The sequence below is a fragment of the Ammospiza caudacuta genome, chromosome 3 (assembly GCF_027887145.1).
Source record: "Ammospiza caudacuta isolate bAmmCau1 chromosome 3, bAmmCau1.pri, whole genome shotgun sequence".
NCBI lineage: Eukaryota > Metazoa > Chordata > Aves > Passeriformes > Passerellidae > Ammospiza > Ammospiza caudacuta.
Window position 1 is genome coordinate 94,516,239 of NC_080595.1, and position 72,089 is coordinate 94,588,327.

The following is a 72,089-nucleotide window of genomic DNA, read 5'->3' on the forward strand; positions in this document are numbered from 1 at the left end:
AAAAAAAAAAAAAAATCTCATGTTTAATGGAAGTGTCTATTATTCCAAGTCATGCCCATTTTTTCTTGTCCTGTCACTGGACACCACTGAGAACAATCCCATTTCATCTGCTTTGCTCCCGCCATAGGTCTTCATCCACATCAGTAAGAGCTCCCTGAGCCTTCTCTAAGCTAAGGGATCACAGATCCCCTAGTCACACACCCAGGCTCTTCATCATCTTTATGGCTTTTAATCATCTTCATGGAAACCAAGTGTTGTAAGGAATCACATGGCTTCATTTTTCAATCCAGTGCTAGGAAACAAGTCTGAAACATCACCAATCCAGCAAAGCAGCCAGCCCCCTGCAATAACCACCCTTTAACGGTATGGTGGATCTTTGCCAGTGCTCTGAGACTTGTTAGCACTGTCTTCATCTGTTCTTTATGGGCAGGACCTGGGTCTTGGACTGTACTGTCCCTCTCCAGCAGGGATCATAAAAGCTACCAATACTGTCATCTTCCTCTCAAAAACACAGAACTGATGCTTATGCATGCTCATGATTGTAATCAGAAATGTGAATAAGCACAATGGCAAGTCAGGAACTTCCCATCTCCTGCTATTTGCACTGCTGTTGAAAACACAGAATGACTCACGCTTTTGCTCATTTTTCTGAGCCTTAAAAAATAATTGGCATTCAAATTCTCTCTAAAAAGAAGCCTCAGGTAGCCAATACTCCACCTCCAACACATCTCTGCTCTGTCCTGTAAGAAAATATTTTAGAGCTTTTATACCAAATGCAAAGAAGCCAAACAAAACCAAACCACAGAATAATGAACCAGAATTGTAGCATTTTTCTAAAGATTCTAAATTTTGTTTCTAACAGTTCTTATTAGTGAAAATGCAGAATTAATGACTGTTCAGTAATAGCAATGCAGATGAGATTACAGCAGAAGAAACACAATATTCTTGCCTGATGAGATGTGGAACTGCAGGTGCACAACTGCAAGTGTAGATAAGGGTGCTGCACAATGTTTTTTCCATTCCTCCTGTCATTTGGTTTTCTGACTCTTTATGCTCATCATTACTGCCTCTTCCTCCTAACAGGGACAGCAGTGGGAATTTTTAAAATGCAAAGGAATTCAGCTGAGGGAAGAGGAGAGGTAGCACAGAAATTCGTATTGTGGCTGACCAGAATGAGGATGGAGCTTCATCTGCAGCAGCTGCAGCATCAGACCCACGTTTAGTGACACACAGTCAGAAACTGCATTTACAATTAGAGCACAAATTCTGCGGGAATTCATTCCACCAGTCCTTTTCACTTCCCAAATCTTTAGATTTGTGTGTAGTTAGCAGCTGCCTGAGGTTTGGCAGACACCTAGAAAGCAAAGGAAAGTAAACAACACCACTCACTGCAGCTGATTTAGAACTGACAACAAAGAAAAAAAACCAACAAAACAACAACAGAACAACAGCCTTGAAAGGAACATTACTACAGAGTTAAAAGCTTTGAATTCCTTCCAGATCTGTGGTGGTTTAAACAGAAAGAAAGAGTGGAGCTTTCCTGCACCACTTACAACAATTAGGACTGTGTTATAAGAATAAAGCTGTATGGTTGCATTTGCATGTTAATAAAAATAATATAAAGAAACAAGCTTCTGAATTTTTGTCATTTTTCTGTACTACACTCTCAAAAAAACTTTTCAAGGTTGCAGATCTACAAACCAGCTGTCCAAGCTGACTTTCAACGGTGTTGTTGACAGGCAATGGTATTTACAAATTCAGGGTTCTAAGTTGCCAAAAATGGATTCTGATTTTCCTTCAAACTCTGTTCGTCACATTTTAAAAGAAATAATATTCAACTGGAAAGCATATTTTATATACCTTTCAAGATGAAACTAAATTAGAAGCTTAGACTAAAACATATATGGATGCAGAGTGAAGTTTTAACAGAAGCCACCCCTTCAAGTTTGATGCGAATCTACAGATACAAATAATTAATAAAAAGTGGATAACTCACACACTGTGTTCATATCATTGCAGTGATATCACTTTCACAAGGGATAATTTTAAGGTGGAATTAATATTAAGTGGAAGCTGCAGAAAAACAGTGGGGAAATGGCACTTTCATAATCTAATTTAAAAACTGACTTATACTTGTTAGATATACCCTACTTCCCTTAAAAGTACGAGGTGCTAGTCAGGCTTTGAATAAGCTCACCTCTCTGCTCTCAGGGGTTAAAACAGTTTCTCTGACAGTCAGAAAATATCAATAATCAGATTCTTGGATAATTGTCCCAACTTCCCTGAAATAAACAAGGGCCAGGAGACTTCTTCTCCTGTTTAATGCCTTTATTAAAAGTGATCAGCTCAGGATTGGGCGGCTCGGCGGGTCTGCAGTCTCCCGTCGTCTCCCAGGGCGACTCAGAGGAGGAGGATACGCACAGCTCTGTCCACCAGGGGCAGAGCTGGAGATCAGATCCTCTTGGGAGCCTTTAGGGCTTGATCCCATAAGATGGTGCCTCGGTCCGCGTCTCTAGACGCCCCCAGTCCTGGCTCGGGGGATCTCGAGGACAGGGTGAGGAACGATGAAGGTTTCTCGCATCTCTGCAGGCTCAGCACTTGGTTCCTCACGTCCAGACATCACTCCAGTCTCTCAACTCTTAGGTGGCTCGTTGTTTTTGGGGTTTCTCCATGAGTTTGGAGATGGGGGTCCCACAAAGCATTTTGGTCTTGCGAGTTACTTTGCATAACCCCCCCCCCCACTTTCTCAGGTATCTTCTCTATTCTGAGAAAGGTAAAACTTAGCTTCGGGCAAGGTCCCCACCCAGGAGAAGGGCCATTACCTTGCCCCAGCCAGGGCTTTTACTAATACAAAAACAACCATTAACGACAACGACTCGTGATTACAATAACAAAACACACAGAACTTGGGCAGGGCCAGTGGTCTGGCTGCCTTTTTGAAACTTTTTCTCATAAAAAATATTAACCGAGTTTTTGTTCATAACATTCCCCAACACTTGCATTTACCTCCAGAAAAGTTTAAGTCCTAAAAAGAAAGAATAAGTCACCCACAGTGCTTGCAGTCTTCGCTTTAATTTTATTTGATTCATCCTGTGCCAAACTTAGTGCTCTTTTGTCCACCTGTGGCAACCTATCAAGGTTGTCCTTGTACAGATCCTCTCATCTGGTCCTTTTGGTAATGCCTTAGCACAGCATTATTTTTCCTTGGTGTTTTGATCACAGAATGAATTCTTTTGAGGTATCGTATTACACCCTATTTCATGAAGAGCCTTGTTCCTGGAACAGCTCCTATTTCTGTGAGGAGTAGAGGGAAAAAAACCTTTAAAGGCTTCTGGTTCAATCTTGTAAGCCACACAAGGAAAGAGGGACAGGCAGACTTCATTCTGATAAATTCCAGGTATTGCTTTCTAAATATTGTGTTGTATATGAAGCAGACTTATTCCAACAAAACTACTCATGAGTCACTGGCATTATATCCTAGTTTATCCTGCAGATGACAGTTCTGTCATAATTTATCATAATAACCTGCAGTGCCTGCCAAGCCCAGCATTAGTAAGTAATGAAACAGAAATGTGCTCCATGTCACTGAGATTTGGTAAGCTACATGACACAAGCCTTTTCAGAAGGCCACGCTCACCCACTGAAATTGGTAAGTCATGTCAACTGCTGGATATCACGAGTGTGCCTGACTGCCCCAAGCTCCTCCAGGTTATGTTTGCTTTATTTTGGAAACAGGTAAACCTAATTTCCTGTTACTGCCCAGATTTTGCTGTGCTGTGCAGAAGAGCACTTTTGCAGTGGAAGCCAAGGCAGTTGTGTCTTTCCACAGACTATTGGACGGGAAGGACGAAGCCTAAGTTCCATTCTGCCTTCAGACATGAGGCTCTCAAGTCCTCACAGACCCTTGCACTGAAATTCAGTTGCGCTGAGGTTGTCTGTAAGGAAGTGGCTGATCTGAGACCAGAGGAAAGGAAGCTTTTCATTGCAATTATCCCCAGGCTTCCTAGCAAGGACAGCTCTCTCTGCAGCTCATCTGTTGTATTTTCACAGATTCACGTCCTTCTCTAGGCAGGGATGACCTGCCAAGCATGTTAATATTGGTGTGCCTTGCAGGTATTGACTCAGATGTCTAGGTTGTGATAGGCTTTAGTGCACATGCTGCCCTGCTGAGTCCCTGTTCTCCTTCTTGTCGCTCAGGTCATAGCTCAGATGGGCCTGTGAGTGGGGCATTCTCCCCTGCAGGGATAAATGGGATGTGATCAGACAGCTGGAGACTACAAAGGCAGGACATGAATATAATTCCACGATCCCTTAGATATGAGAGAGAGGACATTCAGATATTCATTCTCTGGTCCTCTATAAAGGCTCTCATTTTATGCTGAACCCTTAGGGAGGTTGTGAAGCTCCAATCTAACCTAGAATTTGTAATATTTTCCTTCCTGCTGTCTCCTCCATAGTAGAGGAGGATACTGACATCAAGGATCACCTTCTGCCAGAAGCATGCTTGCTCACAGAAGATTTATAGTCCTGTATTCACTGCTGCAGAGAGGATCTCGATCAACCAGGTCTGCACCTCTTCAGAAATCACGTCATTGAACTACCAGGCAACTCACCATAAAAAGTTATTACACTGCCTTCTGTGGGGCATTGTTTGCTGGGAGCCAATTTCTTTTATTAGGTAAACCAGGAGAAACTCATATAATCAGACAGGCAGACTAACATGCACACAGTACTTGTGGTCTGAAGGAGAACCCGCATCCTCAAAGCCAAGTGCAATTTGAATGAGGTTTTAACTTGATTTATGTTAATCTGTAAATGGTTTGAAAGAATATATGATTGAAACCTGTAAAGCAGAGGTTGATATTAGAGAGACATACAGCTCTAAGACTGGTAGCTCCAAAAAAGGAGAGAGAAGTAGTTTACTCCTTACAGAATAGATCTGGAAAGGTAAATCAAGGATGGGAAGTAGGCAGAAACCAACATTCTTCTTCATTACTGTGCTGCATACTGAAAACCACAGACTGAAGGATGCTTGCCAGACTCTTCTGGTTAAAGTAAGCACTTTGAGGGCCATGAGAGAGGTAAAAGGAGCACTTTTCTGAAAATGCTGACAATATGACTGTGTTGTAAGGTCTTTGTTCCATGCTATGGCACAGCAGCAGTTTGGTTTCTTCAAAATTCATAGATCAACATACCCACTTCTACAAATACAGCTACAGTCCAACATAAAGAGCTTAGATACTGAACAGTCATTGCAATGACAACATTCATTTAAGGATGTTCTTTCTTAAAACATCATGGGATTGGGGACCCCCTTAAATAGACCTTATTATGTTATAGGAACAGCCCCTGCATATAAGACATGCACAGTTGTCACATAGCACCAGCACTGGTGAGTGTATGGAAGAAATACACAACCAAGAGTGACCCACCATCTACAGACAGAAAAGATTCTTGGTGGGAAGGAATTGACTGCTTTCTTCAAGATGGTTAGCAGAGATTCCTAAAATTTTAAGCGTTTCCATTTCTGTTAGGCACTTTGAATACTAAACATCACTTTAGAACATCTCTCATTTAACCTCCAGTGAAAATATAGCTCTTTAAAGGGCTTGCTGTTTTAAAAAAATAATTTTGTACACACAGTTTGTATAAAACCACAGCTCCCTGAAATCTGCATGTAACTGGCTTTTGGCCCTCTTCAGCTTTGAAAAGTTTTCCTTGATAAAGCAAGATATTCTTGCACTACAAACAACATCTAATCTTCTTAAGTCATATTTCTTCAATGAAATAATCTTTCTGCTTGAACTAGGATAGAGCTTGGAAATAGGTATTAATATTTAAGTACATGCTGCTTGTATAGCAAAATACCTTTCATTCAGAGGTCTCAAAACTTTAGGCCAGCTTCAAATCCAATTCTTGAGTTCAACAGAGTGGTTTGAGCTGCCTCCTGTGTCACAGAAAAGGTCTCAGGCTCTTTTATCTTCTGCACAATCAGACTTAAAGTGCTCCAGAGGCCAAATAATCTCTGTGGCTGGAGAGCATGGAGAACAAGGATGATCAATACAGGAATCCTTCTGGCCAGCACAAGGACAGGAGGTCAGGACTTTTCCCCAGCAACTAGGTGAGCTATACTCATTCCTTCACCTTTAAATGAGGCTGCCCCCATCAAAAAGGTCTTGCTGGTAAATTGAAAAGGCTGAACTTGCTAACCTGCAGGCCTTCCTTCCCTGAGGGTCTGGCAGTTGTAGCTTCCAACAGTTCAAAGATTATTTTATAGTATGGAAAAGTTTTTCTCTACAGCATCGCTAGGTAGCATTGCTTCAATGAGAGTCCTGGGTCACAGGCTGTGTGAGTATGGAATTTATAAGTCGGTACGCAGAAAAGGTTTTTGGTGTCCATCCAAAATCTTTCTTAGTCAGAGAAATACCAACTCTTTTGAGCTCCCTTAGGTCAAAAACAGTCTAATGACTCTGCCAGGCCTAACCCAAGCCACACTGTGTTTTGAAGTCCACACTGTTCCTGAAATCCCCATTGACAACTTGTTCTCAAATGAAACTCAGTGGGACAAAGAAAAGGGCAGAGGTGAGTGCCACCAGCTTCAAGCAGCATTCAGCCCTTCCTGGAGTCTGGGCAAACACATGGCACAAGTATTCCCAGGAAGAGCAAAACAAAGTGCGACAAGAACATGCTGTAGTTAAGCAAATGGTTTAGAAAGTTAAGCTAAAATGAGAACACCAAGTATGTTTAAACTGTCAAATATGATAAAGCCCTTCAGTGACAATAGGCCTGATATGCTACTCCTCTTGCTAGGGTGGTGTTTGAGAATGGAGTGAGGTTCTAACAGCTCAGTAATATCAATAATAGGCAGCTTTTTGAAATCACACTGTACACTTTGTAATGAAACTAATGGACCTTATCTGTACAGATCAAAACAAAATTAGATTTTAGTACTTAAAAAGAACATAACAGTCATAAATTGGCATTAGCATGATATGGATATAAATGTGAAACAATTCACAGTGCTGGTTTTATGATCAGTGTGAGTGGAAGTGATATGCCTGAAGCCTCCTCATGAGAGACACAATTAATGCTGCAGTGCTTCTCTCCAGCAAGAGCTGATTATTAACTTCTTGCTGCCTTTCCGTGTCTTCAAGAACAATTTTTGGATTACATGGGAGAGAATGAAACTTATAATATCCATATATCTTTCTTGTAACTTAAGCTCCTAGTAAGCAAGTTCTTGTATATATTTGATAACTCCATTATGATTATGAAGAGTGATAGAGGTCCTCTGATGTTGTAGGATACAACAATCCTTATATCTAATTTAGAAGTTGTTTATAATGAGGGTGGTAAAACCCTGGAAATGGGGTTTTAAGGTCAGATTGGATGGGGCCTGAACAACTTGAAGATGTCCCTGCTCACTCCAGAGGGGTTGGGCTAGATGGCATTTAAAGGTCATTTCCAGCCCAAACTGTTCTATGTTTCTATGTTATAACATCCAAGAAAAAATCCTTATCTTGACGCTTCATAGTAGGAAGCAGAGTGCAATTCCATATAATGGGGCAGCTCTGTCCTGAAGCAGATAGAGGGTAAATGGGAGGGGGGGGATGTTATAGCAAGATGCTCAAAAGGAGATTTGAGAAACATAAAGCATAAAAATATGTTCACACTTTGTGTCCAGGGAAAACACCCCAAATATCAGTCCTGAGGGGAAATATAAAAGTGCACAAAAAGCTTGTTCCCAACTCTTACCTTTGTCACTATGATTAAATCCTCCATCATGAGCAGTGAGATAGTATATTCTGGTGAGTTGTGGATAGAGTATCCTGCCATATTGTTTGGCTTCAAATATTTCTATGACTTTTCAGGAGGGGGAAAAATCCAACCAACAAGTCAGTTGCAGGAGTAAAACATAATTGAATTCAATTTTCTTACCATCTTCACAGAAGCAATAAGGGCACAGAAGCAAGGTATGTCAGGAGAACATAAGGATGGAGATACCAGCACAACCTCATGGTTAAAAACATCACTCTCAGATTATCAAAAACTTACAATTGGTATCAGAAAAGAAACAAATGCTGTGGCTGAACCACTCACAGTGCTACTAGCTAGTACTGAAAAGTGCAGGACTGGTAGCACAATCTGCTCCCTTGCTGAGAAGCTGACTCAAAGCTTTCCAACGTTGATGGATAACAATGGGAAGAATTTATGTCATGAAAGCTACTCACGAGCAAAATACTGGACAACAGCCAAGGAAGATGGAGAAAAGATTGCTAAAGCTGAGAAATACAATGTGTACTAAGTATTAAACAGTAGGAGAGTGAAGGGAGCTAGGGAATTAGACAATAAACAAGTGACAAGTAGAGCCCTAAAATAATTTAATCAGACAGGAAAAATCATAACAAATTTGGAAGAAGAGTGAAAGCAAAATGCCAAGAGGCTGAAAATTAAATAAAGGTGCAGGGAAAGCACAATGGGTTTAAATTGCTTTAATTTAGAAATGAAACCACAGGAGGAACATTTAACATTGTACAGGGGAAAAGAGACAAAGAGCTCTCCTTCATCCTTCATTCTCTATCATCCAATTTGGGCAAGTCAGCTTCAAAACATGGGAGAAAGCTACTTATGTGTATCATTATTTGAGCCTGATAATAAGCTTTTCTGTAACACTCTCTCACTGCCAGAGTACTGAAGCAGATTGAGGGGACCCCTAGCAGAGATGTGACCCAAGCAGTCCATGGCTAAGCCGGGAACCAAAGCCAGATGACACTGGAAAAGCCATGAGCCAAATGCTGCTGGTGCTTGAGATCATTCTTTCTTGCTGCTGCATGGGCCTGGCCAACATACTGGCATGGCCAGACTGGTCATCCCCAAGCAGCACCAGAGGACAACCAGGGCTTTGCAAGCTCTTGTTACAGCTGTGGAGAACACCCAGACTCATACAGGTGTTCCCAGATGCTCCTGCCTGTGCATCTTTAGAAGCTCTCTGACTTTGACCAAAGAGAGCTGATTACTGCATTCACTGTTAAGATCTATCCTGTAAGAGCTGCTTTGCTTTAGTGGCCTCAGCGACCTGCTATATATAAATGTGCTAACAATTACCATTCCAACCAAGGCTTCAGAAACTCACACAGCTTGACTGGAAGTGGAGCTGTGTTCTCAATGCAGATGTGTTGTGTTGTGGGTCAACCTGGAAGGCAACTAAGCACCACACAACTCGTTTGCATCCCCCTTCAACCCACAGTGGAGCAGGGGAAGAGGAAAGGAAGAGCAAAAGCAAGATAGAATTTGCTTAATAAGCAAATGAGAAGTGAAAGAAGAAAGAAAGAAAATAAACCGAACCAAACCAAACCAATCACTTACCACCTCCCACAAGTCGACTGATGCCAGCCATGAGCAAAAAAAAAAAAAAAAAAAAAAAAAGATGGCTCATCTCTTCAAATACCCTTCTGTCCATTTTGTTGCTAAGCATGACATTATATGGCATGGAATATCGTTTTGCTTCGTTTGGGATATCTGCCTGGTTGTGCCCTCCCCACCCTCAATCTATTCCCAAGAAGAGAAACCAAGGCCTTGATGCTGTGCAGACACTGTTCATCTGCAGATAAAACATGCAGACACTGTTCATCTCTAGCTAAAACATCACTGTGTTATCACCACTCTGTGGTCACAAACCCAAGCAAAGCACCATATGAGCTGCTATGAAAGCAATAAAGAGCATTCCAGCCAGGATCAGTCCAGGGAAAGTGGAGGGAAGGATGGGAATCATGGTCTAGTGGGAACATCTCTCTGCAATTGACACATCCACTGTAGGAGCCCTTTCCTGTCCTTCTCCCCCTGACTATAAGCAGGAGTGAGCTGAACATCCTATGCTTGATTTCTGGGTAGTCAAGGAAAGTGATTCATGCATCTCACTTTTCTGTCACCCGCACTACATATTAAGGAGAACACTTTCCTGTTCACTGATGCTTTTGTTTGAAGGTGGATCAACAATGGCAGTTACTGAAAAAACAAACACCTGGAATGGAAGAAATTCCATTTCCTACAGCAGGCTTAACAAGGATTGTCCCAGTTTTGAGATGCTCTTTATCAGAAGCTGAAGGAAAAATTTAGGCTCATACACCATGTGAGAGCAAGCAAATTCCATTGCTATGCAACTCCTGAAGAAGTGTTTAAGTTCAACTCTGACCCTCCCAAAAGCAGAGAGTAACACTAGGCTTACTTCTAGATAAGCCCTGCTGTTATGGATGTCATAACTTAAAAAGGAATAGGGTAGGTTGTACAGCTTACAATCTTCCCATCCTAAACTTGGGGTTTTCAGTTATTAGAAAAATACAGAAAGATTTTATATCCAATTTAACAGTAAAGAGCACTTATGCACATCTTCTTGCTGAATTTGATTATTTATCGACCAACTTAATGGACAGTGTTTGGGTCTGCCTAATGTACAAGGAATGTCAGATTCATAAGTATCAGAAATAACTACAGGATACAACCCACAACAAAAAAGTCTTGATGGGGGTGTGGAACTAGATGATCTTTAAGGTTCCTTCCAATGCAAACCATTCTATGATTCTATATAAAACTGATAAAAAGCTGTGTCTTGGCACATTTTCACTTCTTCAGCCTTTTTTTGCACGCATCCCACCTCCTATCAAGACTGGTCTGTTTTGTCCTTACCCTTTTCCACTCTGGAGAAGATTGTTAAGATGACAGCTGGGGAGGAAACATGGAAATCAGATCCAGTAAGTTCTGGGAAAACTTAAGTAAATTAGCAGTAAGCTCTGGGAAAACTGTGACTGCTGAGGATCTACCCCAAGCTAAGGTTCACCTTGTCACTGAAGGCTTGCTGAGGACCAGACTGACAGAACAGTGAGCTCCAGCTCAGCAAAACTCAATAGAGACACTTCAAGTATTCCACACTACAGGACAATGATCACTTTGGAAAAAATATCTCATGTCTAAAGAGGACAGAAAAAGATAGCTAAAAGGTAACTTCTTGACAATGCCATTCTTCAGTGCCAACCTACCAGAGTATGGTTTAAAAGAGTATCATGCTGCATAGCAGATAAAATAACAATTGAAATATTTAGCTGGTGGTTTTTTTAACAGAACTAATGGCAACAGCAGCCAGGTAATATGTTTTACCAGCTATTTCAGAAAGTGACTTGCACAGACAAGATAGGTCCATAGTGCCAGGATAATTCTTTGATGGCCGACTACAGAAGCAAAGAACAGAGTAAACAAGTCTTGACACATTTGCTCTGTTATGTAAAGTACCTTACCAAGAGTGAGAAGCATGTAAGACAGAGAACAGTAATTGGAATAAATATAAGACAGCTTGCCAGGAAATTTAGTCATTAGGCAAAATAAAGATGTTTTAGATCCTTGAAGAGACAAAGAGGCCAATGATCAGGCAGGCAGGACACACAAGATCCTCCCCACAGACTTCCAGGTCCTTAAAACAGAATTTCTTGGCAATGGCAATAAAATAATATATCCATGAATATGTCTGAAGGGAAGATGAGACATATTTTGTAAATAAATCTTCCATCTGTCAGCCTAAACATGCATCCCCAGCAGCACTGGCTGCCAATGATCCAGGAGGACATGGTTTACTCTCATCTCAGAGCACTAGCAGAGACTCTGCTTTAGCAGATGTTGTGCTCAGAGACTTTTTTTCTGCAAATTAAGTATATACATTCAGATGCCTGCACTTAGGTAACACAGGAGCTGAAACAAAGGCCTCACACCCACATCTCCCTGGGGATCACACAGACAAGTTTGCAGTGCTCATTGGGATGAGACAAGTCACTTGTCACCAAAGAAATTAATTTCTTTTAAGAATCTTGCTCTTCCTAAATAATGGGAATCCCTGAAATAATTAGTTCCTTTTCTTCCATGGAAGAAAGGGATAAAGGATTTAAATTATGCAATTCTGACAGTGACTGTGGTAATTATACCTCTTCAATGCATAACAGATTGTTTTCACAGATGATGTAGATTTTATTAAAAAACAGTTTCAGGATTTGTTTTCAACAGCAATGTAGACTTGAAAAAATGACCATGTTTACAGGAGAAGCAGGGGAGACCTGAAACAAATTAGCACTTAAATTCTGTCTGTGCCAAACATTTTTTTCCCCAATATGAAGCAAGGAAGGAGAAGACATTCACTGCTTATGTTCATCCCCTGAAAGCCCAGGTGACAGCAGGAGAATGTGCATTCAGGGCCTGACCTTGGGCTCACTGATACCAAAGGAAACAAAAGGTAACACTTTGCTCCTTGACATCACCCCTGGATTTCTGCATTACAGAATTTCATGCTGGTTTCATTTTCTTTTTCAAACACTTCTTGAGCCATCACACTCCCATCTCTAAACATCCTTGTGAACATGTCAGTAGAATAACACTCACAGGTCAAAACATTTACATTTAGCTCGTCTGTTTTCCCTGGTTCTTGGCATTTTTTCAAGGCATACTCTGAGGCATTCTGACATTGCCTCTTGTGTCAGGTTCATGTCCTCCTCAACACCCGTGTCTCTCTATTATGCTGCCATTTCTTCTCTTCAGTAAAGGTGAGGAAGAGAGAAGGAATAAAGTGTTTGCTGTCCTTCATTTCCACCAACACATGAAGTCATCCCAAGTTAATAAAAAGACAGCAGGCACTATTTTCAAGTCGACATTTTTGTAAGCGACAGATACTGAAGAGCCCAAGTCAACTTCAGATAAAAAACTGCAGTTCTCATTGTTGTTTCATTCCAGTTTTAACCACCACCCAGGCTAGGCAGTACATTCATTCCCAGCACAGACATCTATACAGCCAATTGTGTACCAAAATAGACACTATCACAGGATCAGCCAGAAGGGTTTTTGTCAGTGCCTAGGAGTTCACACTCTCCTTGCCGGTGACAAAACTGCTGCTAAAACTATTTTCAGCACATTGCAACACAAAAACCTAGGCTGGAAAGAAGAGCTCTCTCACTAAACCTTATGATCAGGAGCATCTTTAAGTTCCAAGGGGATGGATGAGTAGTGGACATAGAAGTGGGCTAAGCCAATTGTACCTCAATTTGCTTTTCCAAGGGTGTGATGCCAAAGCAAGCGCTGAGGCCGTGACACGTAGGTTGCAGCCATGTTTGGCCAGGCCCATCCCTTGCTGAAAACAGTGCCAAGGAAGTGTGGGCTGGACCTACCTTCCACCATACAGAGCAATGAGTACAGTGACAGCTGCTCTGCAAAAGTACTGAAAAATGTTTGTTTCCAGCAGAAACAGGACAGGCAGCTTTGCTAAGCATTACCTGTCTCCTCTGGGCTAATGGGCTAATTCTTTTGCAAGCCCTAGAGAAAGACCTTCTCTACAACAGGGCTGCCTTTGAGGATGCTCTTCCCAAGAGACCACCCATCTTCATCCATCTTCTTTCTACTACAACCTTTGACTTGCACTTGGTTCCCAAGGTGTTTGTGCCACTTCACTGGCAGGATGCAGGTCCACCCTGCATGACCAGGGGACACAGAAGTACGCTAAACCACTGGTGCCCTGCATGCTTTTACATTCTTGGCTTCCTGGCAAAGCTCCCCAGCCATTACTGGGCAAGGGATGGCCAGCAGTTTTCCATTCTGTGGGAACAAGTAGCCAATTTGATGAGAGAAATATGACAAGACAGAAGCATCTTCACTATACAAAATTTTCAACCTAGATTTAAATCTGAGCTGATAGCAGAAGGTTAGGACTGAGCATGAAAGAGGAATGTCCTGCTGAGGCTGTGCCCTCACAGAAGACCAGCAAGGTCAGAAAACTCCACAGGAACCCTGCTTCCTGAACCCAACATGCATTGAGCAGAGTGCACAGAGCCCCAGCCTACACTGGGGGTCTTTCTGCAGCGGCAGGGTCACCTCCAATGCCTAACAGTAAAGAAGTAACCTGTGCCTGAGTGATGCATTCATCCTGCTCTCCTGTCAAGCAACACACCTTAAGAGACACCTCCAGATAACCCCACTTCTCAGGGTCTTGATCTGTCAGCTCCTTTTTCAAATGTTCAGGTTGTGTGAGCATCCCAATACACAATTCACAAGCATTGTTCCAAACTTAGAATTTGATTAAAGAGCTTTACTAGGAAGAGATTCCACTGCATTAAAAAATGTGTATAATAATTATTTTTTTTATAAAAACATGTAATTATTTACTGAGTAAAATTCCACTGTCTTTGGTTCTCACTGTACACAGCCTAACAAGATACAAATTCTGAATTTGCCTCACACTCATTCTCCCCTGAGTACATAAAATTTATTTGCAAACAGTGCCGTGATACCAGACTATTTGAAAGGGGAAATAAAAGCAAACACACTTTCACTTAGGAAGCTGTCTGGACTGCCAAAATTGCTGCATGCCATTATAAATACGACTGTGCATGGAATACAAACAAAAATTGTATCCTGTGTCTTTTTCTGTACAATTTATTCACCTGAGACATATTGTGGTCTTGTTATTTTCCTGTTTTATTAAATGTGACATTGTTCTGTTGGCATTATTCCCAGTGAATGGAATCTGAAGTGAGTGCTGTTCCAAACCATCCATGGCATGGTCCATCAGTCCAGCTAATTTCTCTCTTATGCTGGGCAACATTTTCATTACTATGGTAACTATACAGCTGTTACATGACTGGGGTAGGAAATCAGTTTAGGTCTTTATTTCTCAGTTCCCCAGATCCAAGGGAACTCATGCCTATTCTGCTATATCCACTTATGTTTTGGGGAGCAGGGATATTCACTGATGACTGAACCTCTTTATAGCCACATCTGCAAACTGAAAAACACACACCTGCCACTGTCAAGAAGGCCACACTTTACACCGTCAAAGGGAGCTCAGCCATATGCAGAGAGGCAAGGTTACAGGCATGTTCCACCTCCATGGCATAGGACCGTTTTCAGAGTCGGACTAGAGAAACTAATACAGAGAATCAAAGTGCCTGAAAGAAAAAAGTTCTGGTGCTTTCAGCTTGTGTGTCAGATCAGGACACCTCAGTGCCTTGCTCTAAAACATTGCTTGGCTTTTTAATTGATTTAACTATTACCACAGTCTAAGCTGTCCATTGGTCTCAGTTTATGGCTTCTGGTATAACAACCATGGTTCAAAGGTACCACAAAACCAATCTCTATGACGCATTACAGGCAAAACTAGGAGCATTAAATCTGCTGCACAATTTTACTGGATATCAAAGTAGAGCTCACTCTAAGTTCTCTCCATGGCAACTGATGGGCTGAGGGAGCTGAAACCAGTGTGTTTACTACTTGTAGACAATAAAAGGTTAATAATTGATGAAAACTCATTTCAAGCAGTTCTTTTTAATTGTCCTTAGCTTGCAGTATAAAAATTTAATTTTTTTTTCTGCTACCTCGAAGAATATACAAAATTATAATTCCTAGTTGAAAAAAGTAAGCAGTTATGCACAGGATTCATGCATTTTCTTGACTTCTGGCAAAGGATGAAAAAGGAAAGGAGCTGCACTCAATTTTCCTTTGTAATCATTTTGAAGTAGTCATACTAATCATCAGAAAGAGACTACATAAACGTTTGGCCCTTACGTGCAAGTTTTGTTGCTAGATCTGTATTTTCTATGAATGTTTTAGAAATTATTTTTCAAGGTAATTATGTGCTAGGCTGGGAGAAGCTATTTTTTTTAGTTATAGATACACTGGCATATTTTATTACTAAATTATTCTTGTTTTTCTAAGAGCATGTAAGGAAGTGCTACACAGAATTAAATGCTAACCAAGGTAAGGTATACCCTAGCTCAAGGCCTTATCAAGATTGGCAAATGTCTCCCTTACATATGCAAGACACCATGTTCCTATGTCCTAAATACATCCTAAAGGTCTGTGTTGAGGTTTTATAATCTTAACAAGATGTGTTTTGCTGGGAGATGCTATTTCTTGTCTTAGATAAACTGAAATAAGAAAAAAAGGAGTGCACACCACCTTTGTGTCTGAAACAGAAAGATTTCCAGCTGAAATCTGAGATGGTTGATCTGAATTTAACTTGATTCTGTTCCTCAGTTACTCAGCTTAAGGGGAAAGGAAAGAGAGCAGCATGGAGCAGAGGAGAATGGTGAGCACAGTGTTAGGCACAGGGGACAAAGACACACACACACACCAGTCAGGAGTCCTGTGGAGTACATAAGGAATATAGGTTCATGCATATGAGGTGGTTTGAGACCTTAGGTTGAAGGGAGTAGGGTAGAGAGACATTTTGAGACAACAGCAAGGCAAGCTATGCTAGAGATTAGTGTCACTGGACAAACTGATGTATAAACAAGTGTGAAAAATAATACACCAAACATCTGGTATATTATCAATACAGAATTCCTCCCTTGCCCTTGTTCACTGACCCTCTGTGCCTGTGCAGAACACCTTTGCAAAGGCCTGATCAAACGTCTCCTGAGTGGAGTTTTTGAGAGGTTATGTCTCAAATCTAGAGTCTAGGAGATGAGTTCAAAAGTTAACCAAAACCTTATAGGTTCACATTTAAAACAGCTGAATTATTTATTTATTTTAATATGAATAAAATACATCATAAGGCCTTACTTTAACTGAAGCAGGTAACTCTTCTCTAAAATGGTTTGTCTCCTCTTCATCTTCTATGGAGCTGATGCTCAACATTTTACTTTGTGCTCTGCACTGACCTTCATTTGATCAAGAGGGACACAGTTCAAAGCACAGATCAACAAGACCAAAAGGGAAACAAGATGAGCCCCTTCTCCCCATCCTGAGCTGGTCAATTGGTTTAGCAACTTTTTTCCACTTTACTGAGAATGAGCCAGGCACCACTCCTGACTTAGTGAGCAGAAAGGTGATATCATACTGTGCTTTAACTAACATACCTGTCTTTACAGACTTTGGCAAAAGCTGCTCTTGTATGACTACAATCCAGCTAGCATGAAGTCACTTTTATCCTCTATCATATAATCTCAAGTGCTTTCCCACACCTCCATTTTCTGACAGGTAAATATTTTTGTATCTTTTGCAAGTTGATTCACACTTCTTGTTTTACTTGCTTTTAAATGCACACTAAGTGGATCTTCCTTACCTCATCTCACTGCATTTTAAACTGATTTCTTAATTCCAATAGAGGAAAATAGTTCCAACAGGACCACCTTTCCTATGGGAAGATGCAAATACACTCAGGATTACCACCAGGTACGTATCAGTTAGAAACATTTGCAAGTTGGTGACAAAATCCAGACATTCCTCTTTGACCTCTACATGCCCAATCATCAATAACAGAATCAATACATCCCTTGAGAAGTTACAAAACACACAAGGGAAGTGTATTTCTCATGATTAAATGCAGAAATATATGCAAGTTGGAAGGAGTATTCTGCTATTTTAAGGTTTGACACCATCATCTGCACCCTAGGGAGCGTGTCACTCCCTTCTGGGGCACCCAGCAGCAGCTCCTGGCAGATGCCAGATGCTCAGGCTTGGCAGCCAGCATGGACTTGACAATTCTCTACACCTACTAGAATTTTTTACCTGTGTTGCCACAGCAACTCAGCATGTCCAGTTTGTGTGAAGACAGTAATATGTTTCTATGGGAACTATGCATGCAGGCCTGCCCTAAAATTTCAGCTGGGAAAACATGACATTTATCCAATAACAAGAAAGAAAGGCGGGTAGCTAACTAAGAGAATCTGTATACTGCATACTCATAGGACTGTACTGAGAGACAACCACAGAACATTTACTCTGGCCAAGAACTAAGTAAATCTGGACTCTGACTAGAGTGTTAAGCCACTGATCACACACACTAGGACAGCTAGGTAAAAATATGATTTCTTTTACCCCTCAGTGATTGGCAGCTTTAATATTTATAATATCTGCTTAAGAAGTTGAAAGGGCTGTGGTACAGAGAGTTTGGGGTTTTGTCAATCCCAATTTCTCCAGACTAGCCTAGGAAAATTACGTAACCCCTTCTCCAAGTAGATTTTAATATCTGTAGAATACAAAGTGAAGTAAACTTATTCTTGCTGCTGTTTGTGTGAAAACAGCTATTTTAATAGGACCATTTAAAATAAGATCAGGAAAACCATATATTAACTCTTTAGGAGTGCAGATATATTTTTAAAATAAACATATACTAGAAAAACCTAAAGACAGTTAAAAAACAAAACCACCAAAAAAACCTAAACCTACTTTCACAGTACTATTGTGACTATTTATCAGTACTATTTACATTACTAGTGATCAAAGACACAGATATTGAGACAGATTTAGGCATCAAACTGGGCTGCAGATGTATAGAAAACATTGTCTGACAGGCATAAATGGAAGGAAAAACAAAGAGACAAACAAAAAGGATGATGTTGACAGGTCTGGCTTGTCACTGAACATTTCAAATGGCCCTGAGCATCCTTAATCCCACATCCAGCACAGCTGAACCAGCTCTCAAGACCTGCACAGGCTGTGCTGATTTGAATTCTTGAATTCTAGTGATTACAAAGAGCTCAGAAACGTAGCTCTGCTGCAGGCAGCTCATTTTAGACATCTTGTTTTCAACCTAAATCCTGCTCTGGGGAGATCAAATAGAAAAAAGCATTGAACTGCAAGGTGTTTAATACTTTTTTACGATTTTTTTTCCCCTGTCATTTCACCCCTTGCACACGTAATGCAAAGAATGAAAGAGTGGGAAAGTATCTCAACAAGATCAGTCATGGTACTTTCAATATCATCCTTTAAAGGAATAAAGAAAAGCTGTAAGGTAGCGCTTATATGAGCAGAGATAATTGCTTTGTGTGTAGAACATTTTGATATTCACCTAACCACAGAACACGGTATTGAGTACTGGAAGCACTCAACTCAATACTTTGTTTCTCTTGCTTGTTTTTTAAGTCACACAATTTGCTGTGAGATACACCTGGTGTGAGCACCAGCTCACACACTAACACAGAAAACTTTCAGGAATCACAGAATCATTTAGGTTGCAAGAGACCTCTAAGATCATCAAGTCCAACCTTTGAACAATCACCATCTTGTCAACTAGACCATGGCAGTAATTGCCATGTCCAGTTGTTTTTTGAACATTCCATTGCATGGTGACTCCACCACTTCCTTGGTCAGTCCATTCCAATGCCTGACAGCCCTTGAAGAAATTCTTCCTGATGTCCAACCAGAGCCTTCTCTGGTGCAGCCTGAGATTATGCCCTGTCATCCTGTCACTGGCTGCCTGGGAGAAGAGGCCAACCCCCACTTGGCTTACACTCCTTTCAGGCAGCTGTAGAGTGAGAATGTCTGAGCCTCCTCTCCAGGCTAACAACCCCAGCTCCCTCCTCAGCTGCTCTTCATATGAGTGAGGCACTCTCCAGACCCTTCATCAGCCCTGTTAACCTCTTTTAGACTTGCTCCAGCACCTCAGTGCCATCCTTGCAGTAAAGGGGCCCAGCACTGGACACAGCACTCAAGATGCAGCCTCAGCATTGCAGAGTACAGGGGGACAATCCCTGCCCTGGCCCTGCTGGCCACACCAATGCTGACACAGGCCAGGTGCCATTGGCCTTCTTGGCCACCTGGGCACAGCTGGCTCCTGTTCAGCCATTGTCAACCAGCCCCTCCACATCCTTTTGCACTGGCCTGCTCTCCAGTCAAAACATTTTGTGTCTGTTTGATCTCATCACAAAAAGGTTAATTACAAGAAAAAAACCTTGGCTGCTAGCAGCTCCATTTTAACATCAGCATTAAGGCTGGGATAATTCCTAATGCAAGCAGCCAGACCATGAGCATTGCTGCCTTTAAAAAAAACATTTCACCTTTATTTTAGATGCTCAGCCTGGTGGCCATCACTTTAGGAATGTATTATAAAATTTATGACCTGCAACAAGTCTTTCAAGTATTTGAACAATATAAGCAAAACTTAAAAGATCCAGTTCAGGCATTTTTAACAAATTCTATCATATCTGGATTAGCAAATTGAAGTCAAATGACCATTTGTTGCTGAGCTACTCACACAAAGATCTGTTATCAGTAATAACAGATCTATTCAAAACTCCAAAGAACATCTGAGGCTTTTGGAAGTATGAAAATTAATCCTAAATTACATTTGAAAAATCTTCAAAGTGCCTACTGTTTTGAGAGCCAGACCAGGGGAAAACACACAACTCTGCTTATCTCAGCAGAAAGTTCACTCTGGAACTTGGAAAAATGTCCCTTCACTTAACTGCACTGTAGATACCAAATTATGACTGCTCTCAACCACAGTCTTCTGAAATAACTTGTGACCTATGAGCAACAACTGAAAACCAGATCCTTTTCTAACTTCAAGTCCAATAAACTGAGGAGGGCCACTCAGTTTATTGAAGAGATGACAGTCCAGTTAAGCATAGCCAGTCACTATCAGATAGCAATTTTAGCCTTTTTGAAGGTATAATTAAGATATTTTTCTTGAATGTATTAATGCCACAACTACAAGTCTTGCTTCTTAGGATGAAGAAATATCAATTCAACACAACAGGAAGACAGAAACAGTACTAGATGTCACACAAAACAACACCCACATAAAATAATGACAACATCTAGAAGGGGATGAACAGCTGCTCTACCGCTTTTTTCTCTCAGATACCATTAGGCTGCAGATTACAGCCTCCTGATAACTCATTCTTAATACTGGAGTGTAAAAAACCACACTGATGGAAATAACCTCACTTAATACTAGTGCAACCTGTCAAATATTTATAGATATTTCTGTGGTCCTGACCCTGGTATCTGTGATGTCATGTTTTTATCTTCAGATTGGGTCACAACAAAGGATGCCTGACATCAGTCAAATGGTCACATGGGAAGTTTTGTGAGAGACCAAGAATCCATGGCTCTGTTTTGATTTCTCAGCTGGAGTACTAAGCTTGTGGAAACCTTTCTTTATAGCACTTAAATGAAAATATTTAAAAAATTGCAGAAATACATGAAGTAATGTAAAATTATTATTTTTTTATTATTTGATGTAAATTTTATATTTTACCAAAGGTACTTTTCTTCTCTGTTTACAAAGCCAGAAATGTATCTGGATCACTTGCAAGTCAAATAAGAGACATCAGATGAAAAGGAAAATTTTTCAATGACTGATTACCTGAGTTACAGTGCAATATTTAATTTCAGACAGTATTGCTCTTTGGACTTTTTACAGTAAGAAATAATAAGCTTTATCAAGTCAAAACCTTAATCAGAACTTGTCACAAATTTCAGAATTCTCATGAACCAACAACATGAAACACCTGACATAATGTATACTACACTTTTTTGCTTGCCTCTACAATAAATTAATACCCTGGATGATTTAAATATTAGCAAAAATATTTACAAAAAGAAGATAAAACACAATATAAAACTTCTTTTCCAAGATATGCTTCTTCCAAGAAACAGTTTGGTACCAAGAGTGAAATTACAAGTCTTACAAAATTGTTTCTCACTTATTTAAATTCATGAAGATAAATAAATAACACTGAATTATACAAACAAACATTATATCCTCCTATGTGTTTATGCAGTAAAAGCATGTATCTCTTCTTGAGAGTATCCAAGGTCCTTCAGATATCTGAAAGTCAGAAATCAAGTTGGCAATATTAATATTTGGAACTCAAAACCCAACACAGACACAGATGAAGCATAACTTCAGCACCACTTCCTTGTTTTTATTCAGACATGCACATTCTACTTTATCCCTGCAAATATGTTTAGAAAACAATCAATGCCCAGGAGCTCAGATATGCTACATAAACTTTTTGGGTGATGAAAACAATTTCTAAAAATTAATACAGATGTAATCTGAATTATCTCAGATTTCTCAAGAGGCAGCATAATTATTGGCCAATACACGTTGACTTCAGTAGGACTGCAGAAATGCAAATGACATCATATTCGATATTTTGAAGCTGGGCTTCAATGAATTTCAAGAGAAATTTAGAGGACCTTTTATCTTAAAACATGTATTTAAAAAGGAAAATACTAGGTACAGACACAAATAAATGCATTAATTTTAAAAGAATTGAGAAAAATGCTTCTGATAGAACAACTGCTTTGATCTTCTGTAACCTTATTTATCAAGCTAACACCAAGAAAGAAAGCTTATCTCCTATTATTACAACTTTTCTATGAACATCAAATTAAAAGCAGCATTTAAAACCTTGGGGAAAAAAAGGTCACTGTTAAAGAGTTGCTTTTAGAAAGTTCTGGACAACATACTACGAAAACTCACGAAACTTATACATTGATGATACTTACTCAGCTACACATAAATATAAATATACTCCTCAAGTACAGCACAAGGTGATTTTTTAACTCCTTTTTTTGTCTGTTTAAATTTTGAAAATTTTCTTAGAAAGCAGACAACAGGATGTCATTTTTTAAAGACTACCAAATCAGAAACACTACAGGTGATTAGGTGATCAAATTCTAAAAAATTTCTCACTTTCCAGTTCATTATTTAAAATACTCACTGTACTCCTTGTTCTGTAAAAGGTGCTGGACCACAGATGCAGATAAGCACTTTGGAGTCTCTTCTGCTTCTTTTCGCAAACTCAGACAGAAGAGATGGAGAAATCTTCCCCTGTTTACCTACCCAGTCTTTTGATGGTTGTGAAAGAATGAACTGAACCTCAAACCTGGTAAGGAGAAGAGTATTTCATAAATATTACCCCCAATTACAAATCTGCTACACAAAATGCTAGTGACCATGACACTGATGTTTCCTATGATTACCTTCCTGTTCTGCTCAGCTCCCCACCACAGTATCAGATCTCACAGATATTTAGTCATTCCTACTGATCAAGTCAGTCAAATCACCTTCAATATTGTGTATTTATTTAGCCAAATCTTCCAATGTTAAAAATTCCAGCTTTCTATTTCACCTTACAAAAAGTCCCAGCCATTAAGCTGGGCACCAATTAAGATACTTAAGCACAGATTTTACTATTCCATTAGCACTTTTACACAAACCTTGGTGCAGCTCAGTAAACAAGCAGTGAGATAAGAATGCTTGGCCAAGCTTGTGAAAATGTCAGTACAATTTCAGTAATGAGAAAATACTCATTACTGAACGTTGGTTTCAAAAACTCACTAACAGAATAGTAACTGAGTAAAAACCAAACACTTCTGTATCTGAGGCTCCTATGGAAAGGGAGAGCAGCCTTTTACTGTAAATTTGCACAATGTCTAGACTACAAAGCTTTGAATGTGCCAGACATCACTAGGGTATGAAATAGTATTGATTTTTCACTTCAGTGTTGTGAAGGAACAAGTGGTTTCTACTGAGGAAGAATTCAACTAGGAATTAACCATAAACAAAAAATATTTTTATCACATAAAATCTAAGCAGTGACAATTTATCTTGTGGTAACAGCAAGGGAACTGAAATTAAAGGGTAATCTGATAATCCTCTGTCTTCTGACAGAGAATTATGGCCTGCTGAAATAATTTAACATTACACATGCACTACTTACATTTTAATCTGCAATTACATAGTAATTGAGGGCAAAATGCAGCAATTACTAAGAAAAAAATTAAAGTAATGAGCCTATTTTAACTCTGAATTATAAACATTTTCATAACCAGTAACACCAATATGATTTTTAGAAGACTTCTCTAAATTCAGAATGTTTCTCCTGGGGTACATTCTCCTTCTCTCTTTTGTGTTCCCTTTTGCATAACTATTTTCTATCGTTAAGGCTAAGGCAAATTTTTTCTGCATCAAAAAGCTTCTCAACTTTTTTATTAGATGATTAGATGATTTTAGAAATCATCCAAGCCAACATATCATCTCCAATAACCATCTATTAAACACTGTAAATCAAATCCCTGGCTTCCCATGGGACCTACAGAACATACAACATTGCCTCTGCTATGCATCTGTGAGCAATGGATCTCCTTCCACTCCCTAAGTCTCATCATATTCTTAGCTAAGAGCTTACAGAATCAGAATCTGGCCTTATGCCAAAGCTGAACAGTTAGTCTAAACCCAGGACTTGTTCTGTATACAGAGATGTTACAAGTTGTTCTCCACAAGACTTTTAATTACCTTTCATCTTTAAGAGCTAATTGCTCTAGCTGGTTTCTCCAGAGTATGTCATCCTCAGTTTTGTTGAAGAAGATCAGCTTCACTGTCCTTAAAAAAACAAAACAAAAATTAAAATTAACTGCAGATTGTTTCTGTTAAAGAATCAGAACTTAATGCATCATACAGAAACCTTTTACTTATATTTTTTGTTTTCTCCAGAGGCATTATAAGTCAAAATGAGGCTCACTAAACAAGCTTTGAAAAACTTGCCTGGTATAGATAAAACAGTCCCAAATCAGCTACACTCCATCTTTAAATACTAAAATCATCTTATTCAGAAACTGGAATGTGCCAGAACCTTTACATGCTTCCCAGGGCCCACTTCTCTGAAAACATGGAAAATAAAGCCCACTACACTAAAGTAGTGCTCTAAACAGTGGCACGGTGCACCACAGCATTGAGTGTTACTCAGGTGGTGGAAAATCAATAAAAAGTGCATAGGAAAGCCATGCATTTTATTCATGGGCACAAAAGTAGAAATTGATTATATGGAGAATGGTGCTTTGAGACACCCTATTCCCCAGGGTAGACAAAGGTATCTGCTGCAGTTCTGCTCAGTACTCAGCACTACAACGAACAGAAAATTACAAACTTGGAATAAATTGGTCGCAGTCTTGCTGGAAATAAGGGAGAACACAACTAAAATGAAGAAGTGGAAATTTAGTATGATCCCCACCAGTAAAGAAAAACTGGTTGACAGAATGATAACAAAAATTTAGACAATAAATAAGAAGCTTCATCAACCCTTTGTAAGGAAAGAGAGTGAATCTAACATATTGGAAACTACTTCAAGGGATGTAGATTTTAATGAACTAAAAACACTGGTATGCAAGGTCATATGGAAGACTGCTCAGAAAGAAGAGGTGAAGACCCTTAAAGGATTTTAAAATGGAGGAAGGAGATAGAAAGCTAAAAAATTACCTTCTGAACAAGACTAATGATGAAAGTGGGACACTATATTAAAAGTGAATATGACAACAGAGGGGTAATTTAGGAATGAAAAGCTGGAGACAAAGATACAATGAGCAAGGAGAATCAAGAATAGATTACCAGCATCCTATACTTGAGAAGAGTATTAGCCCTCTACCTAGTGTTTAGTGTCTTTGTGCTTCAGTCTTCTTTAAGAAATGTACCCACCTGACTGCAGTTATATACAACCAGTAAAAGGAGCAAAAAATCCTCATCTGAAAAAGGAAGCATAGAGGACCAATATTCTTTTATAGATAATACTTGGGCCAAATTTAATTTGACCTGTAAGAGAGGAAACAAGGCTGCAGAAAATGCATCATGACTTGATGCACAAAAGGATAGTGCAGCTATGAAGGGAACAAATTGTTTTGCCCATTTACAATAGGCAAGAAATAGACTGACAAGACAATAGGCAGACTTTGTCTAGACAGTAAGAATGAAAATCCAATTGTCTAAGCCCATTACAGCAGATGCTGCCCAGGAAAGCTGAAGATTCTCCAGCATTCACAGTGCAGCCCCAGAGGTTCAGCACCACTCACCCAGCACTCCAGACAGAGGTTGCTTTGGCACCCTCAGGAGTCAAGTCTGTCATTGTACAGATTATTCCTCAGCTTTCTGCAATTTGTGTCCTAGCATATACAAACCAAGCTTATGGCTAGTTACTTTGCAAAGTAAGATCATTCTATGCAATACTGCTCATATATATACACACATATGTATCTCATACAGATAAACATACATATATTAAAGACAGTCTGGGAGTACTTTCCCAAAAAATAAATTGAGGGTTAAAGAGCAAATGTAAGGCCAAGGAACCAAATTGCCTAGAACAGTCAGAAAAACAAATCCTTAAAAATGGAACTTGCCTGAGTTCAAGTCACTCCAGCACCTAACTAGCCTCCACAGCAAGAAGGAAAAATTCATTTACTCTGACTAGTAAGGAAACAGATGCTGCTGCACCCTAAACTAACACTGAATTCCCATATGAAATTGTGCCGAAAAGAGCTAAAAATGTGTTCCCACTCTGTCAGATGCTAGACTCATCCTTTGGCTTCACAAAGCCAGTCAACCACTTTTTATCTGCTACTGACAATACAGGACATTTTGGAAGAATCAAACAAGAATCAAAGTCTCTTTGCTCACAAAACAGGATTATATGTAACTGCTGAAATATAACAATCTAAGAATAGTGTCTGGATTTGGGGTTTGTTTTTTTGGAAACAAACTTTTGCAGTCTATGTCATCCTTCGTAGCTTTAGTATGAAGATTAGTGTACAATAATCTCTCTGTTTCAAAAGCAGAAGTGCTAGTTCTGCAAGACATAACCTGTTCCCTTGAGCAAGAACAAGTAATGCTTTCTTCTGTAGATTTTACAGAGTACAGAATGCATATGCAATACACATCTTTTCATGAGTTCAAATATACTTAATGTTGTATTTACATAAGTGACATATAAATCTGTGAAAACTGGAACTCATCTGGGAACAATGTGTTACTGCTGCTTAGCAGTAGGTAAAAACCATTAGCTAACTATTCTAATGTATCAGAGAGAAGACAATAAGCAAATAAGTGGAAGTTGCCTCAGCCTCAGACAGATTCTTCCCTAAAGCATGCCAGAAAAATGCTTTCATACCATTTTATTGTGTTAATTGTTTTATTAACACTGAAGCTTGTGTGTCAAGAAGTCCACATACCTCAGACAGCTGACTTCAGTCAGAGCAAAATTCAGCAGCTTAACCATTGGTGTGAAACCTGTGCCTCCTGCCAATAAAAGCAGATCTTCTGAAGTTTGAACTTGTGACTTCTTGAAGTTGCCTTCAGGATTGCTGACAGAAATATAGTCTCCTTTATTAAAAAATAAAAAGTAAACATTAATTTGATGAAAACAGGCTAATTAGCATTCTGATTTTTTAAAGGCCATTTCATATTGCCTTCATCTTTGTAATATTAGGGTTTCTTTCAGAAAGGTACTATACACATAAGGATCATTCTTGTTAAAAGAAGAGATGTACAAATAAAATGTTTTGCCTTGATGAATTTTACACAATGAGAACACAAACATTTGCAAAGTCAGTATTAAAAATGTACCTCGGTATCTGAAACAGAAAAGGAAGTACATCCTAAGTCCCATAAAACAGACCTCCCTTCTTTGTGCAAAAGTACAAGAAGTTGTTCTCAGAGCATATGACATCAAAGCCATCAACTATGATGTGTGATACAGTCCACAAACATCACTCAGGAGAGAGCTTTCTGTAATGGACAACTCCTGTTTACAGTGAGGACAAGCCTTTACACTCAGGAAATGGAGAGTAAGATTTAAAAGAAGTTTTAAGTAATTCCTGATTGAGCAGGTAAACAATCCGAACATCACAAGACTCAGACAAATACTCACTGAATCTTGAAAAATAATGCAATTGTTGCAAAACCAAACACAACCCCCCAGCATATATTTACCAATTTGTAGGTGGTCAAGTGCCTGTGTGAACAGTCCATGGGAATAAATTTTAATCATTAAATATATATGCACACCATCATGGCAAGGTGGTTCTTGGAAATCCAGTGGCAAAAAAGGCAACACAGGTGTGTATGGTTTTACTACCTCTGTCCCTAGAGAGCAGACAGAAATACAGCTCAAATAATATGAAAAGTACTCTACATACAGATACTACAAACAAATACCAAGATAAGCAAAGAGTAAATAAATAACCTGTATATACCATAAAAATAAAACCATCCCATGCTTTTGCACAAGTTATTACTTTCCACTGCACCAGTTTTTATTACAGTATTGGAAGCCTTCTACTTCCAATTAAAAACTTGACTATGGTATTTCCATGCTACTTAGCAATTCAGGACACAGGATGAAAAGATCTTGAGTCATCCCCAAAGAATACGAAAATCTAAACATTTTCATTAATTTTCAAGTATCACAGCTTGATTTATTTTAAATCTAAACAGCAGATTTTTAATACTGCAGAAGTATATTTTCTTGCAGTATCATTTCAAAAAGCTATTGTATAATGCCAGTAATACCTCAAGAGCTGGACACCACTAAAGAATGAGGAAGGGAGGAGGAGGAGGAGAAGGTCATAACAGTTCTAAATTAATGGATGTTTAAAAATTCTTCCGAGAAGTCTCTACCATGTATACTGCAATCTAAGTGCAGTGACCAGTATAACTATTAATATGCAAATTTTAAGAAGTACCCTTTAAAATAGTAAATTGGCTATTTCTTTGACCTCCTGTTTTCTAAGCTTCTGTAAAATTTTGAAGAATAGTACATAGAAGAAAAGCACATGATTTTCAAGACACATTCCTCTCATAACTTCACATTATTATCAATATTGCACAACTGGAGTGTAAAGCAGAGTAACCATGACTACCATAAATCCCTCAGAAGAAAAAAAAAAAAATTGCAACAGTACCCTCCTCACTTCAAAAAAGCTGCAAACTAAAAGGAACTGACTAATGATACATATACATGCACTGCATACATATACAATAACCTCCCCACACTTCAAAGATGAACAGCACTGCTTTGGCTTTTTTTAAAGGAAGAGATGGCAGTAGAGACCACCAGTAGGGTCACCAGTAAATGCCAGCCATCTCAATAACTAGCTTTCCATTAATATTAATCCAGTCAGTTCATTATTAAGTACTGATTGTGATCCTGGAAGCAGAGACTTGCTAACGACAATCAGGGAGTTAGTGGCCATGGACTTGGCATTTTCCCAACACTATGAAAAGGATTAATGAAAATACATCCATTACAACATTCTCAATTTTTCTTACCTGCAATAATGTGTTTGAGGTAAACATGTTGTCCAGTAGGAACACGGAGATGTGTTCCCTTAGGCAACATTAGGCAGAAGAGTTTGGTGTCATGGGTAACTTCTGTCTTAGAAACCAACTTGCATTTTCTGTAGAACAGTCCTAAAAACATTTTATTTGTTAGTTAAGTCTCAATCTGTCATTCTGTAATTATGTATCTTTCAACAAGAGAAACAAATGTGTGTATTTCACTATATACTTATAACAAGACAATAAACAGATGCTTCTTGTATGATTACTTATAACAATTTTTATAATTTTGGACTAAGGACTCATTTATAATGTTATTTTAAGAGCCTCTGAGTTATTGACTGGGAATAAGTAGAAAAGCACCAGAAACTATCAGAACCATATGTACCACACTGCACGTGCACTGAGCTCCCCTGGGGTGTACATGGGTACACACCTAAGCAGACCAAAAGCAGCTGGTGGGATGCAAATGAAACAGAAACCAGCACAGCACCAGACTGCCCACAGCCACCCAGCAGGCTGAGGGAGGTGATTCTGCACCTCTGCTCTGTTCTTGTGAGCCCTCATCTGGAGTACCATGTTCAGCTCTGGGGTCCCCAACATAAGAAGGATGTTGTGGACCTGCTGGAGCAAGTCCAGAAAAGGGTCACGAAGATGAACAGAGGGCGGGAGCATCTCTCCTGTGAAGATACACTGAGAGAGTTGGGGTTGTTCAACCTGGAGAAGAGAAAGTTCCAGGGAGCTTATAGGAGCCTCCAGTAAAAAAGATGATCATGAGTAATTTTCTCTCTTCTACCTTTAGGAGAGCATTTTTCAGCCAGGCCTTTGTTTCAGCACTGCAGTATTTTAGCTCCAACCTGGAATACCAGTGTGATGACAGCACCACACTGCCTAAACAGGTTTGTAACTCAATCCCAGTGGATATTTTTATGTAAAGGCTCTCAAAATTTGGTAGGTTCACGTATGACAATACTTGAGCATGACACCCTTCTAACAACACTTTCTACATTGGAGCAATTTCAGTGAAGTAACGTTTTATTCTCCCTTTTTTTCCATGGTATTGAAAAATACTCATGTTGCTCACATGAAAAGCTGAGCTACTCATGAAACAGGATAAGATGCAAAGGAAATTCCAACCAGGCATCACCATGAGGATGGTCTGGTCCAACACTGGGACAGCTGCTCAGAGGGAGTCTGTCCTTAGAGGTATTTAAACCTTGACTGAACAGCTTTGAGCAGGAGGTCAGAGCAGATGACTTCCAGAGCTCCCCTTCAGCTAAGTCAGTCTACAATTGGCATTTTTCTGCATACTCTGGTTTTCTTAAATTATTCAAATAGCTACTAGTGAGTTATCCACTACAAATGCCTGCAGAAACACGATGTAAAGCTTCTGACATGGAATAAATATTTCTTTATTAAGATTTTCTCACATCTTTCATCTAACATCCTACAAATTCCTTCTTTTGAATGAACAAGCATTTCAGATAAATCAAAAGAATGCCAAAAGCCCTGAAAAAATGGAAGTCAGTAATTCTACTTCATACCAATCTTGAAGTAAAACAAAACATCATCTCTCCAGCTATAGAAATATTATGAAAAGTTTGTGGAAATTTGTTTTCTATCCTTCTTTTGAGAAACAATACACAATAAGATTGCAAAGTACAGTAGTCAAATAAATATGCCAAGACTGCTGTCAATTCTGCAGACTTAAAAATTGCTTAAAAGGATGTGTGAGGTTGGTAATGTAACCCTTAACACTCATCAGCTAATACTCTTACACATATTTGGGCGTGGAGAAAGAAGTTAAAAAACTGATTCATCAACTGATTCACTGTTCCCTGACAATTTTTTCACCTTTCCAACCTGACTAATTCCAACCTTTTCCTCATAAATAACCTTTATCTCTCTATTTTTAATACACATATTTTCACAATTGCCATACAGAACTTTCGTCCTGATTCATCCAATATAACTTTCGAAAATTTTCTAAGTAAACTTCTACTTTAGATTGTAGTCTTTGCTACATTAACTAAAATTAGTTCATTATCAGTCATTCCTATAAAATCTGTGGCCACAAGCAAAAATAACTGTCAAAGCAGAAAAGCCTTTCAACAAAAGGAGCTAGCCCCTAGTAGCAAGCTGAAGCCAACCAGTTGGTTTTGTCAACCCACAAAGCCATGTTACTGTCAGATGCCAAAGATTTATAATTTGCTACTATACAGAAGCAAAAGGTACTGTTCTCTCATCTTGATGTCAGTGTCTAGCAGCAAATCTCAATTTTTCAAAGTGACCAAAGTAGTTAGTGAGCAGATTAGGTTGAATTAAACACTTTGTAGGCATCAAGTGGCAGAACTGCAGCTCCTGATCTAGGAGAAGCAGCCCTGCAGCCTCTCACTACCAAAGGCTTGCCACAAAAAAGCAATACAATCATGGGCTAGAGACATCAGTCTCTAAACTCATCTTCCACTGGATTCAAGAACTACAGTACCTTGATTTATAGGCATACAAATTCAGTTTTAGTAACAGAGCTGCTGTACAGATAACGATAGCTTTTGGAGAGTATCACCCTTCTGCATAATGCATGTTCTTCCTTGTCATGAAAGGGAGCTTGAGAATTTTTCTTTAATGATGTTTTTTTGCTTTTCTTCAATGATAAAACTTCAGTGACAATTCTTATTTCTTAGTTATTAGTCATAATCCTAGTGATGCTGCAGTGGCAACATTAGCCTGTTGGCTTGGGAAAAAAATGAATAGCTCCACTACCCTTCCATCTCAGGTAGAGGAATTCCACCCTATTCTCAGAAAGCATTTACCACCCAAACATGCCCAACAACCAATGTTAATCCTTATTTTGTTCAAGTTTCTTGGTTATGGAGCCTCAAGTACTACTCCTGCCAATGGAGAATGCTAATGGAGATAGAACAGCTAATGGAGGTTAGACCACAGCTGAAGGAAGGTGGCTTCCCACCACTTCCAGCAGCAGCCCAGTCTTAGGAGTTAAGACAACCACGACCCCTCACTGTTGACCATCAAATCATCAGTACCCTCAAATGCTTCAGTTAATTACCAGATTTCACAAGCTATTTGATATTACCCAAGAAGGCCAGCCATGCTCTTCCTAGATGGCCTCTCTCCCCTCCCAAAATAGAGTTCCCACTGAATCAACACCTTCTAAACTTTTTCAGGTTACGCAGCACTCTGTAAAAGTGTCAGTCTTGCTGATACACAGTAAGTGCAGCAGCAGCACTCTGCTCCCTTCTGGTATTTCCAACCAAAAAACCTCTATGATCTTCCACTTGATCTGTACAAAAACCACGGCACAAAACAAGGAAAACTGGATCCTGCTTCAGCCCTCAGAGGCAGCTGCACCTTGTTTCTTTACTGAACATCTGCCAATAGTTGCACACTCTTTAAAACAGCAGAATTTAGTAATCAGATAACTTTCCAAAACAGGAGTCTGAGTAAAAGCTCAGTATCATTTTCAGAAGGAAGATGCAGTTTATTCTCCATGGGAAAAAACATACACACACACCTCCAAGTCATCCCTACTAACATGTAATTTTAAATTGCATATGGTTACTGCATTTATGTGCATGCTCCCTCATGAGTGGGCTTCCACACCTTATTTCCCAGAAAAAGCAGCAACAAGAAAATCACATCTTAATACCTACATGAAAACCTGCATTCTATCACTGTGCTGTATGATATTTTTGTTGGTTGGAAGGGGTCAGGTTTTAGGGTTTTGGTTTTTTTGTTTGGTTTAATGAGAAAGCTCTATTTTATTTTTTATACAGCATTTGAATTTCACAGGATGCCAGACCTATGACCATAAGTTTTTGTTTGCACTTTTAATGACCAGTGTCACAATACCTACCCAAAAGTAATGTCACCAACCCCCCTATACTGACAATCTAATTATACTGAATTCTGTTTTCTATGGAATACTGTGGATTATAAATAATTATTTCTCCAGAAAACTAAGTACTTAATCCTTCTTAAGGAGTAGAAGCAGTATTGAATATTCTTCTGTGTCTCCTGACCATCCTAAGACACAATGCAATTAACTGAAATTGAAGTCATTTTGGAAAAAAAATCCCCTTCAACTTTGAGGAATTTCAACAATTCTGCTCATTCCTTCCCATTAACTAAAATACACTGGACAAAATGTTAGTATAAACTCAGCAGGAATTTGAGAGTACATAGGCAATTTATCTGGGAGTATTGCTTTCCCAGTCTATGAAGAAAAAAGGAAGGGCTTATTTTAATTGTTTCTTCCATAGGCTTCCAGTACCATCTTTGCATTAAGTTGCTGTTCCTGAAGAAGACCTTTATCACTTTTTTGTAGAATTTAAACATGCCTGCTTCAAAAATAAATATTAAATAACTTTATAAAGTATAGATGCTTCTGCACATGTGGTGGTCACACACCCATCCTTTACAAACTCATTTATGAATGCTGTCTTATCAACAAGTAATAAAGACACAACATCAAGTGTCAATCTTGGCTGGTTTTCAGCCCTTCTTCCTGTGCTCTGAATACAATGAAGTGTTTTAACTGGTCAATACACACAGAAATACTAAAAACTCAAAGACAAGAAAATCCTAATTAATTAAACACCATTGCTCCCATAAGCACTGACTATTCACAGCCTTGCCACCAAAGTGGAATCATTTTGGGTAAAATGATCACTCATATTAGAAAGTACAGTTACCAAAAGAACTAGTAATACACAAAAATTGAATAAAATAAACTACAAAAAAAAAAGTGTAACAAGATAACAATCTAGAAAGCATTAGTTACTAATGCTCAATATGTATTTTGTCAATTGCATCTAACCTTCCTCATTTGCAAAGGATCTACAAAGCCACTATATCCTGTATCTCTTATTCTTTTAGATTATCTTCTCTTTCTGTTTTCTATAATCACAAAAAGTGATAAGGGAGAAAATGACCAACAGACAGTGGACAACACATTAGATCAGGCTGTAACCCCTTAGATACAGAGGATTGTATTGAAAAATCTAATTTTAAAGTGGATGACTCAACAGTTTCTGAAACTCTCAAAAAGAAAAATACATTCCACATAAACTAAAGGTAGCTAGAGAGATAAGCTTTCCTGCAGTCTTTCTTTTTGTACCACAATAATCTCTCAACTCTAAAGGCCCATGTAGTGTAACTGAGGGCCAGTAAGAGGTGTACAATAGGGTGAGCAACATTTTATTAGCTCTTAAAAATGCACAGCTTTGCTTTCACACAGAGTAACACAGACTACAATCCAACAGTCAATTTTTGAGCATTATTAGATAGAGGATCAAGAGGGTTTTGGAGAAACTAGGTGACAGCAATAACATCAGGAGTGTGATTATATTACACAATGTAATAGTGCAGAAATTTTTAATTTAGCTGAAAAAAAACCCAAACCCATACCGATTACTCTAACATACTTTGGTGCTGCAGCAAGTTTATACTATTCTGTTACTACAAAATGAATCCATATATAACATTTACTGCTTCTTGTAGACACAGCTTATTCAAAGGTGGCTTTAGTACCTACACATGACTTCAAGTCCCTTATTTAATCTGAGCTCAAGTTACAAAGACGCAAAGTATTGGAACAACCTTGCAGCACTGACAGATGTTACTGTATCTACAGTAACAATTGCAAGTGAAGGTTTTTGATACTTCACTCCAGTTACTCTCATAATGATTGACACATATCCAGGCACACTGTCCTCAGGGACTACTGAGGTTTTCATGGGGACAGAGAGGTCACCCAGCACACAGGCAACCATGAGATGGAACAACACTCAGGCAGTGCTCCCCTTCCAATATTAGGTTCACCTTCAAATCCACTGTGGGACAAAACAAACGGGCAAACTAAAGCAAAACAAAAAACCCTCCTCCAAATCAAACCCTTTCTAGGAAAATTCCTGAATAGCTTTCAAGATCAGAATTTCAAATTGTAAAAGAAGTGAAGGTCCAACAACAGAAAAAGAAATTCTGGAAAAAAACAAATATCACTAACAAGCTCCAAGAAGTCCTAAAATAGCTGGTAGCTGGCTATAAAATTGCTTACCTCTGTCTGTGCGTTTGATAAAAGTATTATGACCCTCAGAGGGCTGGCCCAGATTTTTCCAATGAACATTATCCTTTTTCTTTAAGATAATCTCTACTTTCCCTACTTTTTCAGCAATATTTACTAAAAGAGAAAAGATTTCATATTGTTACTTTTAGTTACACTTTGTACAAAAAAAATTTCACACATAAACTATAAAGAAATTCAGAACAATTACTCATTTCTCAAGACACATGTAATTAATTCTTTAAATCAGAGTATCAAATCAAATTAGTACTTCCAGCTATCTCCCTATAATATTTTAGAGTGCAGTTCAAAAAAGCACTAACTGGATATGCATAATTAATACACATTATTTGCTTGACAGTTTGTGGAACCAGGACAGCTTCACAGACCATCTGGTCAAGAAAAATACTCATGAACCCAGAGTCCTCACGTACTGGAAATTGTTAGTTAGCACAACTTACTACCTTCTTTTCAAAGCCATTTGAATTAACAATGAAATATAAGAAAGTCTCAGTCCAAGCAAAGAACAGTTTAAAAATACACAACAGAACCAACTTCTAGCTCTTTTAGCCTTCAGTCATGCTCAGAGGGATCAGAGCACTACCAGCTTATTACTTTCACAGGCCCAAATGCCACAATTAAGAAAAAATATTTCATGTTATGACTTGGTTTGATTGACTCTGTCAGGACCTGGTGGTAAGTAAAATTGTGACGTATCTGATGAGTCAGAAAAATAAACTGAAATTCCCAATTTAAATTGAATTTTGGTATCAGAATCATAGAACATCTTGCGTTGGAAGGGACCCACAAGGATCGTGGAAGTTCAGCTCCTGACTGGACTATCCTAGAAGAGATACAGAAGTGCTGCAAGAGACAGAAATTACCAGCCACATCTTCTGAAACTGCATGATCCAAGTCTGAAATAAAAACAAACAAACTGTGTGTTAAGCATTAAAGAAATTCTACTACAGCCATCATATACACAAAAAGTATAGGTAAGTCTCGGAATACTGAGTGAACTAATAATACTTAAAAAAGGTATGCATGTTTATTTGGCCTTGAAATTTGACTCATAACTTCTACAAGCCTCATGCATGAAGGCATTATTTTTCCCATTACTTTTAATAATGGCTCAGGCAAAGCTACCAATCTGCAATTATTGCACTTGCCCTTGTGAATGAGGGCTTTTTAATAATCATAAAAAACACATTTGAAGAAAAATTTTACACAACTTTAAAATCAATTTCTTACTGCATTTTAGTCCATATGTAAGAAATTTAGTACATACTAAAAAAATGAAGATGTGAGTTGATAAACAATGTAATTCCTTTACATCAAGGCACTTTAACCATCTCTAATGAAAGAGGAATAAAATATTAATTGGTGCATGTAAAATGCTAATGGTGTGATGAAAAGGTTTTAATACAGTAGAATGAAAATACAATACTTTCAATTGCAAAATTACAGTACCTACCAACTTCTACAAGATATGAGTGATCATCCATGATGATTTCTCCCCTTAATTGTTTGTCTTGACAGTCAGCTATCACCAAGTCTGCATTCATGTCCTTTCATAGCCAAGGGGAAAAAAACCAAAAATTTTTATGAAGTTCTCCCAGAATTCAAGCTAGATCACAACTGGATCTTGTAATTCTTCCTTCATGAAATATACTTACCTTCTGCTTAGTGTATATGACAATTGTGATCAAACTATCTGTTTGGAACCAGTCGTAACTGTAAAACAAAAATAAAATAAATAAAAAAACATATACTTTATTTGAGCATATCAAAACATATTTAACCCCAAGCCTTCAAACAGAGTTTGTATAACAAATTTACAAGCCAAACATATTACTTACTACTTTTGAAGACTAAGTTCAAAGTCAGTAATTCTGACAAAACTACTAAAATAACTACCTAATTATGTATTCTTATAGTCAGTACACTGTAGTTAAAATTGTATGGCATTAATTTTACTTAAAAAGCACATATATTCTCTTCGTAGTATATGAACCTTGCATATGGATGATTAAAATCTTAAGTCCAGACAAAAGCATTAAATAGGCAGGGTGGTGTGGGAACTCAGCACATCACTCCGGATGTCCAGAGTTACTGAGACAGCCCTTGGGGGGCTCAGAAATCCTGGAATGTTGCCAGAAGCATCTGGTGTCTTGACTTTGACCCTTCGAGGGATGTGCCACCTGTTTGAGGACGTGAGAGTCACTTGGGAATGAACGGTGTAGGAATGATGTATTTACAGAGTGAAATATAGATTTTAGGGTTTTGGTACAGGGGGGTTATGGAGACAAGATGGAGAGATCAGGGCATGTCTTGTCCTTCTTTCTTCTTCTTGTCATCCATTTTCTGTGGTGATGTTGGCACTTTGGGATTGGTCCATGGTGAAGGTGCACTTGCTAATATGGGTGAAAGGTATTGAGAAATAAAGGTAAATATGATGTACGTAGTTTTTAGTATAAAAATAGATGACCGCCCAGTGGGAGGTCAGAGTGCCCTTGGCTGCCTGGCTGGTCAGACCTCTGTCGGGCTGAAAGAAAATTCTGTAGATAAGAAATAATAAACAATCTGAAGACTGAAAATCTGAAGAGTCCGGATTCGTCCTTTGAAGTGCGGGCTGTCCCAGAGCCATCCTACGCGTGTCTGGGCAGAGACAAACAGCCGAAACGGACAGGGTGGCTTCCAAGACTTAAAGATTTGATGCACATACCACAAAACCACAATTCCTTTCACCTCCACAAATCACAGAATCACAGAATCACAGAAATTCAAGGCTGGAAGAGACCTGTAAGATCATCAAGTCCAACCCATGTTCTAACAATTCAACTAGATCATGGCAGCAAGTGCCACATCCAGTCTTTTTTTGAACTCTTCGAGGGATGATGACTCCACCACCTCACTGGGTAGATGATTCCAGTATCTGATCACTCTTTCTGTAAAATACTTCCTTCTTAATTCTAACTTGCATCTCCCTTGATGCAGCTTGAGACTGTGTCCTCTTGTTCTATCTGTTGTTGCCCAGAGAAAGAGACTGACCCCCAGCTCACCACAGCCACCCTTCAGGAAGTTGTAGAGAGCGATGAGGTCGCCCCTTAGTCTCCTTTTCTCCAGGCTGAACAACCCCAGCTCCCTCAGTCGTTCTTCATATGGCTTGTACTCCAAGCCCCTTACCAACCTCGTTGCCCTCCTCTGGACACGCTCAAGCAACTCAACGTCCCTCCTAAAGTGAGGGGCCCAGAACTGGATGCAATACTCCAAGTGAGGCCTCACCAGTGCCGAGTACAGGGGAAGAATGACCTCCCTGCTCCTGCTGGCCACACCATTCCTGATACCGGCCAGGATGGCATTGGCCCTCTTGGCCACCTGGGCACACTGCTGGCTCATATTTAATCGACTGTCAACCAGCACCCCCAGGTCCCTTTCCACCTGAGCACTGCCCAGCCACACCGTCCCCAGCTTATATCGGTACAGGGGGTTATTGTGGCCGAAGTGCAGGACTCGGCACTTGGACTTATTGAAGTTCATCCCGTTTGATTCTGCCCATGCATCCAACCGTTCCAAATCTCTCTGCAGAGCCCTATGTCCCTCTAGCAGATCTACACACGTTCCCAATTTAGTGTCATCAGCAAATTTACTAATAAAAGACTCTAAACCCTCATCCATGTCGTCAATAAAAATATTGAACAGAACTGGCCCCAACACAGACCCCTGAGGGACACCACTGGTGACTGGTCGCCAGCTGGATGTGACACCATTCACCACCACTCTCTGGGCCCGGCCATCCAGCCAGTTCTGAACCCAGCAAAGAGTATTCCTGTGCAGACCACGGCCTGCGAGTTTGTCTAGGAGTAAGCTATGGGAGACAGTGTCAAAGGCCTTGCTGAAATCCAAGTAAACAACATCTACATCCTTCCCTGCATCCACTAGCCGGGTTACCTGGTCATAAAAAGTGACCAGGTTAGTCAGACATGATCTACCCCTCCTAAATCCATGCTGGCTGGGTCTGATACCCTGGCCATCCTGCAAATTTTGCATGATGGCACATAATATAAACTGTTCCATTATTTTGCCAGGTATAGAGGTCAGGCTGACTGACCTCTATATCAAAAATCAAGTTTTTGCATTCATTCCTATGTTCCCAAGTCCAAACCTTGTAATAAATCCAGTGTAAAGTACAAAAAGAAAAGAAAGCCTTCAGTTGCTAATTATTTGCATGGCCTTACACTTGTCAGGAAGTAACTTCCATCTACTCGTGGACCAGAAAAACAGGGACAAAGGGAGGAGAAAATACTCCTGACAGCCAACACATCTTAGGCTGCACACCTTCCAGTCACATGCCAGAATATGCCAGACACACATGGAAAGAAAGGCAGCAAGGTTTGGAGAGCACTTCAGAAAATAAACCCCATTCCAATTGTTTACAAGCCATAGTATTTCATGACTGCATGCAACTAGCCCAGAGAACACATATTTCCAGGGGATTTTGATGCCAGGTGGGAAGCTAGATCTTGAGGATCAAAGGTATCATGGAGTAAAATGATGCATCAGTGACATCAGCAGGCATATCACAGTAAGATTTCAGGGCCTGCTTGGCTTCACATACTGTAGAAACTTGAATGCAGCTATCAATCTCAATACATTCCAGCTTGAAATGATGCCCTTTTTCAAGGCACAGCAATTGTTTATGGACAAATTCATTAAAGTCAAGAAAGTAATCAGTCCAATTAGAATCACTTTCCATGAGTTTTCCCAAGAAACAAAGGTGAGGAGCCTGCAAATATAAGCCAAGCATTTGTATACAATCAAGGCAGCACAAGATTTAGGAATCAACAGAACAAGTAAAGAACCATCATCTGCCCCTATGACCTCTGGCAACTTGTTTTAAACCTGAACTTCAACTTTCCTACTTATACAAGGATGGTAATGAAATACACTCATTTAACTGAAATTTCAAGAGCTACCCATGGAAGAACTTGCCTTGTATTTACTAAGAATTGCACAGAATTCTTAAACAGAATGTTCAACAGACAACTACAGACAAAGGCTTACCTTGGACTTAAATCTTTAGCAGAAGAAGCCAGTACTTTCTTCTCAGGAAGCACACCTGCAAAGAGCAGACAGTCATTAAAATATTTGCTGGGATGCTTGCTTAATATAAATAATACTTAGGTATGTTTGGGGTTTATGGTTTTGGTTTTTATAATTGAATGTTCTAAGTGTTCTTGAACAATATTTGGTGGCTTTGTTTCCACAGCTAGACTATATACATTTTGTACTTAGTTTTTATTCAGCACTTTCTCTTGGAGAGCAGTGTTCTAGAACATGGAGGTCTACTTCAGAACACAGTTCTACACACCACAGTACCTGTGTTGTACTTGATTTCATCTGTTAGTAGCTTGTGTTTTAACACTTTGTGATAGTGTAGCACAAAAAGATTATCTGAATGATTTTCCTTTATCAGAACTATTTGTTTATACAATTCAGATGAATAAATTCAATTTGAGATGTCTGATCTAACCTAATTTGCAAGTAACATTTTGTGTCAGTCAATTAAGCAAAGATAGCAGCCCAAATCTTTCTACACAGCATTTGGCTAGGAATTTTCACAGAATTCAGACATTCACTTTAACTACTTAACTGCATGAAACAGTCTGGAACAGCTTTTGCTGGGAAGCAACAGTTGGTCAGTCTTTCAAAATGTCAGCTGTACCAATCTCTGACAGAATAGAAATTGAACATACTTGGCAAAAGCTTGAGGACAGAGAATAGATAAAAGCAACTGCAATCCTGCATCAGTTTTAACACAAAGAAGCTAAATAGAATGATGATGGAGGAAGCTGCAGACTGAACAGCTGGTAAGTGCTGGTTTCAAGCCCATTCAAAGGCAAACCTTGCAAACCTGAAATGGCTATGCATTAAATAATTAGCACATGAATTCTCAGTTACCCAGATTATTATCTTCTAAATGCCAGTAAAATTTCTAGTATGACTAAAAGCTTAAACACATAATTGAGTGGCTCTAACACGTGGGAAGTAGATAAAAACAAAAAGAGCCACTCAGGTCTAACCCAATCTGTCAAAACTATTTGATCACCCAGAATTAACCCAAAGCAATTAAAACTCAGTCGAATTACTCATTCTTTGATCCTTAATTACTCCTAAGTACACAACATCTGCAGCTGCCAAGGAAGCTAAATGTCAGAGCAGTCAGATCACTGCAAAAGAAAACCCATCACCTAATGATAAAAGCCTTCTCAAGGGCTAAGCCTTTCTTGAGGACACACATATGAATTGCTTGGTCTCCAGGGATAACAGGAATCCATGGTCATACATACTCTTATTTGCTTTTGCAGGTCCAGAGAAATATATGAACAGTCACAATAAAACAGAACATTCTGGCAAAACAAGTTATTTATTAATTATTTTGAAATACTGTAAGATGCTACATGAAAACAGTGATTCATGCTGCAATAAAAAGACAATGATTCAGGTGATCAGTGAACCAATTAAGCAAAGTGCTCTATTAGTCATGGTGATCACAAATAAAGAAAAGCTGTGGGTGAAGCCAAAGGCTGATGGCAGGCATGAAATGAAGAGTTTAATGTGACCAGATGAACAGCACAATTATAACCCTGCACATCACAGGACTGCTTTACACAATCCTATGGGACAGCAAGGCTAGTGATAGAGGTTCTCACACCACCTTCACAGCCAACCTGGAAAGAGCTGGGTTTGGTTGGTAGATTGCATCACAGACAGAAAGTGAGTAGAACTGCCAGTCACAAAAGCTGTGATCAGCATACCAAGTCCAGCTGGAGGGCAGGTACTGCAAGCACTCCCTAGGGAACAGGGAATGCTGATATTGTTTCACACAGTCACCAGCAATCTACAGGGCACACATTCTCCCAGTCAGAACAATAACAAATCATGCAAACAGGCAAACATGGAAAGTTAAGGTTATTAAGGGATGCAGAGAGTCTGGAGAAATGGGCTGACAAAAACTTCATGAAGCTCACAAGGAAATGCAAAATTTTGCACTTTGAAAAAAAATAAAAAAAGATCTGGCAAAACAAGTGGAAGACCTGACTGGATAGAAAAGACTTCAGCAGAAAATTTTCCTGGCATTTCACAGACAAGATGACCTTGTTTGTCCATCTCATATCTCCCTTATCTACACTATTCCACTGCAGTTTTATAATACAGAATTCACAACACTTAGGTAGGATTTTGCCCACAAATCACTACAGCCTGACTACTGGATTCAAATGCAAAGAGAGAGAAGTGTGGATAAATACTGCTCATTCAATGATATTCACATAAGTTTGAGATTCACTCCCAACTTTGCTCCAGGGGAGAACTTACCATTAAGCTGTTTCTTGTCTTCAGACACAGCAGAAGAAATCTCTGCAAGCATTAATAAAAAAGAAGCACAACAGTTAAGAAGCTGCAGTATTTCCCCACATCATGCTAAATTAGCCAAAGTAAGGATCTCTGAGTAAACATTCCAAAAGTCTTAACGGAATGAACAGGATGCTTCAGACATCAAGAAGCAACAAAAAAATGCAGCACTGATGACCATTCCAAAAGAGCATGTCTAATTAAAAAATTGTTACATTACAAGCACCAAAAATTGCACAGCTCCAAAGGATAGGAAATGCAGGAACTCTGACACTTCAAAAAAACCATCACAGATTATCTTGTGCAATTATAAACTTCATAGCTAAGAAGCTCACTGAATCTGTTAAGAATTCCAACGATACCTGTCTCACAACATCACATAATAGACTGCAAATCTGACCAATCCAATCCTTAGAAATATGAACCCAATCCTTGGCAGGAACATAGGAAAAAGGAAATATTTCTATAAGCTTCCTCTGCCAAATGATTTTATTTTCAAGTTATTATCTCAGTTTTTCATTTATTCTACAGTACGCTACAACTATTCCAAACCAACTGACTCTAGCAGAAAATTTAAAAAAAGAGAGACCAAGCAGGTGAATTACACAGCATCAATTCTTTTATTGGGTGCTCACCTTGATGGGAAAGGCACTGCACCTCTCAGCCACATGTCCTTCCATTCACAGTAAATCTGAGGGGAAACCAGACCTCTGGCTATACCTGGGGCCCCTTTCTGCCCTTCTCTACATTGCACATCTCAGAATGTCATTATATGAAAGGCCCCATTTATATTCTCTCTTACAGGAGCCAAGTTTGGGAAGTAGGAGAAGCAAATCTGCTCTTCCTACTCCTTTTTATGAAAACCAAAACAGGAATGTTTCTTCCCTGGTCTTCCATATCATTCCCAGTGCTCTGCATTGCACCAGTGAGTGTTAGAGAAAAAATGCTAGAGAGAAGTTAAGAAAGGTTTAGAGAGCAAAGCACCAACCAAATGGTATTCCAAAATTACTTGCGAGCTCTTTAAGAACACCCTTCAGAGACTTTCATGTTGTGCCATTTCAATGTAAGAAGAAAATACTCCACACATTTTTAGCTGAGGTAAAAAGAAAATATTCCATAAATTTTTGGTTGAGGTAACATTTGTCTGCATATTCTGCTATGCACCACTTTATGGTTTCTGCCAGGATGGGCAAGTTGTTCACAAAAACTGTGTTCTAATGAAAGGTAATTCTTTGTATTTAGAAGCCTATTCTCATTTCACTATATTTTAACACACTGCACAGAAATCAGCACTGCAATTTTAAGGATGACATGAGATACAGTGAAGGCAGAGCCCTACCTCTCTTCCTTGGATGACATCACAGCTCCCAGTCTAATCTTGTTGAATTAACAATAATACAACATGCATTCTGACTCCCAAGTAACCACTAATGTAACATAGGGATTATGTTACTATACACACTAACCAGTGTCTCTGGAAACACCAGCAGTATTAAAATATTTCAGACTGTGCTAATATTTACAGCTGAGCACCCTGAAGGGGCAGCAAGCAGTTTCATGCTGTACAGGTTTGCTGAGGGAGATTCTGAAATCATCCTTTACATACCTAGGTATGGCACTGGCCTTCTCAGCAAGTACAAACACCACATGCTTCAGAGCAAAGATCCACTGTAACACTACAGAAGGGACACCTCAGAATTTCCTATTAGTCACCACCACAGCATGAAGCAGCATTCTCAAAATACAAGTTGACAAAACACTAACTATTACCAGCATTTTCAAAAGACTCTTCCTCAAAAATCCCCAACCTAGAGTGTGTAAGGACAACTTCAGCTTCCTTAAGCAGTTCAGTAAGCAAACCATTGTACCATCTCCCAAGAAACCACCACACCACAGGGAAAATACCCTAAGGTAAAAAACCACAAATCTTCCAGCAATGCCCTAACAAACCTACATCTGCCTTCCTTGCTCTGTACTGAGACTGCACCAAACAGCAAATACTAATGTTCATCCTACTGCTGAACATTCATTCTCTGTGACAAAAAGAAAGCAATGTAATCCATAATTTGAAGTCTTATTTTCCCTCTATACTTATGGGACCCATTTAATCCTCTATTCAAAAACATGCACCTTAACTTAGTAATTTATTCTTCTATTCTGAAATGCAAACTTTGCAGAATATGGTCTCAAAAGATAAAGACTAGTATTGCTGGCTAATAGTGAAGTAAGTCAATCACTTTTTGATAATTCAGAGGAGGATATATAACCCCACAGGAATCAAAGTAAACCTTGAGAATCTTAGAGTGAAGGATTTCAGCAAGTCCAGTGCTGGAGTGTTCCAGAGAAGGGCCAGAAAGCTGGTGAACAGTCTGGAGGGTAAATCCTGTGAGGAGTGGCTGAGAGAGCTGGGGTTGTTTAGCCTGGAGAAGATGGTGCTGAGGGGGGCCCTTACTGCTCTCTACAGCTCCCTCAAATGAGGGTGTAGCCAGGTGGGGGTCAGCCTCCTGGCTGTGCACGGGGAGGTTCTGGTTGGGGATCAGGAAGAACTTCCCTGAAAGAGCTGCCAAGTATTGTATTGTATCAGGCTGCCCAGGGAAGTGGTGGAGTCACCATCCCTGGATATGTTCAAGGAATAACTGGACACAGCACTTAGCCAGTCTAGTTGACAAAGTGGTGGCTGTTCAAAAAATTGACTCGATCTTGGAGGTCTTCTCCAACCTAAATGACTCTGTAGTTCTGTTACCAGTTTGATTCTTTATTAACAAAATTAAGTCTTTTCAAGTCTGAAATGGTTAAAAAACGACACAGGTAACAGAACTGGTTGTATATAGTTGACAACCTTTATCCTGCAAATTTTACTACAGGAAAATAGACAGTCCTATTAGCAAACAAAGCAGAAGAAGGGAACAGCAGAAAAATGGACTGCCAGAGCCAGCAGGGGTGAAGATGTGTTTATGTTTTACCGACTGGCAGTGACAAGAATTCCTTCCAGTTGCAGAAAAGTTAGATTAATAAAATCAACAAAATGCATATTTACTTTTAAATTTCTAACTCAGTTGACAGAGCAGCAGTAATGTCTCTGTAATGCCTCAACTCAGTGAGGCAGCTATGCTGCTGAGGTTTCTCCATACTTTGTAGCACTTTAAAACTTTCACACTGGAATTAGCTACTTAGCATGATGGAGATGTAAAATACTATTCCACTTCACACAAAGACCAAACTCAACTGTTAAGACAATGTTATCTAAGTATTAAGCATGCAGTGCACTTCTTCAGGAGCTGAAGAGCAACAAGATAGCTGAAATCATGAACTGAAGTATGTCATAGAATTGGAGAAAAATAGTTGTAAGCATTAATCCTTTCATGTTTTCACTGCAGTTTTGCTAAGGGTCAATACTGAGTAACACTGTCTGCTTCCCAGGTATAGGAAAATTTGGCTGTGGCCTACAAACCAAAAAACAGACTGAAGATTAAAGTTTCTGGAAACCAACACCTGCATTCTAAGACCATACAACATTTCTTGCTCTCCTGGCTCAGAGGAGTCTATTGTATTAGCAAAATTTTCTCAAGGTAAATTCAAATGAAAGGACCTCTGGAAAAAACAACTGCCCACAAAGTGTATTCAAATAACTCAACACATATGCAACTTGTCAGATGTTTCTAAGGGGCTGAAATCACCAGATTGAAAATACTGACTTTTCTTTCAATATGATAGCTGCCTATCACAGTTTTCCCCCTGGGATCAGAAGAAGAGAGATGGCAGGACAGTAAAAGGTCTTTTCTATATACACAAACATGTAACACCCATGCACAGCTGTTTTCTAATTACTAAAAACAAAAGAAGAAACAGCAGTACATTACTAAAAGTCTTCTTATACAACAATTTCATCTACAGGTATCTGGTGTAAAAAAAGTAATATACGCAAAAGCCTTCAACTCTACACAAGAATAGAGATTCTCCTCATAAATATGAGGTGATTTAGGATTTCTCATAATTTCCAGATAATTTTGGAATAAAGTATAATAGACAATATTTCTTTCTTAAAACAACTCACCTTTTGGAACAGCAATGGCCTTGACAGCCATTCTCCCAACAAGACATTCCTTCAGCATTGATTCATAATTGACCCAACGATGAACCTACATTAACAAAATATTTTTCATAAAATTTGGGATTCTTACTATGTTGTTCTATGCACTGAAATAGAAAAGTTCATTTTTGTACATTGACTAATAAACTTCATTTAGCAGATTATTTTTTAAATACATTAGAAGTCCCTATCACATCAGTCAGTACTTATTTTTACTACTATTACAGATATCATGTCATTAAGTGAAACAATAGGATTATGAAAAAAGTAACAATAGTTTAATTTACTCATTTATGGTTTGCAATATATGAACATCATAACCTTAACAGAATATATTTCAGAAGAGCATTTTTATGATGCATGCTACACAACTAACAGAACAAAGACCTTGTCACTATCACAATGCTTATTAGTCTTGTTTAGACAAGTAAAGGGAAAAAGGATGAAGAAAACAAACAAAAAAATAATAGTTAAGACAAACACCTCCTACCAAGCTGGTGTATTTCTGTTTGCTTCTGTCTTACTATCACTGAATCATTTGGAAATTCCCTATTTAAGAAAGTAAAATAAAGTGAAGAAAAAGCAGTAGCTTTACAGACCAGAACTGGAGAACTTGTAGAGGAAATGGATGGCAGAAAAGCGAATTCTGATAAGGCATCCAGGATAACATCACAAGAAGAGAAAAGGAAACAAAGTGTTGCATGACAAATTTGAATGGTACCTAGATTCAAAAATATAAACTTTCAACTGGACTAGCTAAGGAGATGAGATAAAGAATCCCATCAACAAGTTGCAGTTTCCTCATATACAGGTAACAGAAAGAAATGAAGGATTATGAATGACAGTTAATTTTTCCAGAAATTTGGGGAACACTAGCAATCTACCAAGCTCTTAAAAAAAATACTATCTGACAGACATAGAATGCTAAAGCAGAGGGGAAAACAAACACCTCCAGTAACATAAAAGTCATAAGCCAGAAACAATAAAAGTGAAAAGCATATTTTCAGGATCTAAACCTGTTTCCATTCCCATCACAAAAAATTAAAAAGTTGCAAGCATATATCTGAACTTAACTACAGGGGCTTCCCCAAATACTCCTGATGTCAAGACTTTTGTTTTCAAGGACATCATATAATGACCCAGCAACATAATTCCAAGCCCCAACTTGATACTGGGTACTCAATACTAGAGATTTCTTGAAATCAAAGAATTATGCCCAAAACAAACATTTCATTTGTGAAAGGACTAACAAAACAAAACAAAGGACTCAAAGCTAAAACATTATCCATCTTTATTTACAATGTTAAAAATATTTGCAAATGAAGGCATAACATATTCTGATGCATGACATGTAAAGAGGTAACATACTTCCTTTCTGAAACAGAGATTTCTTTTCTGCTCTTTTGCAGTTTCTCAGATAAACCTAGTGAGTAATGGAGACCCACAGAATGTCTAAAAAATACCAACTCAGTGAATCACATTTTACAACACCAAGTTTGCAATTCCTTCCAGAAAGCACACCCATGCTTCAGAGCCTTTGAGTATTTTCAAAGCATTTAAAGAAACAGTAAAGAAATAAGAGACCAACTGTCATCTTGTGAGTTGCTCACCAGTTAAAGTTAATAGAAGCTCCAGCATTTTTACTGATAATGCATCTGCCAAGTAAACAGACAAAGAATTCTACAAGCTTTTGTCAAAAAGTGAAAGCTCTTAGAAAAACAGGTCTCTCCAACAACAGTAGTCATTGAAGCAATGTATTAAGAAGGTGGTATCTCAAATTGTTGCTAGCTTTACTGCTACTTCTGCTAAAAAAAAGCTAATTGAAGGGTAATTCTAACAACATAAAGTAACATTTTCATTACTGTCTTTTGATACAAAGTTTAAACTACAAGTATCTTCCAGCACATGTAAGTGTCATTCTCAGCAGTGACCTGCTGCCTTTCCTTGGGACTGAAAAAGTTCAAATCACCATTTCCACGGAAATGCCCTAAAAATAATGGCAAAACATCCATTTTTCAAGTATGGTGAGCAAGTGTCATTTGCTGCCAGTTGCTCTCACCTGATCAAAGAGATCTGTACCATCAGTTCCTGCTGCTTTCATTAGTTCATCCTCACCACCTGGATGGTATTCCATGTACGGCGTGACATTATATACAAATCCTGAAGAAAACAGAATATAAAAGCATATGAGCAGCATTTTTACAACCATTCCTGTCTCCAAAAATAATGGAAAGGATAGCACAAATTAAAGAGTATACTAGCAAACAGTAGGCATAATTGGAACAGACAGTATGACTTCACAAAAACAGAAACATAAGTGACACAATTGTATAGAGCACAAGAGGTATCTTATTACATGAAGATGCCAGCCCAACAGATGGCAGATGCCACACCACTTGCCTTGGGTTAAGACTTCAACCTAGAAATTGGTTATGATGAACCCTAGCTAGAGGGTAAAAGTACCACAGGCAGATTTAAAAAGAGACAAAATTGAACCAGCTAGTGCATAAAATTTTTCAGTTTCCTTTCCAATAAAGTTCTCCCTGAAGTGTTGTCATAGTCATTCCGGTACCACCCCACCATCATGGAATGAAATGCCTACAGGAATGAACTGTCCCACACAAGGAAATACTGTCACCATCAGCAACAAAACTTCCATTCTTCAGATTCAGCAATATAAGAAACTTAACCCAGCTTGTGCTCATTGAAGGCTTACAACTCTGGCTGTATCTGTCCCAGTAAAAGGGCTCAGCATTGTTTCTACACCTCCAGCAACATAAAACAATGTTTCTTCACAGGTCTGAAATGATGAGGGCTAATTATTGTTGCTAGGCAACTGGCTTATTGGAGTCTGAAGAATGCGCCTATAACCAGATTTAACTGCAGACATATTGCTGCTAACATGATCATTGCATCCCTACCTGCATGAATATTTGAAGATATTTAACATTATCAAAACAGGAAGCTACCAAAAACAGAACTGTGCCAGTGCTTGAAGAAAAGCTTTGAAGACATTAGGAACGGTACATTAATTACTTCAGAAGAAGAGAAAGGCATTCAGCACTGAGCCTGGGGCAGACATATTTGGAGCAATCCTAGTTGGCAAGAACAACCATCCCAGCCAACAACAAAGACCCATCAAAAACAAAGGAAGGATCTTTGCACACTTTACCAACCTGCTCTTCTGATGGCTGCATTCACTGTGCCATCTTGTGTGCAGCATTGATTACTGCACACAATAAATTATAAGATTCTGCATAGCCATGGCCTCCTGAATATTACTCAAATTTACCATCAAACTCGCTGGACCAAAAGAAATATATCATTTATACACCCTTCATGCATTTTTTAACTCCCCTGAACCCCCTTTATGTACAAATTTGTGCCCTATATGACACCTTTCTTTGATCACACTGGGGTTTTGAACCAAGTTAGTTCCTGTTCTTCTTTTACTTCACACTGCTCTCATGGGTTTCTGCTCTTTCTTTTAGAGATAGTCTAACTACCAACACAGAGACCTAATTTAGCCTTTTCCACAATTATATTCTTTTACTACGTGTCCACGTACGAGGGCTACTGTCATTTTCGGTTATGATGCTTTTTTCACTGGTCATCTGAGAACACAGAAAAGGCAGACCTGGAAAAATTTAAGGAAAGATACAGCGGCAACTTGATGGAGTTCTTGTAAAACCCAGCCTCAGAGATGCAGTCAAGGTAAAATGAGATTAAAAAGAAAACAGAAGCATCTTTAGGCAGTAATTCTGTCTGCAGTAGATGTTCCTTTTTCAGAGTGAAAAATGAACCAATGAACATGGCAGACAAGGTTTCTTTATCTCTCCTCCTACTGTAGCTTTACTAGCACATGAAATTGCAGCACAGGAAATTAACAACCTGATTATTTTGGTCAAAGGCCAGTATTGAATAACATTTTACCTTTACTTTCACCCTCATCACCTTTAACACCCAACAATAATACAATCACCTTCACACAGAAATTCTTAGCTTTCTTTTGCTGAAGTTCAGATATGACATTTTATTAAATATCAATGCTGCTCCTTACCAGATCAATGTTATCACTAAGAGATTAAGAAGATCAGAGACACTAATGGGACATATCTGTAGAAAGAGTGGTTCTATCTTCATAGAAATTTGTGTTACCTCCTAATAAATTTACAGTGATATTAGTATATTTTAGCATCTAAATGACTAAATTGCAGGGCAAATGTTTTGCTCCTTTCTGTAGGAAAATTAGGAACTTCATTTCCAACTCCAAAAATACTCTTCTAGCCACAGCTACTGCTCCAGACCACCTTCACACAATGCTAAACATATAACATATGATTCAACTTCTGAGCTAAAATTTCATTAATATAATAACAGAAATAGAATTGCATAGTCACCACAGGTATTTGTCACTGTAGTCAGAGATTACATTTGCTCTGTTTGGAAACTGTCATTTGCACTGCTAAGTTTTATGAAGTAGTACGTGTGCTTTCACAATTATTTCCTAAAGACCATTCTCCAGGTTTAAGTAGTATTTTTAATTTTTATGTTTTTGGATGCTCTAAAGCAATCCTTAAAAATAGTCAACTCCTCAAAATAATAAACTGTCTGAGACTGACAAGTGTACATGTCAGCATTTTCAAAGCCCTGTTTTCTTGCTAAGTCCTTTTTATTTGATACATTGCCTAAAATTTTGTGTTTTATTATTTTCATAGGCAGCTATAAAATACGTATAAAGCATGCCAATTTGGAAGATTTGTTTTGAAAGGCTTGAAAGCAAAGAAAATCTTTGTAACACAAAATCTCTTACTTGAAGTTATGCCAAAGTATGTCAAGATTACACCTGGCCTAAACACAGGAGGTGCATAGTTTCTCTCGGAGAACGGCTTTTATTCTTGTTTTTTGAGTTTTATTGCTTCTTCTTTAAGTACAGAAAAGAGAAACCAGGTAAAAAACGCAGAAAAAATGTCACAGCAACCAACCTCTTATACATATCCAGCAGTCCTCCTTTTTGTTGTGTTTAGAGAGCTCATCTTCAGTGACTTCAAGCAGCCTCCCTTTCAAACCAGTCAAGTCCTTCCCACTTTTAGTTAGCCGAATCCAATCCATAAGACTCCTTCCTGGTTTTAAAGGTACCTGAAAAATAACAAATATACAAACAACTTCAACCTCTAAAGGAAGAAAAAGCCATTCTAAGAATACACTTTTCTAAGCTCCATAGGAGGGCTGAGACAAAAACAAAAGAGAAATAACCCAACTCATATTATTCACCAGTATTTGGGAGCCCTGCTCAGTAGAAAGGGTGCTTAAGGGAGTGTTCTGGGTAGTGACACGCTACAGAAATTACTGAGCAGCAACTAACATTCAGTTGACTCTTCCCAAAGCAAGCTGAAGACACCAAGTCTGCCTGTGGTGGCAAATCATTTGAGATACTGTCTGGAAAACTATGAGCAATAAAGAAAGGAAATTTAAAAATCATGGTCAGGTAAGACAAGTTTTGCCTTCACAGCATTCATAAAGACTTTTCACAAGCCTTACAGCAACTGGAAGCCTGACCTAGAGAAAGCTGGGACAGAACTAGTAGCTTTCCAGAGAAGTATTGCCATGGCCTGCCTGTCCTGAAAGGCAGAACAAGATCTTCAGGGTATCTAACACCTTCCTTTTCAACAGCACCTAGTGAGTAATGGAGACCCACTGTCTGTTTCTAAAAAATACCGACTCGGTCAATCACAATTTACAACACCATGTTTGCAATTCCTTGCAGAAAGCACACCCATGCTGCAGAACCTTTATTTACCAAGCATTTTCAAGGCATTCGAAGAAATAGTAAACAAGTAAGACCACAGTTTGGGAACCCTTTTGATCCAAGCTTTAACAACAGGAAACAGGGTTAAAGAACTGCGGTCTTACAAAACCACAGGAAAAACAGAAGCAAAAAACCTGAAGCGTACATAAACTAATATTTCTTAAAGCTACTTTAGTCCAAGTCTGCTTTCCAAGCAAGGTCTCTAGACAACAAGTGTTCTCAAAACCCCTCCAAAGACGAAGATCCAACATTAAAGCATGAGCTGCAGGCAGTAATTCCAAGGTGAAAGCCTCCATCGCGGCACAGCAGGCACAGCCGGGGCAGGAAGTGCCGGAAGCGCTGTCACCGCCGCCCTCTCTAACCAGAAGTACCAAGCGTTTTCCAGCGCCGCAGCCGAGCCGGGCCCTCGCCCGAGACCCGGCCGCTGGAGGGGGGCGGCCGGCAGCAGCCCTGCCCCAGCTGCAGCCGGGAACCGACCGGGAACCGACCGGAGACCACCGCAGCTCGGCCGGGCGGGGCCAGGCCAGGCAGCCGCCGCCGCAGCGGGAAAAACGCGGGCCCGTTCACCTCCCCCCAAGCGACCAAGAGCGGCAGAGCCGCCCGTACCTTGCTGCGGCCACCCGCTGCCGCTCGCTGCTGGGAGCCGGGCGCGGGGAAGGCCGACGGCGGCACGTTGAGCATCGTGCCGGGCCGGGCCGCAGCCGGGCCCCCGCGGGAGGGCGGGCGGAGCGCTGGGACGCAGTGCGCAGGCTCCGCCGCGGCGGGCGGGGCCGCGGCCCGGCCGGGAGCGGGAGCGGCGGCTTCGGCTCGGGGGCGGTGTGGGGGAGACTGGCCGGGAGCGGGTGTCGCTGTGGGCACGGAGCAGCGCGTACCCACCCCGGCGGCGAGGGGGCGCACGCCCCTGCACTAGGATTGGTTTTCCGTCCAGGGGTCCCAGCGCCAGGTGCTTAGGCCGGTGCACCCCGCGCTCTGCAGGTTAAGTGTGGGCAGGCTCCGGGTGCGGACCCGCTCCGATCCTGCTGCAGGGCCCGGGGAGCACGGGCCAAGCACTCCCTGGATGGTGCTGGCACACTGAGCCAGCGCGGCCTGCAGCTGCACACACAAGGCAAGGGCAGGTCCAGGTAAGTACACAGCCGCTACCTGACAGAGGCACTGCCTTTAATTTAAAGCTTTGGATTTGTTCTGTTGTTCTTTTAGGGGCTTTGGCCTTCGCGATGATTGAGACCCAACTTTGTTTCAATTATTAAAACCAATCTCACTATTATAACAACTCAGATCTGTTTCTTGATGTCCACTTTACAAACAAGTGCAGAAACTTACTTTTATGTATAAGAACACAGCACATATACATGAGAATACAAGTGATGTGAGGCAAACTCTTCTACACAACAAGAACTAGATTAGAATTTGGACTCTTCTCTCCATTTCAAAAACAGCTGTATTGTTTCTCTTCTCTATGTTTGAAACGGTTGTAACAGCAGGCACCACACAATTGGAATACTTAATCCAATGATTCCTTGATACACTTCCATATGGAGCCTACTAAATCACAATTACAAGCTTTCCTTGTGTCCTCAGACTTTGAGAAAGTCACAACCACAGAGCCCGTCAAAATAAGGCATCTGTTCTCTGCTTGGTGTTCAGCTTATGATCTACAAACTATAGGACCTCAGACAGAAAAGTACTAATCAATACCTTCCCCACTTAAACCAGGACAGGAAAGGAACCAAGGAAAAAGGATAAAATTACAAGACATCTCAGTTTTATTAAGAATAACTTACATAGAAATAAATTATCTTTAAAAATACTATAATACATATTTATATTACATTTAAATTAAGTCAGAAGTTGCTGCAGTCAGCAATCTGATTCTGTTCCTGAATCTTGTTCCTGTTGATCTTCATCATCTTCACTATCCGAGTCTTCATAAAAGGAAATTGTAGCCTGTACTGGGAAGTTTTTCAGAAGTGCTTCAGCTTCCTGATACAAGTAATCATAGCACCTTGATTTGGGCCAAAATAGTCTGAAACAAGTATACAATAGATTTGCTTATTGTTATTATGTATTTTACATGGAGGGACATGCAAAAAAGCAAAGTGAAATTCTATTAAAACAAGTATCCTATAGAGCTTTTCCTTACAAGCTCAATTGCTAAGTTGCTTTCTATATTCAATTAAGAAAAAAAAAATCTTATCTCCATCTGAAGAGAAAAAGATGATTTAGAGTGCGAGTTTTGCAGCAAAACTACGAAAGCCCAAGACTCTGCATCTGGAACTTCCCACTCCAGTACCTCATTAACTGTACCGCCCCTACTGGAACTATTCACAGGGAATATAATTGGCATCAAACAGGATAAAGAAAAATTTGAATCAAATTAGAAGTTTTCTTACTGAAGGTCCCCAGCCTAGGTAGTTGTTGATACTTGTTTCACACCATTGTAAAATTCAAAGGAATGATAAATGTCTAGGGGTGATCAGACCTTGGTATTTCATCTGTCTTTCCAAAAATAATCAACAGGCTCCATAAGGAAGATGTCCCATGGATGTAGATTTTAAAGCCGTCTGTGTTGTATTCAGAAATTAACAAAATATGCTGATAAGATCACAGTTAGCATGGGCTATCAGCTAATGACAATATATTGCAATTGATATACTCCAAATTCCTGTTCCTTTTCAACTAGTGTCCTCTTTTGCTTACAGTTTGGAATTAGATAGAAGGAATAGACCAAGGAAGTCCCAAGAGCCAAGAGACTAGCACACTACAACATAATGAAATGCTGACTGCAGATTGTTTAAAATAGAAATGCATGAAGAAACAGAAGTAGACAGCTTTCTAGCAATTACAAGAAATACTTTTTAGGCTACTATTTAACAGAACACTGCTTCCTTGGCAGCACAAAGTTACTGACGTTGGCTTTGTAACAGGTCGCCATTCCCAATGTTCCCAGCATTCACTCAAACCTAAGCATTGGAGCAGTCACAGTGAAGTCTGCCCATACAGTTGCTTAGCTAGTGCATCACTATTTGAAGGATGAGAGCCTAGATTTGAAAGAAAGCCACTTCTGTCTGGAAAAAACTACCTGTGCAATTATTTTAAGCATCTTGCAAAACCTAGCAGCATTTCTGAATACAGACTCTCCTACAGATTCAACTGCTGTTAGTTTCTTTTATTTCCTTTTCAGAACTGACAGTGCAGATACTATCATTGCCTTTATCATTAAAGCAGCAGTTACACAAGTATTTTCCTCGGCAATGGTGGCTTAGCCAGTGCATATCTTCTCATCCTGCCACTCTCTCCCACGCCTCCACCTGCTTCGTTGCTGTGGGAGGGCGCTGGAATGTTTGCGCAGCAGCACAGCCTAGGAACTACAGTCCCGTGCCTTTTTTAATCGTGGGCACGGGAATGAGTAACAGGGTGCTTCAGCCAGCTCCACTACCACCAAAAAACACCCACATACCTGTGTAATACGTCTTAAGTCTCAAACCACAGAGGAACATCAACAACTGAAATATATTAAATACACAAATCCTGGCAATCATTTGCCCAAGGATCTGTAAAAAAACACGTAGACGGCAAATTCATTCCCAAGGCGCTTTAATATCTACATAAATACATGGGTGGAAACAAAAGGGGCGGGAGAGCTAATGCTACGACACTACACTGGCGAGCGAGGGACTTTCTCCTGGCCGCGCAGCGCCAGGGGCGCCTGGCGCCCCGAGGGCCCCGCGAGAGCCGCCGGGGCCGGGCACTGCCGCTTACCTGACGGGGTGCGTGTACTGCGCCAGCTTTCGGGAGGCTCCCGCCAGCCCGCCGGGGCTGTGAGGCTGCGGAGGAGAGAGCAGAGGTCAGCCCGCCGGCATGGCACAGGGCCCTCCCCGAGCATCCCCGCCCGCCGAGTGCGCTAGATGCTCCGCCACGCCGCTCCCCACTCACCGCGGCGGGGCCGGGGCTCCGCTGGGCCGCCTCACCCGGCGCGGGCACCCACGGTCTCCAGAAGGGCGCAGGGCTGCGGGGCGAGGGCAGGGCCGTGAGCGCAGGACCGGGCCGTCCCCCGCACCGGGAGGAGGAGAGGGGCGAGTAACCCTGCGGGGGCAGCGCCGCCGAGAGCGGGCGGGGACAGCCGCCCTCCATCCTCCGCCCGTGCGCGGCTGCTCGCTTATCGCCGCCGCCCGCGGGCCCGGAGGCTTTTATAGCCGGCGGCGGGCGCTGCGCGGAGCGGAGCCCCCACCTCCCCCGGCTCATCTGCCAGCGCCATCCGCAGAAAGGCCCCGCGCGAAGGCGCCGCCGTGTAAACACGGGGCGCGGGCATGCCCCAAATGGCCCGGGGAGGGGAAGCGGGCGCGGGGGGGATTTGGCGAGTCGGTGTTAATCGCACTCCAGCAGACACATGGCAGCTGCCCGGGGGCGGGCGGGGACAGCCCTGTGGGAACGGAGGGGGGGCGGCGGCACCGGGGATGCGCCCGGCCGCTCTGCGCCCCGGCGGCGGGGTCCGGCCCCCGCCACCGCGGCCTTGTGCTGTTCCAGCCGTGTTTGTTTATGCCCCGGAGCGGCGAGTCACGGCGTGTGGGCACCGCGGATGGCAGGCACGGACATCCCATCCCCGGGTGGCGGGGGACATGACGCCCTTCGGAGGGGTTCTTATTCAATAACGCGTCAGCCCCAGTGCGCTCCCTGACGTGTTCCCCCTCAGGCAACGGTGGTGGCTCTTTTTATATATTTGTATCTAAATATATGCAGACACACACACACCTTTTTTTAATAGGGTATTTTTACCGTGCCTGCCTTAATTCCTTTTTATTGTGGTCCAATACTTTGTTCCGCTGCCAGCGCTGGATGCTATCACTACAGGTGCAATGTTTTATGTGGAGCTCCTGCCGTTTCCATGTTCCCCGGTACCAAGGGAGTTTACTTTTGTTTCTATTTTTATTTTGTTTCTATTTTTATTTATTATCCCCTTTTCTTTCTGAGGTTGCAATCAGTGATGCGTGTGAGAGGAGCAGAAACAAGTTACATAAGAGCTGGTAAACAGTAATAATATCAGCCTTAAGGACTAGGAGGGTTGGTGGGATGGAGCTGCCCTAGATGCTGAAGGAGGGCTTAAACCCCAGGTAATTTATTGTCCCGTTAAAGACCCACATTACTGAGGCACTGTTTGGAATAGTATTTTGCCTCCTCGAGTTTGTCTGAGGCATAAGGAATGTGTCTACCTTAGCATTGCCCAAGAGTAACTGCAAGTAGCTGCTGCTCTAAAAAGAGTAGCTACAGGCTTGTGCCTTCTCCACATCATCTTCAGCACAATCCATTTCACCAAATAGTACCAGCAGTACCAGTTGTAAAAAATGTTACATGTTAGAAGCTGTGTGGGAAATGTAATCAGGGTAATCTTTCACATCCTAAAGTCAAAACCAGATGTAGACCGACTTGCCTTTCTGAAGGAAAGCAACCACTTACGTTGAACAAGAAATAGTTGGAAGAATGCACACATTCAAGCTTGTGTGTGCTGTGATACATTCCAACTTTATCAGTGGACATACTCTGTCATTTTGGAGATTTGTGCCATTTGGCCACTTGGAAAAATTGATAATTATGACTTTAAGAGTTAATAAAGGAAAAGGTATTTTCCAGTGAAAATCCAGTTTAGTAGGACGTGATGTTTGTAGCCCTTTGTGTTTTTCCTTGCCTTATTTTCACTTTGACCTAGAATGAGATTGATTAAAATCAGTGAACAAAAGGCTCAAACTACAATTCATATTCATCTCACAGCTAAGAAATAGAGAATAGAGCAAAGTATAGTAACTTGTGCAATAAACCAAATGTGATCATAAGCAAAACTGTTTCTACATTTTTTTCCAAATAGCTACTGTGATGCTTGTTGGTGAGGTAAAGCATAAAAGAAATATTTAAAAGCTCTCTGGTACTAGATTCTTCTTTGGCTTAAATGAAGTGAAAGCAGTAATTTTTATATTTCACGTTTCTCCTTTGAGAAGTTTAACACAAGCTACATAAGGGAAAAGAAGAGGCAAAGTTCATTGTCTAAAGAACAAAAGCAGAAACATCCTCCATCGCATTAGTAGTGACAAAGGGCTAGGAGAACACAACATCAGCTTTATCTGTTTGGTAAAGCATAAAAATTAATTTTAATGTCTACAGTGAAAGCAACAAAAGATGAGGTATCTTTGACCAACGACTTTTAATTGTCTCAGGATTCTTTTTAGTACCTGCCTGAAATGAGAAAACATCCTAGGGAGAAAGTGTGATTTACCCATTAGAGAGCAAATTGAAATAGAGGTGTTGAAAGGATAAGGAGAAAATAATGACTAACAGCTGTTGTTCCCCTGCATATTTTCACACTGTGTCAGTCTTCTTGGCTTTTCAGTTCAGTAATGCAGTCCTGTTTGTTGAGAGAAATACAGAAGTCTGTCATTGCAATAATAACTTGTTATCATTGACATCATTAAAAAAAAATAAAAAACAACAAGAAGAAAAAACAAAAACACCACTAACAAAAAAAAAAAACCCAAATCCTTAACATTTTGCTATCTTCCCATTGACCTTGAAATACAGACTGGAAACTGATAAATCAGGGATAGAAGATGCTTTGTCATGTTTGTCTCTTCTACAATTTGTACGCTGTGTAGTAACAGTGCATTGTTCATTGTTTCATCATGCTAAAATCTCTTCAGGTAGGAGCTACATACCACTGCTGAACAAATAGTTGGTGTAATGGGAGTGATGGAATACTCTTTAAACTGGTTCTTTTAATACAGTAGTGGAATACATAGCTCTGAATTCAACATGAAGTCCAATAGAGGCAGTTCCCTCATGCATTCTTGACTCATCTAACTAAAGCAATATTTCTCATTGTCTGCCTTAGTTCCTGCTTTTTTGTATTTCCACGTTTTTAAAAAAGTACAAGTCCTGAGTTTAGGTTGTACATACATAACTAGACTGCCTCTAGGAAAGGAAGGCTGCTAATCAGGATCTAATACACTGTGCTTTATTATACTGGAATGAAAACTGAAAAATTGTGGTTTATGGTCTTATTTACTCTTGTGCAATAATAAAAATACCTGTGCTTTTTGAAAATTTCTCTCAAGGTCATAGATTTAAAAGACTTACTTATACCATTTTCCAAGCAGATCATAGCCAGTCATTTACAGGGTTCAATCCTGCTTAGCCATACGTTGATTTTTATAGGAATTTTTGTACAAAATTGCAATTGAAGAATTTCAAATAGAGTACAAAAATTCTTGTACAGTAATTCTTCTACCAGAATTATACCAAGTAGTATTTTTCCCGAATGAAAGTAATTTTTTAAAATTTGGTTTAAATTGATTAAAAGTGATTTTGTGGCTTTCTGCAGTGTGACATCTTGAAATGTAGTGCACTGTTAATAGGATACACAGAAAAGCAAACACAGAGATCTGTGCAGATTTCAGTGTGCTACTATAAACAAGAAGGTGTTCACAAATGGCTTAGAGCTAAATTTGACAAGACGGTGCTAATCACACTGGGCATGGGAATATCTGGACAGAGGACAGTCAGCTGGCTTCATATTCACCTCCCTTAAGGCAGAAATACCTCTCACTTATGAGTAAAGCAGGGACATTTAATGAAAATTATTGCATGAGTAGATATAGGGAGAGAATTGGCTTAATCTAGTCAGGAATTTGTTTTAGTGACAAAAGCAAGGTCAAACACGTGGAACTGTTCTTCTTCTTACTGAGACTGAACTGAGAAAACTGATTAACAGACAAAATTTGATCTTGATTATTTTATAGCCTAGCTTCATCTTGATGCTTCCACTTTTAGCAGCACTTTAGGACCAGGTTTTCAAATTAAGTCTATGCCTGATATTTGCATATAGGTATTGACTGTACATACATATGTCATTTGTTTATGTGTTTGGTCTGTTAGCTCATAAATTGATATCTTTTTTCCCACTAAAAGCAAAGTTCACACAGGAAATTTGTGAACAACTTTGGTAGATGTTCATCTGTATGCAATAACAATTTACTGAAAACTTTGCAGTGGTGTCTTATGAGGCTTTAAGCATTTTTAGCTGTGATATGACACAAAGGGCATTCTTTCTGCTATAGTTTGAAAATAAAACATCAATTTGCAAAGCAAAAAGACCACCACAGATGTGTTTACCAACCTTTGTCCTTACCACTATTTGGATTTGATAGAGTATTTTCAATAGACCTAATGTACCTGAAAGTGGGCTTCATTCAGCATTTTCACAAAATGATTTATTTTTGTCAATAAATAATATGATATCCAAACTACACTCCAAGAAATAAAATAAATACAAATTAACCTTTTTATTAAAAAAAAAAGGAACATAACTAAGTCAGCAGACCAGTCTATTCACATTACCAGTGTTACCAATGGCTATAAAATGATTGCTTGGTTAATAAAGGTGGTGCTTGTCCTATTGCTGGTATGTATTTTTACCATCCTATTTATATACAAAAACGCAGTATATAATCAGAGTCATTCCACTTAAACCAAAGTGCCTGGTGATTCCCACAGAGGTGTATGTTGGAGATCTAAAGATGAAATCCTCTTTCATGAACATATCCATCCCACTTCTCCTCATTTCACTGGATTTTGACTAGATTGTACTAGTATTAAACATCATTCTTTCATTTTATGCAGAAAATTATTCTCCCCCTCCTCTATTTAAATGAAACACCAGAAAGAAAACTTTGTGAAACGGAGGGATGCAATTCCAGGAAAGGATGTCTTTTCACCCTCTTTTTGCTATTGGGAACCAGCTGCTGGTAATTCAGGAGTGAATGGCCTCACTTGAAGGGGCACAGCTCTACATTTCATCCTGCCAATGAGACTGAAACCCTCCAACTTCCTCAGGTTTATGCCAGAGCTGGTGCTGTTACAGGCTTTGTGCTGGGGCGGTCGCTGCAGTCTGCTGGGGGACGAGCAATGTGCTGTGTGTGTTCATGGCACACGAGCGAGCCCCGCGTGTCCAAGTGGCAAAGTGTGACTGCACACAGCACCTTGGGCTTCCTCATTTCCCTCCCCCTCTGCACTCCGCTCCCAGGCCCAGGCCGGCAAATGGTAAAGGATAATGTATCCACATGGGAAAGCAGCACATTAAGGGACTGAGAGTGTGTAATGGAATCAGTCACCAGTTACAGGGATCTTTTAAAAAAATAGGAGTATCACTTGCTATTGAGTTATGGGCACTTTAAATTCCATGCAGATAAGGAACAGAGACATCAGTGCTGAACACCAATCTTGTTAACCTCTTTTAATAGAATAGGAGTCGGTGAAACACTGATATATCATTGATGCCAGGGCTCAGCAGAAGTGTCTGGCTGGCTCAGCATAATGCAGCATAATGTCACAGTGTTTGCTGCAGTTGGAGCACAGAGTGCTGCAGTGTGGCACTGGCAGAATTTGCCCTCTTGCCTCTGGAAATAAGTGAGAAGCAGCCAAATGAAATGAAGCCAACAGCTATTGACAGAAGAGATGAAGAAATTAAGATAATCATTGGAATGTCCTGATCTGACCCCTCTGGTAATACAGTCCCTAGCAATGTCATCTCCTCTCTCACAATGTTCCATTCAATTAACTGTTTCTTCAGATATATTGCTTTCCTAGCTACAAAGATAGCGATGGAAGCAGAGCGGTTGTTTTTCAATTTCCCTTGTCTCTCCAAGCTATCAGCACAGCATCAACTCTCCCTTAAAGATGCATGCCACTAAGCATGATGTATATAATGCAGAATGATGTATATAATGGAGCATTTAACCTCTGTCAGGAGGGAATGAATTGCAAGAAACAGAGCTGTACCTCTGAGAAACAAGCACCTGAGAAAGGCAATGTGAGTCCTGAAGATAAGCAGTGCCAGCCCGAGGCGCACACTCGGTATCTCGTACTGCACTGCAGGGATGTCAGAGCTCTTACTCAGGTGCCTGCAGATAGCTGCTGACAGGAACCCTCTAAGCCTGCAGCTCCTCACTGGCTTCTTGTGACTGATGTTCTGAGGCTGCCAATTCCATCGTGTCAGAATTTCAGCACTTCTTTGAGCATGCTCCCAGGGATCCTGAGCACAAGGGATAGGCTGCTAGCCTGTCTGTTATTAATGAAGATGCAGATAAGTGCCAAAGGTAACAAAGGTAAAAACTGTTATCACTTGTTTTTCAGGCTGCTTGTCAGTACCCTTAAAATCACAATTTCCATTGCTTATAATTTTCCAAATTTTATTTGAGCTAAATTTTCCTGTGGTAGAGGAATTAGTTGGGGGCGGGGGTGCGGGAGGGAATGTGGGAGTGGAGGAGACTGCAAACAAAACAAGACAGCTCAAATCACTGAGCCATTTTCAAGAATCATAGAATGTTTTGGGATGAAAGGGACCTTAAGTATCACTTAGTTCCAACCCCCCTGCCAGGGGCAGCAATGTCACTCATTAGTTCAGGTTGCTCAGGGCCCCATCCAATCTTGGCTTGAACACTTCTGGGGACTGGGAGATCATCTTGCAATATGAAAAAGTTCTGATGCCTTTTTTTTGGAGAGGAGTAGGTTTTAGTAGATATGGGGAAAGTCATCTTAAAGATGTGGGAGCAAGGAGACTGGATCCAAGTCCCAGATAGGCATCAGAGAACAGGGAGAGAAAAGAGGCAGGACAGTCACCAAAGAGCAAGGCTGCAGAAGCAAAGCAAGAGTGACTAGAATAGGAGCTGGCAAAAGAAGGCATTTAGCATGGGAAGGACAATTTTGACTGGAAAATTATAACTTGGTGATGTCAGAACAGAGTAAGAAGATTGAGGTGAAGGACTGGGGACAGGAAGACCTCCAAGTGCTTACAAATGGGAAAATACTGGGAAAACAGTCTTAGTGAAGGACGTTGAGCCTGGATGTTTTGTTCCTGGACATAATCTGAAGAGAGTCTGAAAGCTAGAACCTGGGACTGGTTAATAAGAAGTAAGATGAAAAGTCAAAATTGGGAAGATACATGTCTAAAATATTGGTACATTGAGGAGAAGGGAGAGGGTAATTGAGTTGGGAATAAAATCAATGTAGGAGTTGTAGCCCCAGTGTGCACCTTTCCAAAGCCTGTGTGGACCTCAGGAGACTCTATTCCAGCAAGGCCTGAGAAACCTGCTGCAAAGGTCCCATAGTCTTCTAGAGAGGTTCCAAGTTAGTAACACGAACAGTTACTCTTTTACCTCAAAGAACAAAATCCTGCGTCATACTGAATTTTTCTGTTGCTGGGCTTGCATGGGTCTTTCAGGGTGAAGAGAGAGGCGAGAATCTTGACTCCATGATCAGAAGGCTGGATTTATTATTTTATGATATATATGTTACATTATGACTACACTAAAAGGAATAGAGAGAAAAGTCTCAGAAGCTTGTTAGCAAAGAATAGAAAAGGAATGAATAAACAAAGGAGCTCTCTCTGATTCTGTCCCAGAGATGTCTGTGACATTTTTCTATCTAGGTCCTATTATTGCATGACCTGATGATTTTTCCCACCTGGTTTTTCCATTTGTATTTGTATAACATAGCAATTCACCTCTAGACTGTAATGTGGAACAATTTTAATTCTGCAGTCAGTCACCCAGAAAGCAGAAACCTAAAAAAAATTCTGTGAGGTTCACAGATGACTTTTAGCTCATCATATATAAGTGTTTAATAGCTCTTTATTTAAATCTAACATGAATTCAGGTTGCTGTTCAATAGAAACCTTCAGACAACTGATTGTGTCCTAGAAGAAGAGAGTGTCTCCTAAAAATGTCCTAAAATGTCAAAAATGCAATGGGCAGGCAAGATGACAAGCTCTCTGGCTCAATCTGTGTCTCTACTGCCTCTGAAAGATGACCAGTTTAACTTAGAAATGCCTAGTTTAGCTTGACAATAGCTTTTAGATGTCTCAGGCTAGGTAATGTGAATCCAAATTACATATCTCTGTATTTGTTTGTCTGATACGAGGCTGCAGTAAGATTTGTAGAAGTGCTTAAGTCTGTCCCTCCGAGGGTTTGCAAGTGCAAATTCCCTCTTGCATTTTTGTGTCCTAAATAGCTTGAACACTATGGATCTGAGGCTCATGAGTGCATTTGAAATTAATGAGAATCATGCCTTTAATGCAGTACTGTATAATTCAGTACTATATAATACTATGGAAAAATGAAGTCCTAATTATCTCAAACTGGCCAGCCAGGTTTAAAGAGCCTTTTTAGCCACTTGGTATAAAATGGCAGCAGTAGTCTCTAAAGGCTCTGTGGAGTCTTAATTCCTGCAGCCACCATGGTTACTGGCAGAATCTTAATATCATAGAATGGTTTGGGATGGAAGGGACCTTAAAAATCATCTAGGTCCAATTCCCGGGCCATCAGAGCAGCATTTTGAAATCTTGTCTTGTTTTTGCTAAGAAAGGAAGCCATCAGAGTGTGCAGGCTGAGCAGAGAACAAATGATTTGCTGAAAAGCCGATCAATACCTTCTCATCACCTATTCTGAGCACTGAGAGAGGAAAGGGACTTGTGAAAAACAGGAGGTGGTGGTGCCATTGACTGCCATAATGCATAGACACATGCAAGCTGAATTTAGGTTGTGTAGATAACCATAATCCTGGCATTTTTCTAACTTTCTGATGCTCACTCTCACAGTCTTTACAATGTTGTTTTGACACACAATTGTCTGTGAGTGTAAGACATTGTCTGTGGTGTATTCCAGCTGGAAATTTTGTTGAGATTCTCCCCTTTTTAATTTCCCTCAAAAGCCTTTGTGCATGCCTTTATGTGCCCAAACATAATATTCAAGATACTATTCACCACCAAATTTATCAAAATATTCAATATATTTCATATCAAGCAGAAAACTATGGGATACAATATTTGGTTTTGACATGAATGTAGATACTTAGATACAGGTATTATACACAGGTAAAACTTTCAAAATAGGTAATTGAAAATTTTCTCTCATAGTCATAAATTTGTCATTTTTTAAGACCTTGAAGAACACTATCACAGTGTTTTTAAAGCTGCATCCTCAATATTTTAATCACCTTCCTCAGCTCACATTTTTATTGATTTCTTTCCTGTTTGAGCTACAGCCACAGTCTCATTAGGAGACATTGCATTCCTGCACATCCTGGTATTCACAATAAGAAATACAGGATAGCAATAAGTGTGATATCACATTATTAATAATTTTTACTCTCTCATCTTTAAATTTTCTCTTGGCATTTTTTTTCATTAGTATGCTTTAAGAATTCCACAGATTCCACTTTCCAAGTTACTGATGTGGCTTTACTCTGTGAAACAGAAGTCTCTGGATAATTAGCATTTTGTTAGTCAGCCAAGTATCTCTCTGGCCTCCAGGCATTGCTGCAGCATGAGTATAAAAAAAGAGTCTGACATTTTTCCATTACATTTACCTTCCATCTTCCTAAATTGGTTCTTTCTTCAAAATAGCAGTTCATATCATAACAAATTTGGGGATTTTTTTGTTGCTGAAATACTTTGTAGCTATAACAGACATTGTAAATTATTGTTGTTGTTTCTCTGTTTTTCGCCCTTACAGAATTTATATTTATCTCTAGCTATATTTATACTGTTAAAATATATTGTGTGTAAAACATACATTATATAGGAGAATATATATATATATTCTTACCATCCAAGAATACTGACATTTCATATATATATATATATATATACCATAAAATATATATGGAATTTTTGCATATGGATGAAGTACATATTAAATTAAATTAAAGTACATATTAAATTAACTTTTACCTAAATATATATGGCCTAGTTGGAAACTGAAAAAATAGGAAATCTAAACTTTGTCAGATGTATCTTCTAAATAAAAATTGCAAAAAATATGTATTTTTTAAATGGTGCTGTTATTCGAGGAAATTTAAAACACAAAAAATTTTAAGAGTGTTTTCCATCTTAAATGCAGAGCTAATCCTGGAAATTATTTCTTTAGATATTCATTCTCTCAGTATTGCAAGAGATGTCTCATATTGTTGGCAAATACTCCATAATAAAATATGACTTCTCATGCACACTAAGTACCTTTCTGTTTAAAATACATATTTTAAATACATTGAAACTTATATATTTATTTGTGGGTTTATTATTTATTTATTTACTGAGATACATAGAAAGGATTAAGGGGACATGAATATGGAGTGATAGGCATAATTTTAAAAAATATTAAGTGAATGCTCTGTTAAAGCAACTTTTATGCATAAACATTCTTAAGTACATTGTTGAGAGCAAGTTTGGGAAATTTTTTGCATTTGAACATATGTTAGTATGTATATTAACATATAATTTTCATTATAAATGAAACCCAGGATTATGTTTAACTCAGAATAACTGAGAGTTTCATTTCCAGGTGCACATTTTGCTTTTATCAGAAAAACCCATATGTTGATTGGCAGCACACTGGAAATCTAAAAAGGATTGAGTGGCCTCAAAAAAAATGCCTCAAAAGGAAATTTTAAATCCTGCCCTGGCTGCCTCTGAAACCTGCAGTGACTTTACTTTGACCTGCAAAGGAGCTGTATGAATTCTCACGTGATGTCACAGTGCCAACAAACACGTAACATTCAGAGGCAGGGAAAGAAAACCTGTTTTGACACTGCAAGACCTGTTACTGTTCAATCAGACAAAGAGAAAATACCAGCTTCTGAGGATCCATCCTGTCATTTCAATTCTTCAAAGAACTGTAGATCTGAGGTGCCTTCATGAATTTTCTTATAACATGAGCAGGGAAAGAGTGGAAGATCCATGCTTGTTTTTTCCTCACACTGAAGCCAGGAAGAAATTTGTTTGAATAAAAACTGATGGTGCTTTTCTAAAGAGGTTACTATTTTTCTTCCCTTTCCTGATGCAGCTTCTGTTCTCTCTCATTGCTCTCTTTCCATGGTAGGAGAGCAGGTGCAAGGCAGACGCTTTGGCAGATAGAAATGTTCTGGTACTATAATTATAATCAACATTTCTGTGTAAAATACCCAAGGGTTTATGCATGCACAACACATACAGGATGTTCCTCATGGAGTTTTCAGTTTCTTGCTCTCAGTCATAAACACAAATACCTTTAATTTTCTGGAGAATTCCACTTTTAGGGGAATGAGAGTGTTTGAGGAGGGGTGTTAGGAGTGAGATGCCCCTGAAAGTACTGGCTTGACCAAGCTTAATCCTCCTTTGTATTCAAGGTGACCTTGCTATTGTGGAATGAGAGGAAGCATGGTGAATATTCTGCAAAGGCTTGGATTTATGAATGGCATCAGCCTCCCCAGCACACCCTTTAAGTATGCATGTAAGGTTGACTGTGGAGGAGCACGTGCAGCACAAGGCTGTGTTATTTCCATGGGCTTCACAGGGACATGGGATTCCCTACAGGCCAAGTAGCAGGACAAATCTGTAATGGAAAGCTTTCTGGGAGCTGGAAATCAGGGCTGGAAAGCTTTCTGGGAGCTCTCCCTGAAGGGGGAGGACACAGGTTTTGTGTCTTCCTCTGTGCTGCACATGCAAACCATGGTGACAGTTGGGGTAATGGCTTTCCAAGGCAGACACAAGAAATTAGCTCAGCTGAATAGCACGCCTCAGTGAGCACCTGAGCCAGGGATATAATTTTTAATAAATCAATTACTTCAAAAGGTTCATCTCTGTGTGTGCAAATATGTCTGTTTATTTCTTTATTTGCAGGTGGATAAATACTTGAATTTTTTTTGCTTATTTAAAAACAAAGATCTCCATTTTTGGTTAATTATGCACAAACTGTGTTTGCTGTTCCTTCTAACCAAACTGATGTGTACCAAGGAACTCTGTCAGCAAGATCAACAGACTCACCCCATCTCTCTGCTCTCTTGTTGAACTGGGCTGCTATGATTGAGTATCCCACGAGGACACTACACAGATTCATATTTATAATTTAAGATTTCTATTCCCTGAACATCTCAAGTATTGTGTTTAACAGTCTTTATTTCCATAACCCATCTTTCCATATTATATTATATTATATAAGATATTATAAGATATAAGATATTATATTATCTTTCCAGTAAATATAATAAAGGCAAATGCAGAATGTGTGAAAACCCCAGCTTTCAGTGGAGAAGGGAAAGGGTCTGCTAGCATTCAGGATTAAAAGAAAAAAGAGAATGTAGAAGTGCTTTAAAATGGAGGATTGAAGACAAGGTGACAGATGCAGGAGAGCACGCCAGTTGGAGTGACTCATTATTGAAAGGGCAAATCTGAAAACACTCTGCATGCCTGAGAGAAGATGACAAAATCCAAACAGCAGACAACAAAGATTGGTGCAAACACTCAAAAGGAGTCAGACATATAAATGGGTTAGATCAGCACTCCACATGGAAGTGCTCTGTGTGACTGCTGGGATGGAGATTAGTGAACAGGAACATTTCATTTTAAATGTTTATAGTAGTAAGAATCTGATTGAAAATAATCAGTGTGATACTGTACTACAGTGGAGTTTAAATGCATCTGAATAACAGAGAAGCCTACACCATTAGAGGAGCAGTAGTGTTTGTTAAAAGAAAGCTCAGCTTCACATTGGTAACAGAAAGAATATGTGCTGTAAAATCAATTCATGTTGGAATTCCCTACCCAGAAAGGAACAATAGTTAAAAACCAGTTATAATCATCTGATTTTTCTTCAGAAACAAAATAATTATTCTGTTTAGATACTGGGAAGTCAGCCTGGACAATCTAGAGGACAGCCCCTCCATCCCAAAGCTGGTAGAACCAGCAACACTCTGTGCATGCCTGTCCCCCTCTGTCCATGACAAGTGTGGGAGTCTGCCTGACAAAATGTTTACCTGTTCAGTGGGTAAAGTTCAGCATGATAAATCCAGCTGACAGGCAAGGCTGTGCTTCTGGTGACTCACACAGAGAGTGACAACAGCTGCAAAGCACCCTCAGATTAAAGGCTGCAAGGGTCACATAGGTGCAAGGGGAAACTGCAGCTGTCTGCAGGGGGATTAGGAAGAGCTCAGAGCATGCTATTATTCAGAGACAACCGGTGTAGATAGTTTCAGCTCTTGGCCCAACTAGTCAGATGATCCACAAGAAGAAAAGCCATTCTAGATTTAATCCTAAGCAGTTTAAAGGAAGTATTTCTACATATGACTATGGAAGGATAGCACTGGAGCAGTCTAAGGTGTTCAAATACAGTATCCCTGCAAAAAATGGAAAAGGCACCAACATGCCAAGTTCAAAAAGGGAGCTTCTTGCAAATGGTGAAATTAGTCAAAAATTAATGACAAGAATAAAAAAAAAAAATTAAAGATGAGTTAATATGGCTTTATAAGTGAGGGTGTAAGCCTGAGTAGAGGATGAAGTCACACTTCATCAATGAACTGAACATTGTTTATCAAACTCATTAGGTGCAGGCATAAAAATGAAACAGAAACCATGATTATACCACCCTTTGAGCCACTGGTGAAACTGTATCTTGAGTATTACATGGACTTTTGGCTCCACTGATACACTATAACTAAAAGAAGGTACAGATAGGTAGCTATTAGGATCAGAGGATGGGAACCACACTTAGGCAAGGGGAGAAAAAAATACAGGCTATTTTCTCTTATGTTACTCTTCAGCACAGAAAAAATAGGTGGCCAAAAGAATTTTATTGGATATCCATAAAGCATTAATGATATAGAATGTAAATAGCTATTTTTACGTAGCTGGGGGGGCATCCCAGGCTTAAAATTATCAGAAGATGCTTTTTCATATAACATGTGATTAAAATTACAGACTTATTGCTAGAGGGTTTCACAGAGACCAAAAGCATGGAGAAGCTTAAAAGCTACCAGACATAGATAAGGCAGATCCATCACATCCTTCTCAGCATCCAGTGTCAGAGGCTGAGCTGGACCAGAGCCCTGCCTATCTGCAGGTTGCTGTTCTCACATTCTAACCAAAGTAATTTTAAAATTGCAAGAAAAAAACTCTAAGATATTCTTTTCCCCACTTCTACCCATCACATAATAACTTTTGATTATTGCAAACCAGGCTGGATTCCAAATAAAAATTTCAAGATGAACAGCTCCAGCTAAGTTATCATATCCCAGGGGTTCTCTTTTGTAAATAGAAAATAAACATGAATACCAAGTCTTTCTAACTGAATGAAGCACAGCAGCTGTCTGTCAGGTTATTTTAATGAAGATAAGTATCTTTAATTCATAGGAAATATATCTATTTCAATGCATAATTTGGTGATTTCCATTTCCACATTCTTCTTCCATAATGAGGATTTGGTAAGAAAAACTGTTAATAGCATAGGGTTGTTTTCAGACTGATGTTTCCACTTCTCACAGTTACTTGAAAAACACAGAAAATGGGGATGTCCTTATCTGCCTTTCTCTGGTGCTTTGTGTGTGAGACACCACAGGCCAAGAAAGATAAATTTAATTAAGCTCCTTAAGCAACAGCATTCTGTCTCAGTAAACATTAACACTTCCCCTTATGCCTGAGCAAACACCAAGATCTGGTCTCAGCTTGGGAATAGTTCAGAGTGCTAATGCAAACAACACAACTACAGCTATTTCTACAAATGGTCCTGAAATGCTTTCAAGCATGTGTTGATCACACTTCTCACTTAGGAGAAGTTATTCTGTATCTTATGAGCAGAATCTTTCTTGTCAATAAGTGAAACTATTTATTTGGGATCAGGAGGGGGGGAATCTGTGCTAAGAGGGCTCTAGGTAGTCCTCCCATAGCTAAAAAAAAAAATAGTTATAACAAATCCCAAAACCTCAAGTTACTAGAATTATATCTGCAGTTATTCCCCACTGCAAGAAGAAGGTCAGATTTTCACAGCTTCACCACCAAAGTCTAGAAAAGTGAAGTTACTTTTGTCCAAGTGTGCATCAGCCCAATCTACATCTTACACAGAGAGGTAAAAGGCACAAATATGCAGATGTGCATGGTTAGATGTGAGTTTGAATATTGGTCAATAGGGGCCAACATTGGCACATGGGCATTGACTGCATCCCTGTGCCAGGCCAGCCACTTGCTCTGTGTGCCCCAGCAGACCTTCCTCTCCATCTGAGGGGCTGTGTAACACTCCACTCTCCAGAATTCCCTTCATTTGCGTTGTTCTTTTATCTGCTGACTGGTGTTTGAGGTGGGGGTGCAGAGGAGCTGTACAGGAATTATCCATCCTCATTCTGTGGAAGTCTCCCATGACCTCACATGTTTGGAGATGGATCCTGGATCTCCTGTGAAAGAATGGCTCTGCTTAGGCCAAACTCAGGGAGGAAAGCATCACAGCCATGAACTCATCCATGAGAGGAGTATTTGGGAGCTACAATGTGGTGAAGTGTTGCCTGACCAGTGGCAGCACAGCTGAGGTCCTGGGGGCCTGCTGGAGTATCTGAGGTTCTTCCCGAGGGATTTTAGGCCAGGCATCTTTGGCACTGTGGGGATGAATGAATTGCACACTGGCCCAGTGATGCATCAGAAATGCAAGAATTTTTGCTTTTGAATTAATCCATGTTTAAACTTGGCAGTGCACATATGGTAATGTGATTTCTATTGTTGCTTCTTATGTCTGACTACAACGGAGACAAAGAAAGCTGAAGGGGTTTATATATTGTCAGTATTTCTGTAAAAGGAAACCAAAGCACCTGCATTTGTTTGCACTGGAAGGCATCAGGTCTTGACCTGGTTACTTGCCTCAATACTTTTTATTATTTCCATTTCATCTAAACTGGATGCCAAAAAAATGCAGATACACTTGATGAGTTTTTATGCTTGCCATTTTGTGTTCTACTGCTAAGTGCCAAATTTCATTTTGCAAAATCTGAAAACAGG

The 72,089-nt window shown here is 39.7% G+C and overlaps 2 protein-coding genes across 2 annotated transcripts; both read right to left on the bottom strand.

Moving 5' to 3' along the window:
• Positions 1-20,956: 20,956 nt before the first annotated feature.
• On the bottom strand, positions 20,957-52,989 carry LOC131555512 (cytochrome b5 reductase 4). The gene is made up of 16 exons (XM_058801554.1): positions 52,868-52,989; positions 51,438-51,591; positions 48,512-48,612; positions 46,417-46,501; positions 42,327-42,368; positions 40,014-40,068; positions 36,626-36,683; positions 36,424-36,517; positions 35,834-35,866; positions 34,944-35,066; positions 28,859-28,999; positions 27,521-27,673; positions 26,761-26,911; positions 24,059-24,145; positions 22,482-22,646; positions 20,957-21,580 (listed from the first exon to the last, which is right to left on the bottom strand). The coding sequence occupies exons 1-16, from the start codon at positions 52,940-52,942 to the stop codon at positions 21,526-21,528; spliced, it is 1,572 nt and encodes a 523-aa protein (XP_058657537.1). The 5' UTR covers positions 52,943-52,989; the 3' UTR covers positions 20,957-21,525.
• A 1,017-nt stretch (positions 52,990-54,006) lies between these two features.
• On the bottom strand, positions 54,007-56,503 carry RIPPLY2 (ripply transcriptional repressor 2). Its single transcript, XM_058801555.1, has 3 exons — positions 56,195-56,503; positions 56,021-56,085; positions 54,007-54,284 (listed from the first exon to the last, which is right to left on the bottom strand). The coding sequence occupies exons 1-3, from the start codon at positions 56,501-56,503 to the stop codon at positions 54,119-54,121; spliced, it is 540 nt and encodes a 179-aa protein (XP_058657538.1). The 3' UTR covers positions 54,007-54,118.
• Positions 56,504-72,089: the final 15,586 nt, after the last annotated feature.

Coding starts and splice junctions, on each gene's coding strand:
- LOC131555512 (XM_058801554.1), bottom strand. CDS start 52,942: ATGCTCAACGTGCCGCCGTCGGCCTTCCCCGCGCCCGGCTCCCAGCAG. Junction 36,684..40,013: donor GCTAAAGATTTAAGTCCAAG/GTAAGCCTTTGT, acceptor TTTGTTTTACAG/TTACGACTGGTTCCAAACAG. Junction 36,518..36,625: donor TCATATACACTAAGCAGAAG/GTAAGTATATTT, acceptor TGGCTATGAAAG/GACATGAATGCAGACTTGGT.
- RIPPLY2 (XM_058801555.1), bottom strand. CDS start 56,503: ATGAGCCGGGGGAGGTGGGGGCTCCGCTCCGCGCAGCGCCCGCCGCCG. Junction 56,086..56,194: donor GGAGCCCCGGCCCCGCCGCG/GTGAGTGGGGAG, acceptor TCTCCTCCGCAG/CCTCACAGCCCCGGCGGGCT. Junction 54,285..56,020: donor CAGTACACGCACCCCGTCAG/GTAAGCGGCAGT, acceptor TACTTGTTTCAG/ACTATTTTGGCCCAAATCAA.